At 38.1% G+C, this 64,410-nt stretch overlaps 2 protein-coding genes and 1 pseudogene across 4 annotated transcripts; all 3 read left to right on the top strand.

Moving 5' to 3' along the window:
* The first annotated feature begins 5,471 nt into the window (after positions 1-5,471).
* On the top strand, positions 5,472-11,912 carry LOC133307422 (calcium-dependent protein kinase 26-like; annotated as a pseudogene).
* Positions 11,913-14,765: 2,853 nt separating this feature from the next.
* On the top strand, positions 14,766-18,902 carry LOC133307423 (uncharacterized). Of its 3 annotated transcripts, none has more exons than XM_061507931.1 (7): positions 14,766-15,055; positions 15,230-15,296; positions 16,669-16,715; positions 16,989-17,076; positions 17,563-17,696; positions 17,922-18,044; positions 18,649-18,902. In XM_061507931.1, the coding sequence occupies exons 1-7, from the start codon at positions 14,831-14,833 to the stop codon at positions 18,724-18,726; spliced, it is 762 nt and encodes a 253-aa protein (XP_061363915.1). In that variant the 5' UTR covers positions 14,766-14,830; the 3' UTR covers positions 18,727-18,902. The 3 variants fall into 3 exon arrangements, with proteins under 3 accessions (XP_061363915.1, XP_061363917.1, XP_061363916.1); XM_061507933.1 differs by having other exon boundaries at positions 14,767-15,055; positions 17,946-18,056; XM_061507932.1 differs by having other exon boundaries at positions 14,773-15,055; positions 17,946-18,044.
* A 2,487-nt stretch (positions 18,903-21,389) lies between these two features.
* LOC133307418 (1,4-alpha-glucan-branching enzyme 3, chloroplastic/amyloplastic) lies at positions 21,390-60,288 on the top strand. The gene is made up of 19 exons (XM_061507926.1): positions 21,390-21,457; positions 21,765-21,829; positions 22,248-22,907; positions 37,128-37,300; positions 37,409-37,498; positions 38,041-38,116; positions 45,410-45,517; positions 46,387-46,477; positions 46,697-46,798; positions 48,286-48,388; positions 56,423-56,560; positions 56,687-56,758; positions 57,305-57,382; positions 57,463-57,573; positions 57,835-57,915; positions 58,210-58,314; positions 58,472-58,557; positions 58,717-58,771; positions 59,750-60,288. The coding sequence occupies exons 1-19, from the start codon at positions 21,432-21,434 to the stop codon at positions 59,780-59,782; spliced, it is 2,253 nt and encodes a 750-aa protein (XP_061363910.1). The 5' UTR covers positions 21,390-21,431; the 3' UTR covers positions 59,783-60,288.
* Positions 60,289-64,410: the final 4,122 nt, after the last annotated feature.

Below are 64,410 nucleotides of genomic sequence, written 5' to 3' on the forward strand. Positions count from 1 at the left end.
CCGGATATGGCCCCGACATATATCCGGATATTCTCGGTTTTCGAGAACAGTAGTTGTACTGTTCATACTGAGGTGTATTTTGGGTTTGTGGACCCATTATTGGTTAATGTGGACTTCTGTATTAATTAACCTAAGTCAGAATCTAAGTGATTAAGGGCTTATGGCTTGTGAGAAGCCTAAAGACATGAAACTTAAAAGAGAAGCGTTGTCTTTATGTTGTATGCTTATGGATTTGGTTGTTGATATGATTGCTGGTCCAAAATAGATTGTGATTCTGCTGTGTTTGGGCTTTGAGCTTGTGTGGACTCTTGGCTGGGATAGTTAGCTTGCAAGGTAAGCTTTCGTGTCCTCGGTTTAGCCATTGTTGGTTCCACCATGTCCCATAGGGGATGGTTTATATACATGATGTGTTTTCATGTATTGTTTTATTGAAATGCCATTGAGCTGAGTGCAAATGCCTTATGATATGTATGTGGTGTTCGCCTAGACGAGATGTGATCCTGTGGGCAAGTACGACATCGACACGTACTATGTGGGTAATAGAAGTATTCCTGCATTTCTCTGGCCAATAGATTAGTTATAACACACATGACATGAGATATCTGATGCATTGTACTGATTTTGGAACTGATATTGAATTTTGTTTTTAGAACTTATATTGCACATGTAAGTGAGCTTGAGGTGGAAGATCCTTGAGGACCCCTTGTCTTACTGAGATTTCTGTTTAGATATCTCACCCCAAGTTTGGGGCACTTATTCCAGGTTCAGGTAATTGGGGGGCTGATGCCTCTGGCGGTAAGAGGCAGGAGCTTAGTTGATATATTTATGTTGTATGCTGACATGACTGGATAGTGAATGTTGTTTATATTTTCTGCCATTTTTATGATTGTTGAGTTGAGACTCTTTGTGGGCTTTGTTGCCTTATTTGGTGAGCATGGGGTTTGTCCATGCCGCTTTGATGTTAGTACTTTTTAGCTTGAGTTGTATAAACTATCAGGGTTTGTCCAGTCTACGTGTTGTAGTTCCGTGACTAGAGACACATTTATGTTATTTATACATTGAGGTATTTCAGTTACTTGTCTTGTTACAATTTACATACAGGCGATGTTTTGAAAATGACTAAGTAATCAAGTTGGTAATGATAATGACGTCATAATTGAAAAGAAAAAGATATTCCGCAATTTTAATTAAGCGTAGCTTCATAAGATGACATGTTAACAAACCGTGTATACACTGGGTGTTACAGGTTCCGCCATGGGAGCATTTTTTTAGCGTTTTTCATCACAAAATAATCCAGAAACAACAAACCAACGAGATTTTAATATAATCTATCTCAAAATAACATATTTTTGAGCTATTTTTTAGAAATTTTGAAAGTTTAAAAAATGATTTTTCAAGCTATGGGTCGCGGCTTTTCTTGACACAAAAATGTGTGATTTTTGTATTAAAAACAACATAAAACAGTGAAAAAATAAAAGGAGAACTTTCGTATTATTTTCATTTTACATAAATGAAACAATATCAATTTAAAGAAAGATTGAAACTTTCATAATATGAACCCTATATTTCGTAATAATACATTCATGAACGAAATTCCTTCACTATAGGAAACGATTTCAAACAATTTTTGTGTCAATAGATAACTAAAAGCTTGTTTCTCAAAAGTCCCAAAGCAATTTAAGGTTTCAATGTATCGATTGAAAAAAAATTGAGAGATTTTTTAAACTTTCATGTAATTTGTTCTGCCTGAGGCAGAGATGTCCAACCGTAGGTCAGGTGATTGATGTTGGATCTAGTGCTTTCTCTCTAGATACCTATGAATTAGGTATCTTGGGGGTAGCAGATCACTACACACTATATGACGGCCTTAGCCAAAGGGGGTGTGTGTGTGCGCTGTTGTGATTGCATAAAATAGGATTAGAGAGAGATCAATCATACATGTGGTCTTTAGCTCCTATTTATAGTGCTTACCTTTGGGCTTGTACGATTTAGGCTTTTGTGGATGTGGGCCTTACTCAAGTCCATAACAGTTGCCCCCAGCCCGGTAGACTGAGTACTCAGGGTGCCGGGATGTCCAAGTTCGGTCCCCTTACGTCTGCGTTTTACCCCGACTGCTACCCATCTTGGCCGCTCGTATCTCGGTTTGAATCTCGGCTTCTCATCTTGGCTGTAGGAGGTAACCGAGATTCCCCTGGATACCTCGGTTATGACCCTATCATGTAAGAACCCGCACCGTTAATTAAGGAATTTAATTAATAAATTATGAGAAAATAGGAAATGATTCCATAATTGACCCTAATAATTATTATGAGGCTCTAATAATTATAGTAAGTGAGTAAGAATTCTGAAAGTCGCTTTTCGGAAGAAAAGTGGAGATACCGGTTCTGCTAGTCGGTATAAATGCGTACCGAAAAAGTATGTCGAAAAATTATTATAAGTGCATGATAATTACTAGAATAATATATAGGACTTGTAAAACGAGTTTCAAGTCAAAATAATGAGAACTGGTGCCGGAAACTGGTACTGGCTATGAAAAGCGCGTACCGGAAAGGTGCTCCAAAATTATAAGAAAAATATGATAATTCTTGTAAAATTGAGTAGGTTAAGAATCCAAAGTTTGGGATTAAAATGCTAAGCGTAGCAATTAAAGCTAATACTGTGTGTTAATGACTTAACCGCCTATATAAGCCTTACGTGAGGGCACAAAACCCTAGAAAACAGACTCCTATGCGTGGAGGGTGGCTGACCAGATTTTCCAAACACTGTTTTTGGCTTCTCTTCTTCATTCTTGGGGTTTGAAGCCATTTCCTTTCCTTTCCCTTCTTTTAAATATTTGGTGTGAGTGAGAGTGACCTTGGGAGAGTGTTGGTGGCCTTGCTTCTGAGTGTTGGTGGCTGTGTTGAGCTTGCGAAGGGGCTGAGTTAGTGGGTTAGAGTGTTGGGGCTTTGTTCTTGGTTGTTGAAGCTCTAAGTGGTCATCTTTGTGAAGAAAGGAACCACATTGTTGTGCATTTTCGTGCACTCTTCCAAGTCAGAGTTTGGGAGCTGGTTGTGAGCTCCAAGAGCAACCATTTGCCTCTGTTTTAGACTTTGGTGAGTTGTGCCAACCTTGACCATGTGTTTTGTTGAGTAAAAGAGGTGTCTTTGCATGTTTAATGAGTTAAACAAGTAACCAACAGTGGTATGACCCTGAAACAGTATAAAGATGCATGCTTTAACGTTTGAAAGTGTTAAAAATGGAATCTTGGAGGGATATCTTCGCGAAATGCAGAAACTGCATTCTGTCGCGAAATATCCGGATATTTGCCGTGGAATATCCGGATATTGATATCCGGATATGGGGATCTGGATATCCGGATATTGCCAGAGTGATATCCGGATATTTGATATCCGGATATTGCCTATGAGATATCCAGATATTGGATATCCGGATATGTCCCCGAGGAATATCCGGATATTCTGGGTTTGCGAGGAACAGTAGCGTATTGTTCATCCAGAACTGATCTATGGGTTTGTGGACCCTAGTTTGAGGAAGTTGAACTTCTGTAATTAATTAATGTAAGTCAGAAGCAAATGATTAAGGGCTTATGGCTTGGTGAGAAGCCTTAAGACGTAAAACGTAATGGAAAGGCGTTGTCTTAATATTGTATGCTTGCGGTGCATGTTATTGATATATTGTTGGTCCATAACAGATTGTGAATCTGCTGTGTTTGGACTTTGAGCTGTGGACTCTTGGCTTTGGGTGTTAGCTTGCAAGGTAAGCTTTTGTGTCCTCGGTTTAGCCATGTTGTGGTTCCACCATGTCCCATGTGGGTATGGTTATATGCATGCTGTGTTACATGCTTTGAGATATATGAATTGATGTTGAGCTTTATGTGTTAATGGCTTTTAATATGCATGTGTTGTTCCATCTTGACGGTAAGCCTGAGTATGTGGCGTCATACAATACGGTGATCCGGGGTGGATACAAGCGGCGTCTTGTACTTATTGTGGGGTTGTAGACGTACATCCTGCATTTCTCTGGCCAGTAGATTAGTATTGACACACATGACATGATTATCTGCTGCATTGCACTGATGTAGAACTGATGATGATAAACTGCTTTTAAACATATATTGCACATGTAAGTGAACTTGGAGTGGAAGATCCTTGAGGAGCCATTGCCTTACTGAGATTTCTTGCTTAGAGATCTCACCCCACGTTTGGGGAATGCTTATTTCAGGTCCAGGTAGTTTGGTGACTGATGCCTCTGGTGGCAGGAGGCAAGAGCTTAGCTGATTATGATTTTACTGCTTATTTGCTAGCATGACTGGGCTGGATGCTGTTTATGTTTTCCGCATTATTATTATGATGTTGATGTTGAGACTTATGTTGGGCTTTGTTGCCTTATTTGGGTGAGCATGGGAGTTGTCCATGCCACTATGTTGTTAGTGCTTTTGAGTTGAGTTGTATAAACTGATAGTTGGTCCGGTCTACGTGTTGTAGTTCCGTGACTAGAGACATACATATTGTTATTTTAATTAATGAGGTATTTCAGTTAGCTGTTTATTTGCAATTACATACAGGCGATGTTTTATTAATTGGTTAATAAGCAAGTTGGTAATGATAATGACTTCATAATTGAAAAGAAAAAGATATTCCGCATTTTTGATTAAGCGCAGCTTAATACGATTCCTTTTTCCTGACGTTTACCCAGAAACGGTTCCTCTTACGTGAGAGACGATTCTCCTTCCATCTAATGATTACATTTCCACGTAACCTCCTACAACGAGTGCGACGTGTGGTATTGTCCTTCCGTCGTCGTTTTAGCATTGAATTCCCACTGCAAAAAACATCCCTCAACTGTCTTGTCTTCTTTGAAATTACCCCAATACCCTTGCCTTTTGGTTTCGCGGATTTAATTCTTTTAACTTCAATTTCCTCATAACTTGCCATTTTTATTTTTCAGAACCATTCATCAGCATTCCCATTGCTTATCGCATTTTCTTTATGCTCACCATCCTCAAACCTTCTTGAAGCTCATTTTTCTCAGGTACGGTCTACTGGTATTTCTCTCACTCATTCTCTTTCCCTCCTATTTCCTTCTTTGTTTCTTAGACATGAACTTTCCAAATATATATATGAAGACTCTGTCACAAGGGTCATTCCTAATCACCTCAAAGTTTCCCCTTTTGACTCCTTCAAATCACCCATATTTTTGTTTCCAGAATGGGTTTCATTAATGTGATTGAGTCTTTCAAATCTTGAGAGATTTTTTTATTTTTTATTTTTTGGAAACATCTTTGAGATTTTTATTTCACACGTTATGGTATCATCGGTCTCATTCAGCTATCAGGGTAGATAGAAATTCGTTTTCCCCTTCTTTTTTTTCATTTTAATAGTGAGGTTGGTGCAGAAAATCGAATACTATTTCGGGGCTTCGTTTGGTTATTGTTTCTTATATGCTTATGCTGAGGCAGTGACAAGTGTAAGATGGGAAGCAATTGTGTTGGATCGAGAAACTTAGAAGATGGACTATCTCCCTCTTTTCTTTTGAGTTCATTCTGGTGGTCACAGCCAACGATTGAAGGGGTTTCACATAACCACGTAGAGATTTCTTGTGCACCTTCACTTGTGAGTAAAAGGCCAAATCCAAATGATCCAGAGACTGTTCATCAAAAGCCTCCTGAGGTAGTGAAATTTGACAACAAGGAGAGAAAGCAGGTGCAGCAGACAACAAATAAAGAGAGTAATAAACCTTCAGAGGAACAAATAAAGCACGTGGAACAGAACACCATTGTACTAGAGCCAGGTAGGCAGAAGGAACATACTAGACCAGCAGAGCCAGCAAAACGAGAAAAGTTCCATAAATATTAAGAAGCAATCAATTGCTGGGCTTCAAGTAGATTCGGTTTTGCAGAGAGAAAATGGTTATCTTAAGGAGTACTACAATCTGGGACCAGAACTTAGGCAAGGACCATATGGAACCACTTTCCTTTGTTGGGAGAAAGCTACTGGGAACAAGTATGCCTGCAAGTCCATTCCTAAAGAAAAATTGGTGACAGATGATGATGTGGAGGATGTGAGGAGGGAGATTCAGATAATGCATCACTTGGCAGGTATTCCCAATGTTGTTCCCATTAAAGGGGCTTATGAGGATGCTATTTCGGTTCATGTTGTTATGGAATTATGTGAAGGGGGTGAGCTTTATGATAGGATTGTGGGAAAGGGATATTACACGGAAAGAAAGGCAGCTAAACTTGCAAGGACTATAGTTAGTGTTATTAAGGATTGCCACACCCTTGGAGTAATGCATCTTGATCTTAAGCCTGAGAAATTTCTTTTCGTTAATGGCCATGAAGACTTCACCCTCAAGGCAATAGATTTTGGACTGTCTGTTTTCTTTAAACCAGGTTCATTTTTTTTCTTCTTTTTCCCCCTTGTTCAGTTAAAATCCATCTCTAATTGTTTATGATGTACGAAATAATTATGTGAGTCGTATTTGTTGTAGTAACAGATAATTAATTTCATATGAGAACATGCAAAACTTTCCTGAAGAATTGAATTCTTGTTGATGCTTCCCTAAATATAACAAGTTTGACAAAACAAATATTTTTTTTTTTTGCATTGTTATAATTATATGATTGCTATGAGTGTTTGTCACTAACAATCTTCATTTACAGGAGATGTTTTCAAGGATGCGGTTAGAAGTTCTTTTTATATAGCACCTGAAGTTCTAGGCGAGCGTTATGGTCCAGAAGCTGATGTCTGGAGTGCTGGTGTGATCATATACATTCTCTTATGCGGAACATGTAAGAACCTGCACCGTTAATTAAGGAAGTTAATTAATTAATTATGTGAAATTAGAAAATAATTCCATAATTGACCCTAATAATTATGAGAAGGCTTGAATAATTGTAGTAAGTGATTATTGAAAGTCGCCTTTTTGACGAAAAGTGCAGATACCGGTTCTGCTACTCGGTATAAATGCGTACCGATGAAGTATCCCAGAAAATTATAATAAGTGAGTATATATTCCTAGAATAATATGTAGGACTGTGATTTCAAGTTTCAAGTCAAAATAATGAGAACTGGTGCCAGAACTGATACTGGCTATGTAAAAGCGCGTACCGGAAAGGTGCTGCAAAAAATATAATAAAAATATGATAAAGTTGGTAAAATTGAGTAGGTTTAGAATCCTAAGTTTGGGGTTAAAATGCTAAGCGAAGTATTTAGTGCTAATACTGTGTGTTTAATTCTTAAGTGACTATATATACGCAAATTTGGCCCAAATCCCTAGGCCATATCAGACTTATACGTGACACTCTTGGAGGATGAACTGTTTTTCACTGTTTCATTGCTCCTCTTCACCATTTTTGAGATCAAGTTGTTACCTTTTCTTGATTTCTTCAACTCTAAACAAGTAATCACTTGTAGAGTGCATTGTGAGGTTGAGGGTCACTATTTGCTGGGTTGTGGGAGCCTTTTGTGGGAGGTGCAGTTGCTGCCTCTGAACTTGGTGCTTGTGTGAACCTTTTACTTGGCATTGGTGGTGCCTAGAGCCATCTTTGGTGCAAAGGACCAACCTTTAATCATCATTTTCGCTCACTGTTGAAGTCAGTACCTTGGAGCTGTTGTGTGAGCTCCAAGAGCACCTTCTTACTCTGTTTTGAGCTTGTGGTATGATCATCACCCTTGTGCTTGAGTTTCTTTGTTAAAAAATGGAATCTTGATGCATGTAATGAACTAAAGTTGATAACTTAAGGTTGGGTAATGCTAAACACACCTAGAAATGCATGTTTTAGCTTCTGTAATCGGTAAAAGTCGAACCTTTGGATTGATATCTTGCGAAATGCAGAATCTGAGTTCTGCCGCGAAATATCCAGATATTGGGGTAGAAATATCTGGATATTGATATCCGGATATGGGGTTCTAAATATCTGGATATTGATATCCGGATATTGTCAGTCAGATATTCGGATATTCTGGGTTTCCGAGAACAGTAAAGGTACTGTTCATACAGAACTGAACTATGGGTTTGTGGACCCTAGATTGATGAAGTGGAACTTCTGTAATAATTAATGTAAGTCAGAACCTAAGTGATTAAGGGCTTGTGTCTTTGTTAGAAGCCTAAAGACATGAAACGTAAAGGAAAGGCGTTGTCTTATGTTGTATGCTTGTAGAGTTGATTATTGATTTAATGATTGGTCCATAACAGATTGTGATTCTGCTGTGTTTGGACTTTGAGCTTGTGTGGACTCTTGACATTGGATAGTTAGCTTGCAAGGTAAACTTTCGTGTCCTCGGTTTAGGCATTGTGTGGTTCCACCATATCCCATGGGGGAATGGTTTATATGTATGTTGTGTTACATGCTTTGATATTTGAAATGCTTTTGAGCTGATATGTGCAATGGCTTATGATATGTATGTGGTGTTCACCCAATGGGATATGATCCTAAGGGTAGGTACGGCAATGGGCGCGTACTGTGTGGGTAATAGACGTATTCCTACACTTCTCTGGCCAGTAGAATAGTATTGACACACATGACATGATTATCTGCTGCATTGTACTGATTTGGAAATGATATTGTTAAACTGCTTTTGAACTTATATTACACATGTAAGTGAGCTTCCGGTGGAAGATCCTTGAGTACCCCTTGTCTTACTAAGATTTCTTGTTTAGAGATCTCACCCCACGTTTGGGGGCGCTTATTTCAGGTTCAGGTAACTTGGGGGCTGATGCCTCTGACGACAGGAGGCTGGAGCTTAGTTGATTATATTTATGTTGTATGCTGACATGACTGGATTTGGATGTTGTTTATGTTTTCTGCCTTTATATTGATTTTTGAGTTGAGACTCTTGTTGGCCTTGGCAGCGCTTATTTCAGGTTCAGGTAACTTGGGGGCTGATGCCTCTGGCGGCAGGAGGCTAGAGCTTAGTTGATTATATTTATGCTGTATGCTGACATGACTGGATTTGGATGTTGTTTATGTTTTTTGCCTTTATATTGATTTTTGAGTTGAGACTCTTGTTGGGCTTGACGCCTTATTTGGCGAGCATGAGGTTTGTCCATGCCGCTTTTATATTAGTACTTTTGAGCTTGAGTTGTATAAACTATTAGGGTTGTCCAGTCTACGTGTTGTTTTTCCGTGACTAGAGACATATTGATGTTATTTAATTAATGAGGTATTTCAGTTAGCTGTCTTTTGCAATTTACATACAGGCAATGTTTTGGAAAATGATTAAGTAATCAAGTTGGTAATGAATAATGACGTCATAATTGAAAAGAAAAAGATATTCCGTAATTTTTAATTAAGCGCAGCTTAATACGATGATATCATAACATACCGGATATATACGGGGTGTTACAAAACACCTCCATTTTGGGGTGGTAAGAGTTCTTAAGATGTCTTTCCCTTGATGATCCAATCATTTTGTTTAATTTATATTTCCTTATAGGTTTCTTTTGGTTCTAAAAATTGAGATTTTTTATTTTGTTCCTTGGTAATAGGAACGGAGCAAGAAATATATTGGGATGTTTTGCATGGTAATATTGATTTCTCTTCAGATCCTTGGCTGAATATATCTGAAAGTGCAAAAGACTTGATTAGGAAGATGCTTGTTAGTGATCCTAAACAAAGGATAACAGCTGATGAAGTTCTTCGTAAGTTTCAGTTTATGATTAAAATTATTGTACTGTTAATATTTCAGTTTTTTCAAACACACACCCTAAGAACAAATTTATTGTATTTTTAAATATTTTGGACGAAAAATTCTGCTTTCTATTGCCAGACTTTCTGACTTGTGAGTACTAATTGTCATTGTGACAATATCATAGAACTTGAGGTTTTGTTACCATCTTGTAAGTGATCATGTTCCTTTTCTTTGCAGGTCACCCTTGGTTTCAGGTTGATGGAGTTGCTCCTCTTGATTCTGCGGCTTTAAGTTGCCTGAAGCAGTTTTCCTTAACGAACAAGCTGAAGAAAACGACTTTTACAGTTAGTAATTTTTCTATTACATAAATGTGTCCCAAGAGAATATATGTTTTCCACTCTTTTGGGAATGATGACTAGTAGATTGTTATATATTGACTTTTATTTGCAAAGTTGAATATGTCAACATCTTAAATTCAATTTGGAATCATCAAATTATGCTCTTTTAATATTTTCCATATTGTTCTGTGAAGGTTATTGCACAGAATCTTTCTGAAGAAGAAATTTCTGGATTGAAATAAATGTTTAAGCTGATAGATACTGACAACAGTGGTCAAATAAGTTTTGAAGAACTCAAGGTTGGACTGAAAACGTTTGGTGCTAATCTCAGGGGATCTGAAATTTTCGATCTAATGCAAGCTGTAAGTATTAGTTCAGAATTTTCTTTAATTTCCTTAACGTCACAAAATAAACCTATATTTTGTACCCTTTATTTTGGTTTAGCCAAACATTTTCTCCTGTTAGAATATTAGGATTCTCATTGCTTTAGGACTTCTTATTATGTTAGTAGGAGCAATCCTATTGGACTTGATTTGTTCATGTTGTAACTTGACCAAGATTATGATAAATGTTTTTTTATGATTAATCTTGCAAGGAAAGCTCTTTGTAATCATTTCTTGAAACATGTTTATGCAATTAAAGTAGCGAAAGTATAATAATAAATAAAAATCAAAAAAGTATTATAATAAATCACTTCTACTAGCACAGTAGCACATTGTTATAATCCATTTGTCCCATTTTTGTTTCTGATTGCAGGCAGATTTTGATAACAGTGGCAAAATAGACTATGGAGAATTCATAGCTGCAACGTTGCATTTAAACATAGTTGATATGGAAGATCATTTTGTTGACGCATTCTCATATTTTGATAAAGATGATAGTGACCACATCACTCAAGGTGAGCTTCAAGCTTGTGAAGAATTTGGTATGGAGGATGTCCTCTTGGAGGAAATGATCCGAGAAGCTGATCAGAATAATGTGCGTACATTTTACAGTAACGTAATTTAACGCATGCTATGTTATCTAATGAATGAACCCATAACGCTTGAAGAATAGGATGCCCTTAACATAATTTGGTAGTATAAAAGATCCAATTTAACCTAAAAACTTAAGTTGTTAGGTGAGATTACATTAATGCTTTTATATTATATCTCTCTACCTGGTAGATTGAATATTGATAAATCCTCTACTTAAATTCACCTAAGAAGGAAGAACTGTAAAGAATCACTTCAACCCAAAACCTTAAGGTATTGGGTGAGGGCCTTTTTAATGATTTATATCATTCTCTAACACACCCCCTCACGCAAGAGCTATTTGGGCTAGAAGCGTGGATATTGCACAGGCCCAAGTTTTGGTTTACCTTTTGTGCTTTTTTATTTTAATTCCAATTTAAAGTGAGGGGCAGTGAGGATCGAACTTGTGACCTTGTAGTCACTCAAGCTCTGATACCATGATACCATGTAAAGAACCACTTCAACCCAAAACCTTAGTATTGGGTGACGGCCTTTTTAATGATTTATATCATTCTCTAACAAGAACCAACCAAAAAAAAAATTGAACGGGTTGGCATTGTTATAAGTGATCTCATGTTGGTGTTCCTGATCGAATTGAAACTTGATACCAATTGAATGAAAATTTATTTAACATTCCAAACCATTCTTTCTTTGCTATTCTGATTTTTTATTCTCATGTATTATGTTAGGTGTGACTTGCATGATTGTTAGTTATGTTAAACAAAGATTATGCTGTACTGAAATTCCAAATTTCATTCATATTTTGGCAATGCTGTTATGTTCATGTTTTACCATTTCAGGATAGCCGAATAGACTACAATGAATTGGTGGCTATGATGCAGAGAGGCAACGCAGATTTAGGTAGTAGCAGTTTAAAGGATAACACTAGTTTTAGCATTGGATTTAGGGAGGCACTCTCAGTATGTTAACAAAAAGTGGATACATTTTTCTTGCTTTTATTAACTTAGCATTTCCCCGCGGGGTGGCTATTATTCTTTAAAAATGTTGATAGGTTTGTTTCTTGGGCTTTGCCATTTTATGTAAATCATAGAGGCAAACATGATCTTGGCAATTTAGTCTTTGATTTTTTGAATTGGTGACATATTTCATTCACACCAGTATTTATTTAAGAGAATTGAATGCATCTTTTTAGAGAAGGACAATTCATCTCAACAAGTTTAACATGAACTGATGAAAGAGTGACTTGACTATCGAGTTGGTAAAAGGAGCTTTTCAAATGGGGCCTGTCATGTTCATCACTTAGGGTTCAGAGTATTATTATAATGTCTTGCTTAATGTAAAAAAATCACAATCTGGATTTTATTTCTATCTCGCCTCTAAATGGTAGGTATGAATTGTGATGTAAAACAACCTATCTATAAAGGGGGAAATTAAAATAAATTCAAATCTGAATTTTCTCCAATGCTAAAGATTTAAGGCCAAATTTTGGTTATTTGGATTTGGAAGTCTAATTTGAAGAAGGAAATGAAAAATTGCTAACTTTCCAAATCCGCCGATTGAAACATTACCTTATATGATCCAAACACAATCTTACAATTTATAGCCATTCTATCATCATCTCGAATAAATTTTGGAATAATAATTATATTCTTATTTCCTCATGAAAAAAAATCTCGTGGCTCGAGAAGGAGCGAATATGTAGTAGTCCCGGCACATGTGTGCCGGGAAGAGAGAAAGTAAGAGAGAAATAGAGGAAAGAGGAGAAAAAAGTGAGAAAAGAAGAAATAAAGAGGGACCATGAAATATTTTTTCTTCTAGAAGAAAGCACAAAAAAGACAAAAGAAACCAAATTTTGGATATTTGTATATTAATCGAATTATTCCCTGCATACATATTATGCTTTTATACAGGGAAACATCCCATACAGGGTTTTTGACTCCTCTGTCAAGCCTTTTGATAAGGACAACGGAAGAGACACTGAACTCTGGTCAATTTGCATATATATATATATATATATATATATATATATATATATATATATATATATGAGTAAATACCTTTTTTGGTCCTCAACAAATTTCACCATGCTTGCTTTAGTCCCTAGCAAATAAAAAAGGCTATTCGTGGTCCCTAAGAAATTCATAGTGGATCCAGTTTAGTCCTTTTGAGGGACTAATGTCGGTCTTTTTTGAATTTGTGAGGGGCCACGATTTTAACTAAATAGGTCCATTTTGAATTTCTTAGGGACCACAAATAGCTTTTTTATTTTCTAGGGGCTAAAGCGGGTATCCTGAAATTCGCTGAGGACCAAAAATGATATTTACTATATATATATATATATATATATATATATATATATATATAGGTATATGCTATTCTCCAATGTATAATATTTGCTATTCAAAAGGATAGAATTGGGTAGAAATTAAGTTGTAATGCTTTCCGTTAACATCACCGTTTAACAAAAATATGATTTGCCCACAGGGAAGTTGAGTGGTAAATGGTAATGCATATCCCCCATTTCATTATCCAGAGGTTGGCTTGATGTATTTGTCAATGAGTTCATGAGTTCTGCCAAATCAATGAATGGGATTTGGTTGTCTAATTAATTAATTAATTCTTCAAAATTTTACCAGGGAAATTGGGTTAAATTTTGTGAGTCTTTGTTTGGTTGAAGGTGAAATAATGATGGAAAAATTGGGTGAAATTATAAAAACACCTCTTGACTAAATAAAACAAATATTTGGGTGGCTGAATACAAGTCATTGTCGATGAACAAAGTTTATGAACTGATAATAGAGGGTCATTTTGGTCACTTGCAACACTTCCTTTTTTGATTTAGCCGGTAATCCGCAAAATACCATATTCTATGTGGTTTTATTGAACAATATTTTTTACTCACAAATGTCAAATCCCATGCAAATTTGTTTCTTAGTTAAATTTTTCAAAACTTTGTACCAAACATAGACATATTAAAATACTACATTCATTTGCATGGGTATCTTTAAATTTAACTCCTACCAAACACACCATAAAGCTTTCAACCTTTTAGGTCGTTAGTATTTTTTTTTTCCTTTTGCTCTTTTGAAAAAATATTAAATAGGTGATCCGATACAACATGACATCCAGTCGACACGAATACTAATATACTCAACACAAACACGATGTGAATTTGAAATTGGGTTAAATTTTTTAACATGAACATGATTCGCTTATGTTGCGGGTTAACAGGACACGACACGAATAGCCTGCAAATTCATAGTGTATCACTTGTTATGCGGGTTGACACGATATGATATGTCACGAATAACTTATCAACCACAAATTATGTTATTTATTATGCGAATAGACACATTACCATAAGACACTAATAACTTATTTACGACACGACATGACATAAATGACTTGTAAGAAAATTAATGTGGGTTAATTTTAAATTTACAATTTAATACGCAACACATTACGAATTTTTTCGAGTCAATTTTTATCAATCTGAACACAGTACAAATTTAAAAACGGATCGATTCAAACATAAATTTTTTTTTTATGTTGTGCTCATGTTGTATCCGTGGCTCGAGTTGAAAATTGTCACCCGATCTTGTGCCTTGCCTTTGAATATAAATACATATATTTAAATCAGAGATAACTTAATTCTTATCTTTACCATATATCTTAAAAAATAAAATTGGTGGAAATAATACTAAAAAAATAAAATAAAAATCCGCAATTGAACTTAACTCCGACCATTAATTTTTTTTTTTTTTTCTTTTGCTTTTTGTTTTTGTGCGTTGGTAATTCAAACACCTCAACACATAGGTCCACACCACACGCTCTACTTGATTTCGCTTCGTCCGACAGTACAAAACGTCCTCTGATTTCTGAACTGATGACATCTCCAATGGTGGCGGAGGGAGGCGCCGTGGCGGCGTTCCGGTCGGTGATGCAAAGAGTCCAGCAGGCGGCGGAGAGAGCCGGCTCCAGACCCGACCGGATCCGGGTCGTGGCGGTGTCCAAGACGAAACCCGTGTCTATGATTCGCCAACTCTACGACGCAGGTCATCGATGCTTCGGCGAGAACTACGTCCAAGAAATCATCGAGAAAGCTCCTCAGGTGCTGCAATTTTTTTCGCATCACAATCGAATTGTTCCATTTTTATTTTATTATTATTTTTCAGTCTTAGTTGATATGTCGTAATTTTAAAAATATAAAATTAAAAATGGTATATTATTTTCATTCTGTATGGATACAACTGTCAAATAATTTGGTTTTGGGACATGGCTGCAGCTTCCACAAGACGTTGAGTGGCATTTCATTGGGCATTTGCAAAGCAACAAAGTCAAATCACTTTTGAGTATGTTTTATTTATTTATTATTTAATTATTTTTTTGTTCTGGTTTCAAAATTTGTTTCTTTTTCATTCTATGATTAATTTAGAATGAATTATTTGAGTTTAATGTTGGTAGCATATTTAGTGCTTCTTTTGTTTCACTTATTAGAGGACTGAGTATTGAGATACTGTGATATTGTGATGCATGCACTTATTAGAGAGTGAGATACTGTGAAACCTGCATGTCAATTTCATCACGTGTTTTGGTCACTACATGTAACACTTATTTTCAACTTAGCTCTTTGTTATCTATTAATTTTATAACACCAATTGGAGTTATAACACTATTAAGTGTGGGGGCCAAATTGAAAATAAGTGATACATGTAGTGTAGGGACTAGAAATAATATAGTTTTGGTCCCTTATGTGATACTTATTCCTATGTTATGGTAACTCTACCAATCTACGACAGAGATAAAATTGAAAATGATTGTATGTTTGGGAACGAGACTGAAGTATTTTTTTCATTCAAGGACCAAATTAAAAATGAGTGTTATGTTTAATGATTAAAAACATATTTTAACATATATTGTTGAGATATATAGTCCCACATTGGTTGTATGTGCAACTAATGTGGAGTTTATAAGGTCTTGGGCACTCCCACCCTTTGAGCTAGCTTTTGGGGTGGTGTATCCCAAGGTTCTTTACATGGTATCAGAGCCTCGCCGCCCCCACTTTCTCTTGTGGCGTTTCTTAGCACAGGTAGGCTGGGCCTGTTGCATTGTCCACTCTTCAAGCTCAATGGGCTCTCGTGTGAGGGGGCGTGTTGAGATATATAGTCCCACATTGGTTGTATGTGCAACTAATGTGGAGTTTATAAGGTCTTGGGCACTTCCACCCTTTGAGCTAGCTTTTGGGATACACCTGTGCTAAGAAACGCCACAAGAGAAAGTGGGGGCGGCGAGGCTCTGATACCATGTAAAGAACCTTGGGATACACCACCCCAAAAGCTAGCTCAAAGGGAAGACCTTATAAACTCCACATTAGTTGCACATACAACCAATGTGGGACTATATATCTCAACATATATATATATATATATATATATATATATATAAAATGAAATGGGTTTTGAGTTTTGACCACTGCTTCTGTGCTTGTTATGATTGATTGCATTCTTCACATACAAGCACTTTGGGTGTTTGAATGGTGATGCCAGTTCATTTTTTCAATCTGAGATGCATGCAAAGTTTTGTGCGTCGCTTCAGTTGGCTCTGGATTTGTTGAAAATATTGTTAAACTTGTATTATCTTGTATGTTTTTTTTCAGTTTTTTCTTTCTTCTGCACCCTTAGATTAGGTGAATGTTAACCTTGCATCATTGCATGCTTTATGCAGGTGGAGTTCCAAATCTGGCCATGGTTGAGGGCGTGGACAATCAGAAGGTAAAGATTTATAATCAATATTACTTGTAGTTGTCGGAGATATATCCATTCATGTTGTTTTATTTTATGCTTTAATTTGAAGGAATCTAGATAAAATGGTCTTCATGCTTTTGATAGGTCCTAACGTCCTATACCTTGTGAATTACTAGTTATAATTTCAAATCATGATTTTCATACTGCTAATTTTCTAATTAATACCAATTGCCATTTTGATACAGCTAGTTTTCTGACTAATACCAATTGCCATTTTGAATTGTACTTCTGGACTGGCAGATGGCAAATCATCTTGACCGTGCAGTTTCAACCCTTGGAAGAAATCCTCTGAAGGTTTTGGTGCAAGTAAATACCAGTGGAGAAGAATGTAAGTTCAGCTTAAAATTATGAGTTACTCGAATACTAATTATAATTTTTGGTCTTATGAAGTTTCCTCACCCCCTTTGGGTGTGATGTTAATGCTTGGGATACTTCAAATTTAGCAACATGAAGTTATTATTCATATTTAGTTCTCTAATGTTTCAGATTTAATTTCATAAATCAGAATATAAATAATTCAAATTTTTTTCCTGTTACCCGGGATTATTGTACTGCATTTTAACTTTCATATATTCATTTCAGATAATGACAACTTAATGTTGCTCAATCAGCCACTTCTATGATAGTTCACTATTAGATTGGAGAATTGCTGTTGTTCCATCATTATTTGTTTGACGCCATATATCATACTCTTCCGTTTTGTATTGGCATTGTTTTAAGGACATTGGAGTGTATTGTTTGTAAGAATATAATGCTCTTATTTCTTACGTATTTACGTAGATAAATTTGTTTATGGATTTTTATATTGTTGCAGCCAAATCTGGTATTGATCCTTCCAATTGTGTTGAGCTTGCAAAACATGTGAAATTGAGCTGTCCAAACCTAGAGTTCTCTGGCTTAATGACAATTGGAATGCTAGACTACACATCTACTCCGCAGAACTTTCAGGTGACCAATTTTATTCTTATATTCTGAAGCATATGGAAAACTCCTTGAAATGATCTGTTTCGTATTTGACAGAACTTTTCCATTTCAGAAGTATATTTCATTTCTTGTCTTCATATTGTTTTGTTGAAATTTGATCTACATTTTTGTAATCATTTCTTTGGTTTTCTATCATAGCTTTATGGCTTTGTGCCTTGTATTCCAGATTCTAATTGTTTATTACCTAAGGTTTTCTTTTTTGTGAAAAATCAGACCCTATCAAATTGCAGAACTGAAGTTTGCAAGGCCCTTGAATTGGACGAGGAGCAATGTGAACTGTCAATGGGCATGTCCGGTGATTTTGAGTTAGCGGTATGGAATAGTGTGCTAAAGTTATTCAGCAATAATCCAATTTTCTTGATGGTTGCATTGCATGATTGCATCTGCGATTATCTCGCAATTTTGGATGCTTTTTTTTTTTTTATAGGAATGGGGTTATATGATACTTGCAGTGATAGTAATAGTTTAGAGATTGTAATAATGAGACAGGCATCTTTCTTTTAATTAATATGATTGATTGTGAAGCATTTTGGAAATACTTATTGATAGATTAGGCTCACGTGTTGTGGAGTGTGCCTCAAGGATTGGATCTTAGGTTTGGTCTCTGGAAACACTCTTTGGAGCTAAAGACGAAACCTTTGCACTCTAAGTCTAAATGGGGGATTAGTTTCCCCCTACCTCAAGTTTAATACACCCTGTGTTCCAATGAGAATCTAGCTTTAGGGCTGTATGGAGGTGATTAAGTGAGGATTCCTCGTGGGTTTCAAGAAAGAAATAGTTGCTAGAGTATGTCTTTGAATCATTTTTATATTTCTCAATAATCTGATTCTTTTACTCGAAATTAGCTAGTTTGATGTTGTATTAATTGTTCAATTGTATGCATACAACTAATTAATGAATATTTTTTCCTTTTCAGATTGAGATGGGTAGTACTAATGCGAGAATTGGGTCCACAATATTTGGGCCAAGGGAGTATGCAAAGAAACAAGAATAGTAGGAAGATAATAGTAGGAAGTTGCAATCACTCTCTCTGTTTGCCTCTAAAACAGACATGGATACATGCACACACAGATCTTCAGAATTGTATTTTATTCATTTACTGTTGTAATTGATGTAATACTGTTACCAATAATTAAGTTCATAGTTGGCCTCTATACTAAGGGCAAACCATTCTTACAGAGTCCTTGTTTACTCTAATGAGGGAGAGTAGCAAATAGAATGGTATATAGTTGCAGAATGCTATCATAATTTATGGTGCGATTTTTTGTTGTTTTCATTTTCAGTTGATATACTTTTATTAATTATTATAAACATATAATTTTGTTTTCACTGTTTTTCTTACTTTCGAGAATTTGTTAAAAAAAAAAAACAGAAGAAGAAATTGCGAAAATAAGATTTGCAAACGGATTGCGGCCTGCGGGTCCTGATTCTGGAACTTATTTTGTCGATTATACTTTTTAATTTTTATACGTAGTAAGTAATAAATATGTATAGCTTCAAATTGATTTGCGGGCCAATCTGCACTGCGATTCTTCTTCTTAATGATCCTGTCCTTAAGCAACCAATTTTTTATTCTGCTAGCTAACTGGATGGATGCTATTCATAATGCAGTGGTTATCGCAGAAAAAACCAAATAATTCTAACTTTTCATGCCTATCAAAATAATTTTTTAGTTCAATTGAAAAAAATAAAGTTTTAATATTTTTATAGTAATTGTAGATAAGTTATTTACATTTATTCTCATAACGACGTCGTTTTGAGACGAAAGATTAAAAAATTATAACAAGAAAGACTATTATAACCCTGACATAAATTATAATTATAAAAATATATTCATTTTCGTCTTAAAATAATGTTATTTTGAACTAAATATAAATAATTTATTTATATTGCAGGCAGAAAAAATGAACCCAAAAAATAATAGTAAAAATATTTACGGTGTTTTATTGTAGGGTACGCTTTTTCTACGGTCAATGTAGACAACTTATCTATATTGAGCTCAAAACGACGTCGTTTTGAGACGAAAATCAAAATATTTTTGTAATTTATTTCAAGGTTATAATAGTTTTTTTCATTATAATTTTTTAATTTTTCAATCTAAAACAATGTCATTTTAAGAGCAAATGTAAATAATTTATCTATGTTCACTGTAGAAATATTAAATCCTTTATTATAATTACATTATCGAAAATTATAAAGTCTCTAAAATAATCGTAATTGAATGATAAAATATTTAAACTACAAATTTTTCTTAATGTTTATTTTTAAATTTAATAGTGGAAGATTTTTTCATTTTTCAAATATTACCAATTCCTTGTGCTGAGTCGACTCAAAAACCTCTCTAAAAACTCAACACAACACCGGCTACTGTGTTCTTTCTGACACTGTTGTTGTTATTGTTGTTCGCTCCCTTATCTCAAAACAATGGTAACCCTTTCAATACCAATCAAAATCTGCTTCCATCCAAGCTCAACTACTTCCTTTCTTCAATCCCAAACCAAACCCCAAGCCGTTACTCTCCCAACCAGAAGAACAAGCGTACCAATATCTTGTTCCGCTTCAGAAAACCCCCAACAACAGCAAAAACAGCAGAATCAGAACAAGACCAAGAACACCGATTCTTCTTCAGATGAAGAAAAGGGTATTGACCCAGCTGGGTTTCTCGCCAAACGCGGCATTTCCCATAAAGCATTTGGCCAGTTCCTCCGTGAAAGGCATGAAAAAAGAAAAAAGGAAAAAGTTGCATGATGTTTGATAGAATTTGCGTTTTTGATTTTCTGGGTGTGTTTGGTTTTACTGTTTTGATAGAAAAGTTTGAATCTTTAATAGAAAGGGTAATTACGCATACTTCCCATGATTTTAGCCACTGTGATATTGATACTCTTTTTGTTTTGGACACCTAACTCAGTGAGAAAAATTTAGGTACAAAATGATTAAACAAGTTCAGTTCAGTTTTTGAAAACCAATTCGAGCAAATTCAGGTTCCAATTGTGTCATTAGGTTGTACATATATTTATTGGAAAAGAATCACCTTATAAAGGTGTAAATGTTACAACTTACAAGTGAGATTAGCGACTAATAATAGGTATAAGACTTTGTATGCTTACATTGGTGTGAATTGATTCTCCTTATATTTATTTTTTCAATACATCATTCATAAAAAAGTAAAATAAAATTGAAAAAATAAAAAAAATAAAAAATTAGGGGTTCAGCCACATTCTATTCAATGTCATCCGGTTTAAGCTGGTATCCAAACCAACCCAGAATTTTTAGCTTAGTATCAAGCCGGGTCAGGTACCACAGATTTGCGGGTCGTCCATCCGGACTTGTCATCACCCCTATCTGGACATAAGGTGAGAGAGTTATCTATAATTTTCTTAAATAAAGAAGGGCATTGGGGTGTAAGAACAGTATCTAAAGCATGGAGAAGTAAGTGCAATTTCCCAATAAAAAAAGGTGTTTATGTAATGAATGCTAACTATAGGGGAGTTTGGTGTAATTATCCCTAAATAAAAGGGGAAAACTTGTTTGTTTTCATTTTTCATTGTGCAAGTGAATGACATAGCTATGTTAGGCACTTTTTGTTCCTAGATAGATGGGTTGGAAATTTGATGCAGGGAATAATACGATGTTCGTCATCATTGGTTTTGCAGGTATAAAGCATTGAAGGATCTGAAAGATGAAATTTTAACCCGGCACATGAACTTAAAGGAGGTGTCTTCTGGGTTAGTTCCATTATGTGGCATTGAGTTTTAAGCTTGAACTTCAGTACATTACTGTGCATTTTGGTTCTCTCAGCTATAAGCTGCATTCCTTGTAATGGGCCTCTTTGAATATTTTAACTCATTATCAATTCAATAAACCACAATTGGAAAAAAACACCTATATGTTTTTTAAATTGATTTCATTAAATTATGATATTTAAAATTGTTGGTCCAGTTTACAATATTTATTTTACAAAGCTGTGCATGTATTACTACAGATGACGTACCTTTGAGTTTCATTTGATTCTTCTTATTTATGTCTGTCTAGGTATGAGCTAATGGGTGTGCATCGGCATCCAGAACATCGGGTGGATTATATGGAATGGGCTCCAGGTTTGACATTATCCCCAAGGATTTGTTTTAGGGTCTGTGTGATTCACAAATCCCAAATATTGAATGTTTGGTCCAATTTATTTTGTCTATTTCCAGCAAGAATTATACCTTAACTCTTATTAGATTTCATCAACCTGAGTATTATACACGTGGATGTTCTTCAATTTGAATTTTTCTCTGCTCTATGAGAAATGTAGTTAGGTGTTTTATGTCTGAGCTATAACTGCTTATATCTGTCCCCTGATATTAATCTAAAACCTATATCAACTTCTTGCTTCTAGGGACCAACATGTTGGTCCTTGCAAAGAAATGTGATACAACAATATTGTTATTTTGTCAAGTTTCCACCAAAAGGAATCTGTTTGAATTTGTTTCTTGTCCCTACTTTCTTGTTTTATTAACAAGCACATAATTGCAGGGGCTCGCTATTGTGCAATTATTGGTGACTTCAATGGATGGTCACCTACAGAAAATTGTGCAGGAGAGCGTTACTTTGGTTATGATGATTATGGATATTGGTTTATCATTCTTCAGGATAAGCTTAGAGAGGGAGAAGAGCCAGATAAACTATATTTTCAACAGTATAACTATGTAGATGATTATGATAAAGGTGATAGTGGTGTCACCATGGAAGAGCTCATTAAGAAATCAAATGATGAGTACTGGCAACCGGGAGAAGACCGTTACCTAAAAAATCGTTTAGAGGGGCCAGTAAAGTTATACGAGCAGATATTTGGTCCTAATGGACCGCAAACTCTGGAAGAGTTGGAGGACATACCAGATGCTGAAACGAGATATAAGGCATGGGCAGCAGAGCATGGACATTCCCGTCATGCTGTGATTGATAGGGGCAAGGAGTATGACATATATAGTGTGATAGTTGATCCCGAATGGCGAGAAAAAATTCGTGCACTGAAACCTCCTGTAGCATACTGGTTTGAGACTCGTAAAGGTAGGAAGGCATGGTTGAAAAAGTATATTCCTGGCATTCCTCATGGAAGCAAGTACAGGGTCTACTTTAACACTCCAAGTGGACCATTGGAGCGGGTACCTGCTTGGGCTACATATGTTCAGCCAGGTAAATCTTATATGGATTCTTGGAAGGTATTTAATCATCCGTGAATATAAACTTTTTTATAATTATATTTGGTCGTGTTGTATCTTGTGGTTATTTCTTTTGTAAAGCTGTAACTATGCATTTGTACTAAGGTGTTTTGTGTTCTTTTGCATGGTCTCATGCATATATGTTAATCTTGTCTTTTCATTTCAATTGTAAAGGTGATTTCTTGAGGTACTCTTCCTTGTAATAAGGATGCTTTAAACATTAGCTAAAATGCGTCTTGGACTTGGAATATATGTTCAGTGCTTGCATGATGTTGAAGAAAGCAACTTTTGGTTTCCATTACTAAATGGTACTTAGTCTACCGGTCAATGGAAACTTCATTGATCATCCCTGGAAAGGCTATCAATATGATATGAATTTTTTGATCATTTAAAATGACAAACATTTTTCCCTTTATTTATACCCTTGAAAGAAATTCATATATAATCACCATTTCCATAATATTAGCTTTTGTTCATTTGCCTGTGTAATCTAATATTAGTTAAAAAGTAAGAATCTATGTTTTAATTAAAAAAGGTTCACTTTTGTAAAAAGATTTTGATGCACCTGGGTGACTGATCTGGATTGGGCTTTTCTATAATTTATTCCATAGTTTAGGGTTTTTCAATAATTGTTAATTATTTTCTTTTTTGTTATTTTTAGATTATGTTTGAGTGTGCGTTGATTGTCCGTTATCTCCTTTGATTGCGCATGATTATAGTTATTTACTTTTTTGTTATTTTATTTTTCCTATTTAAGGCTTGGAGAACCCTTTTATTATTTGGTTGTTTTTGGTTAAATAAAATTAAGAAAAGAGAAAAGTGTTTTCTCGCAATTCTTGTTTCGTTCTTTCTTTCTGTTTAGCCAATTGGTTACTGCTTCGGCATTATTTGGTAATCAGAGCTTTGATTGTCACATAAATGGCTGAACAGAACAATGGCGGTTGAGGTCGTGGACGACGGGGTCGAGGCGACGACGGCGGTAGAGAGCGTGGTAACACCCTTAACGGCGACGACGAACAACCACACATCAACGTGCGAGACGCCACAATTGTAGCAATGGCTGCTGCAATGGCAAAACAAGGTAGACGAATTCAAGAGCTCGAACAACGGTTTGCCCAAACATAGTTGGACGAGTTAGATGAAGGAAGAGAATCTGAAAAATCATCTCATGAGAAGGAAAAGAGCGAAAACCCATTCTGGGACTGGAACCAGGAGCGACGAGGACGAAGTCAACCTGGAAATCAATCCTATTTTGCTAATATTGGGGTGAAGATTGAGATCCCGGAATTCGAGGGCACCACTCATTCAGATGAGTTCATCGACTGGTTACACACCGTCGAAAGAGTCTTTGATATCAGAGACTTCACAGAAGACCAGAAGGTCAAACTGGTCGCTATCAAACTGAGGAATCATGTCTCAATTTGGTGGGAACATATTAAGAAGTAGCGAAACAAAGAAGGGAAGTCAAAGATCAGGAGTTGGGATAAGATGAAGAAACTATTATAACTAAAATTCTTACCCATTCGCATCTGCAGGAGGCATTTATTGAGTACCATAATCTCAAGCAGTGAGACCTATCAGCTGAACAGTATACTGCTGAGTTTGATCGTCTACAGATGCGCTGTGATATCGCAGAGGAAGACAAACAACCGATTGCTCGTTACCTAGGAGGACCGAGGACTAAGATCTCAGATGTTGTATACCTGTAATAATATTGGTCATATGACGACGAATGTCGACTAGCTTTGAAGGTAGAGGAGAAATGTAAGAGAAGAGGAGGTACTTCAAAATTCTAACCCAGATTTTCTGACAGAGAACAGTTTTCAAGCTCGACAGCCAACACTAGTACGGGGATTAAACCTTCTAACTCGAAACTAGTGAGCAAGGGGGGAGTGACTGATGGTGAAGCAAGCAAGATAGGGGCTACGACAAAGAGGTGTTTCAAGTGTTAGGGTTTAGGACACTTCGCTGCTGATTGTCCAAACCGGCAGTATGTTACTTTTGTAGATACTCAAGTCGATGATATAGGCCCCACCTATGATGAGTATGAAGAACATGAGGTGGATGGAGGGTCTGAAGAAGGTGAGATTATTTGTGGTGATTCAGGCGAAGCCTTGGTTGTCCGAGGGGTGTTGAATGTTTACATCATTGATGATGAGTTGTGGCTTTGACACAATATATTCCGCACCAAGTGCACCAACAGAGGTAAGGTATGTAATATGATCATTGATGGAGGGAGCTGCGAGAATGTAGTCTCTAATACCATGGTCGAGAAGCTAGGATTGAAAATATAGGAACACCCACAACCATACAAGCTTGCTTGGCTAAAGAAAGGAAGTGAGGTGAAGGTGAACAAGAGGTGTTTCGTGCAGTTTTCTATCTGCAAAAGGTACACTGATGAGGTGTGGTGCGATGTGATTCCGATGGATGTGTGTCATATCTTGTTGGGGAGGCCGTGACAATTTGATAAGAAGACGAAGCATGATGGCTTCAAAAATACTTACACTTTCAAGAAGGACGAACTAACTATTACCTTGGGTCCATCTGAATTGAAGGGGGAGGCGAAGAACACTACGTTGTCCAGAGTAGGTTCCCAAGAGGAATCTACTAATGCTATTGAGATATTTGCTTGTGCGGTGATAGAACAAAATTCTGGTGTTTCTGACAATCCTTTTCAGGTTAAGCCATTGCTAGAGGACTTCGTTGATGTGGTTCCTGAGGAGCTGCCATTGGAATTTCCACCTATGATAGACATCCAGTACTGTATTGACCTTGTGTCAGGAGCTGTTATTCCCTACAAAGCTACATATAGGATGAGCATTGAGGAGCAAAAGGAGTTACATTCACGGGTCCATGATCATATTCAGAAGCAGAATGTGAAATATAAACAACAACCTAATAGGCATAGAAATCAAGCCTGTTGTTGTAAATAGTGTCATAGAAGTCCCACATTGTGTATATGTCTTTGTATCTCTTATTTGGTTTAATATATAAATGAAATCTCCTTCGTGTAGTTGACACAAGGATTACAATCAATACCTCTTGTATCTTGATAATTAACATGGTATCTAGAGCCTAACAAGAGGAATCCTAATCCGCGTCTTTCCGGTGGACCACTGTTCGTTGAGTAAATTTTTTATTTTTTATTTTTCAGGAAACAGTCATATCTGTCAGTTTCCGGCTTCCATATATCGTCTAAGGACCTATCTGATCACTGTCGCTGTCAGGAACCTCCGTTGATTGCCGTCCGCCGCCGTTGACTATCGTTGACCGCCGTCTCCAACGACTTTTCAGGCGTACCACCCACCTTTCTGCTCGCCATGACGAGGCGGTCTTCTCTGTCCAGGAACCACCTCCAGATTCTCAGCCACGCGCCCTCACGCGCGTGAGACAGCAGCTGCAGCCTGTTTTCTTGCAGCGGCGCATGCAGCTCCGGCTTGTTGTCGGACCACCACAGTTCACCTCGTCTTCTCCTTGCGCACTTGGATCTCTCCTCACTTTGTGGTTTGGACTTCGTTACGACTTCCCACAACGTCTTTTCTCTTGTTGGTTACTATTCACGCATGGTTCTTTGCTTTCCATTACTGTTCATCTTTGTTTCAGGTGACCTATGGCTGATTCGTCACCTCACGATGCATCCAAGGGTTCTCAAAAGAATGACACGGTTGTTTTTATTAGTTATGTTAATGTTCCGCTGCACGTCGACAAGTTGGATGGCTCCAATTATGATTCTTGGGCTTCTGATCTCCGACTTTGACTTGATGGACAGGATTATGCTGACCATCTCATTACTAAGGCTGAGTCCATCTCAGTAGATGAACGCCCTCGATGGAAAAAGGTTGATGCTCAATTATGTAGCATCATCAAGTCTACCATCCACCCGTCATTGAAGCAGATCTTCTGTGCTCACGTCACTTGTGAGTCTGTTTGGCGTCAGGCCAAGTCACTTTATACCAATGACACTCAGCGACTTTACGGTGTTTGTCAAAATTTGATAACTGTTATTGCTGCTCAACACTTTGATGTCTCTATGTCTGCTTATTCGGGAAAAGTTCAGGGTCTCCTTCATGATTTCAATGAACTTTTGTCGCCTGCTGCAGACCCTGCTAAGGAACTTGAGCAACGCAACATATTCTTCATGCTCATGGCTCTTTATGGCTTGCCCCCGGAGCACTCTGTCAACCGGGATCAGATCTTGGGCTCTACTACTGTTCCATCCCTGGACTCTGTTTGGTCTACGTTGCTTCGAATTCCACCTAAGTCTGCTATGGAGCCTGCAGTATCTGCTCCCTCTTCAATTGACCCTTCTGCACTTGTTTCCAAGGGTTATGCACATGGACGCAAACCCTCTAAGGGACACTTTCTTCGCACTCATTGCAACAAGCCGGGCCATACTATTGATCGTTGCTGGGATCTTCACGGTCGCCCTCCTCGCTCCGCTAATTTTGCTTAGAGTGTTTCTCCTGCCTCGGACTCTGCTTCGTTTGCTGCACCACAACCACCTCCGTCTATTCTCACTGACTTCTTGCACTGGTATGAAGAGAAGTGTTCTCCTGGTACCACTGCCTCTGGTGCACACACGGGTAATTCCTTTGCTGGTTTTTCTCACTCGCCCTCTTTTGGTCCATGGATTCTTGATTCTGGTGCATCTGACCATATTTCTGGTAATAAGTCTTTATTTATCTCTCTCTGTACGTCTGGTCTCCTGCCTAGTATCACTATGGCGAATGGGTCACTGGTTCAGTCCCAAGGGATTGACACTGTTCTCTTTTTTCCTTCTATTCCCATTAACAATGTGCTTTATGTTCCTAATTCTCCTTTCAACCTTATTTCCATTACTTGCTTGACTCAATCCCTTGACTGTATTATTTCCTTCACTAAAGAGTCTATCATTTTGCAGGATCGGAGCTCGAGGAGGACACTTGGCGTCGGATCTGAGTCCAAAGGCCTTTATCAGCTTTCGACTTCTATCCCAGTGTGCTCTGTTGTGGATTCTCCACTTACTATCCACGCTCAGTTGGGTCATCCGAGTCTTACTAAGCTCCAGAAGATGGTCCCACGTTTCTCTACTTTATCTAGTTTGTTTTGTGAGTCATGTCAGTTAGGGAAGCACACTTGTAGTTCGTTTCCCGATCGTCTCAGTCGTCAGTCTTCCGTCTCCTTTTGCTTTAGTTCATTAAGATATTTGGGGTCCTAGTCGTACCGTTTCCACTATGGGGTATTGATATTTTGTAACTTTTATTGATGATTATTCTCGATGTACTTGGTTATTTTTAATGAAAAATTAGTCTGAATTGTTTTCCATCTTTAACAAGTTCTTTAATGAAATCCTTACTCAATTTGGTGTTTCGATTCACATTTTTAGAAGTGATAATGCTCGTGAATATTTGTCTCATCAATTTCAAACCTTCTTTGCATCTCACGGCATCCTTCACCAGACATCATGTTCACACACCCCTCAACAAAATGGGATTGCTGAACGCAAGAACCGTCACCTCATTGAAACTACTCGGACACTTTTGTTGCATGGTCATATCTCCTTCCAGAATTGGGGCGATGCTGTCCTCACAGCATGCCTTACACCGTACTTAATAACCAGGTACCACATTCTGTGTTGTTTCCCCATCAACCTTTGTATCCACTAACTCCACACGTCTTTGGTTCTACTTGTTTTGTCCATAATTTCAGTCCTGGTTTTGACAAGTTATCTGCTAAGTCACATAAATGTATTTTCCTGGGTTACCCTTGCTCACAAAAGGGTTATCGTTGTTTCTCTCCCGGTCTTCGTCGTTACTTTGTCTCGGCGAATGTTACTTTCTTTGAGTCTATCCCATTCTTTGACTCCTCCTCCTTTCCCAGTGACTCTGTTGCTACTCAGCTACCTTTACCCCCTGTTTCAATTCAATATATCCCTTCACCACCTCCTTCTTTAGATGTCCCCGCCCTTGTTCCCCCCCTCCAGGTTTATCATCATCGACAACGTCCACCTGTTCCCCAGGACCCTGCCCCTATTGTTACTGAGGCTCCTGTGGACTCACTTCCGTCATCATCTCCTCCGGCAGCTCCGGTCCTTATGTCTGACATTAATCTACCCATTGCACTAGGTACTCGTGATTCTCGTCCCCCTCCCAGGTATTTAATAAATCTAAGTTATTATCGTCTTTCACCATCCCATTTTGCTTGCCTCTCTTCTCTTTCTTCTGTACCTGTTCCTAAGATTACAGGTGAGGCGTTATCTCATTCTGGATGGCGACGGGCCATGATTGATGAGATGCGTGCACTTCAGAGCAGTGGTACCTGGGATCTGGTTCCCCTTCCCTCTGGGAAGTCTGTTGTTGGCTGTCGATGGATATACACAGTCAAAGTTGGTCCTGATGGTCAGGTGGACCGTCTCAAGGCCCGTTTGGTGGCTAGAGGTTATACTCAGGTATTTGGCCTCGACTATGGAGACACGTTTTCTCCCGTGGCGAAAATGACTTCTGTTCGTCTCTTTCTTAGTGTGGCAGCCATTCATCACTGGCCTATGTATCAGCTGAACATAAATAATGATTTCCTTCATGGTGATCTGCGGGAAGAGGTTTATATGGAGCAACCTCCTGGGTTTGTTGCTCAGGGAGAGTCTAACCTAGTCTGTCGTCTCCGCAAATCCTTGTATGGTCTCAAGCAGTCTCCCCGGGCTTGTTTTGGAAGGTTTAGCACTGTTGTACAACAGTTTGGAATGACTCGGAGTGAGGCTGATCACTCAGTCTTTTATAGACACTCTGATTCTGGTTCTATTTATGTGGTATATGTTGATGATATTGTCATTACAGGTAATGATAATCATGGCATAACTCAGATAAAACAACATCTCTGCCATCATTTTCAGACAAAAGACCTTGGAAGACTCCGATATTTCTTAGGGATAGAAGTGGCCCAATCCAAAGATGACATTGTACTATCACAGAGAAAATATGCTATGGATATTCTTGAAGAGACAGCTCTGTTGAATGCTAAGCCTGTCGATACTCCTATGGATCCAAATGTCAAGCTTTTGCCAAATCAGGGGTAGTTATTTTCAGATCCAGAAAGGTATAGAAGATTGGTTGGGAAACTGAATTATCTCACAGTCACTCGACCAGACATTTCCTTTGCAGTCAGTGTAGTAAGTCAGTTCTTGAATTCTCCTTGTGAAGATCACTGGAATGCAGTAATCTGTATCCTCAAGTACATCAAGACTACTCCTGGCAAAGGTTTTCTCTATGAAAACAAAGGTCATACCAGAGTTGTGAGATACTCAGATGCTGATTGGGAAGGTTCTCCCATTGATAGAAGATCCACCTTTGGGTATTGTGTATTCGTTGGAGATAACTTGATTTTCTGGAGAAGTTAGAAACAAAGTGTAGTTGCTAGATCAAGTGCTGAAGCAGAATATCGCTCCATGGCCACAGCTACCTGTGAACTCATCTGGTTAAAACAACTACTGAAGGAACTCAAGTTTGGAGACACTGGCCCAACATCTCTCATTTGTGATAATCAAGCTGCTTTGCATATTGCTTCAAATCCAGTGTTTCATGAAAGGACTAAGTACATTGAGATAGATTGTCATTTCATTAGAGAAAAGGTTCTCTCAGGAGATATAGTCACTCGTTTTGTCAACTCAAGTGATCAATTAGCCGATGTATTCACTAAGTCTTTGAGAGGACCTAGGATAGATCAGATATGTAACAAGCTTGGTGCATACAATCTATATGCTCCAGCTTGAGGGGGAGTGTTGTTGTAAATAATGTCATAGAAGTCCCACATTGTGTATATGTCTTTGTATCTCTTATTTGGTTTAATATATAAATGAAATCTCCTTTGTGTAGTTGACACAAGGATTACAATCAATTCCTCTTGTATCTTGATAATTAACAAAGCCATTTTCATGGAAGGCGATATGGTATGGATCCATCCTAGGAAGGAACATTTTCTGGCTAACAGGATTGTTAAACTACCTAGAGCTAATGGTCCCTTCCAGGTGCTTGGGAATATCAATAACAATGCTTACAAGATTCAACTTCTTGGGGAATACAATATTTCTAGTACTTTCAATGTTGCTGACTTATCATGATGATGAAGAGGGCATAACGTGCGAGAGTAACCATGAAGACCCGTTAGATTCGAGGACGAATCTTCTTTTGGCAGGGGAGAATGATGCACCTGGGTGACTGACCTGGATTGGACTTTTCTATAATTTATTCCATAGTTTAGGGTTTTCAATAATTGTTAATTATTGTTGAGATATATAAAACCATTAATGTAGCCTCACCCAACAGCTTAAGCTTTTGGGTTGAATTGGTTCTTAACTTGGTATCAGAGCTATTTCGTTCTGGGAACCCTCGCTTCCGCTTAGAAATCTTGTTCTTCGCTTTAAAACCTAAGCCCACTGCTTAGGAGTCATCTTTTCTTTGCCGTGCGTCCTTCCGGTAAGATATCAAAGGCTGTAAGTCCTCTCCAGGCATCTTCTGCACGTGTCCACAGTCACCGGAGCACCATCAGCCACCGTCAGCCACTGTTCAGGCTGCCGGAGTACTTTTCCGGCGAGTTTTTAGTCTGGAACGAACGCGAACAGAACCCTCTCCTCCCGGCGACCTGCTCTGTGGAAGTCCGGCCACCATCGGAGTTGTCACGCGCTCTCACGCGCCTCCAGTCGTCTCTGCGCGTGGGCTTCACGCGCCACCTTCTGCCGGCGCGTGAGCACTATTCCGGCGGCTTTTTCCGGCCGGTCTTGGACAAAGAAGCTCGTCTTCTCCTCCTCTTTCTGGATCTGTGGTTGGTTCTTTGTGGGTCTGACTTTTTGTGCGCACCTCTTCTTGATTGGTGATCAGGTTCGTTTCTCTTTATTCGGTTTGTATCTTTGTGATTTGATACTATGGCAGCAAACCCTCCAATTCATTCGGAGGTCAAGTCTCCATCTCCTCCTTTGAGAAATTCTCCCAATATCATCTCTACCAATATTGGGTCCATTACCTCTTCAAAATTGAAGGGATTTGTTAATTACAAGAACTGGGCCACCTCTGTTCGAGTTTGGTTCTTTGGACAAGGATATGGGAACCATCTCACAACTAAGTCTACTGATGTCCCTAAGGAGGACAAGTCTGATTGGGAAAAGATTGACAACCAACTTCTGAGTATCCTCTGGCAATCCATTGATCCGATTGTCTTGGATATCTTTTATTCATTTCAAACTTGCACTGAAGTGTGGGAGGAAGCAAAAAACCTCTACACTAATGATGTTCAGCAGCTCTATTTCATCATCTCTCAGTTTATGGAATTGAGCAAATCATCCGACATTCAGATGGAGACATATATTGGCAAGAGTCGCTCTTTGATGCAGGCATATTTGGATATGCTGCCTTACCCTACTGATGCTACTGCATATCGAAAACAGGTGGAACGTCTCTTTATGGTTGCCACACTTTCTGGCCTTCCCGAAGAATATGATAATGTTCGTGATACTATCTTGACTAGTGGGGAGCCTGATCTATCCATGACGTATCAGCGTCTTCTGAATTTGAATAAGAAATCTGCTCCTGCATCATCTTCTTCTGTTGATTCTACTGCTCTAGTTTCCCGTACTGATTTTCGCGGGCATATTGGAGGTGGACGTGGTCGTGGTAGAGGCCCAGGAGGCCGGGGCCCAGGAGGACGTAGCCCAGGAGGTCGTGGCCCAGGAGGCCCAGGAGGTCCAGTCGGACGTGGTCAGCGACCTCGTTGTCATTACTGTCAGCAACTTGGTCATTATGAGGAACGCTGCTACACCAAGTATCCTCACATGCGACCTTCTTTTGCTGCTAATGTAGCTCAATCGGATACTGCTTCAAATGGTTCAGTCTCTCTCTCCTCTGAAGAATATGCAGCATTCCAGGCCCTTCTCAGGAAGTCCTCTCCTCAATCTCAGGCCTCTGCTTCAGAAACTGGTAATCCTGTTGCTTGTGTTTCTCATTCTGCATCACTTGGTCCTTGGATATTTGACTCAGGTGCTACTGATCACCTCTGTGGTAATAAGGAACTCTTTTCGTCCCTTACATATTCTAATAATTTACCCTCTTTTACTCTTGCTGATGGAACTAAGGCCCCCGTTCATGGGATTGGACAAATCTGTCCAACCTCCTCATTGACCTTGACATCTGTCTATTACATTCCTCACATCCCTTATAATTTAATATCGGTTAGTAAATTGATCAATTCTCTTAATTGTATTGTCACATTCTCAAACCATTCTGTTTCTGTGCAGGACCCGGGTACGGGGAAGATGATTGGAGTGGGCTGTGAGTCACGGGGTCTGTTCTACCTTGATGTGCCGAGTCCTTCAGTTGCTTGTTCTCTCACAGAATCTCCACAGCTCATCCACAGTCGTCTCGGGCATCCTAGTCTTGCGAAATTGCAAAAGATGGTTCCTCTTTTATCCGGTCTTCAAACTTTAGATTGTCAGTCATGTCAGCAAGGAAAGCACATACGCTCCTCCTTTGCTGATCGAGTCAATAAACGAGCTGATGCTCCTTTTTCAATTATTCATTCAGATGTTTGGGGTCCTAGTCGTAGTGTGTCTATTTTAGGTTTTCGGTATTTTGTCACCTTTATTGATGATTTCTCCCGTTGTACTTGGATTTATTTAATGAAAAACCGTTCCGAGTTGTTTTCTATTTATCAAAAGTTTTCTGCTGAAATTCATACTCAATTTGGTGCTTCTATTCGTATTTTACGTAGTGATAATGCTAAGAAGTATGTTTCTGTTGACTTTTCTCACTTCTTAGCCACACAGGGTACTTTACACCAAACCACTTGTCCTCACACTCCACAACAAAATGGAGTAGCTGAACGTAAGAATAGACATCTCATTGAGATTGCCAGGACTCTTCTTATTCACATGCATGTTCCTCTTCACTTCTGGGCTGATGCAGTCCTTGCTTCTTGCTTTCTCATCAACCGCATGCCTTCATCTGTGCTTAATAATGATATTCCTCATAACTTATTGTTTCCAGATGTTCCTCTCTTTCCTCTATCCCCACATGTTTTTGGTTGTACCTGTTTTGTTCATGATCTCACTCCTGGTAAGGATAAGTTAACATCCAAAGCCTTTAAATGCATTTTTCTTGGTTATTCTCGTCTTCAAAAGGGTTATCGCTGTTACTCTCCTGACCTCAAGCGTTACTTAGTTTCCGCGGATGTCACCTTTTTTGATCAACAACCCTTTAATTCTATCCCATCTCCATTGTCACAGGTTGATCATGTTCTTCCTGTTCCTTTTCTTGACTTGTCTTTGCCAGATGCAGGTGCTTCTACTCCAGATAAGCCATCACCTATTGCTCCAGTACCTAAGGACCGTCCACTTCTCACTTATCAGCGTCGTAAGACAGTACCTCCAGTCGACTCGACCCCTGCTGACTCATTGCCCTCTGCAGTTGATTCTTCCCCTCCGGATCCTTCACCAGAGGCTCTTCCCATTGCTCAAAGAAAAGGTACACGTACTACTCGTAACCCTTATCCTCTTTATACCTTCTTGAGCTATGATCGCCTTTCTCCTCCTCATTTCACCTTTGTTTCTAGTCTTTCTTCTGTTTCTATTCCTAAGACCACAGGTGAAGCACTTTCCCATCCAGGATGGCGCCAAGCGATGCTTGATGAGATGACCGCACTTCATACCAATGGCACTTGGGACCTTGTTTCTGCTCCTCCAGAGAAGTCTATAGTTGGTTGTCGCTGGGTGTTTACTGTGAAAGTTGGACCTGATGGCCATGTTGATCGTCTCAAGGCACGGCTAGTTGCCAAGGGTTTTACTCAAATCTTTGGCCTTGATTATAGCGATACATTCTCTCCAGTCGCTAAGATGGCGTCCGTCCGCCTATTTCTTGCCCTTGCTGTTGTTCGTCACTGGCCACTCCTTCAACTTGACATCAAAAATGCCTTTCTTCATGGTGATTTACAAGAAGAAGTTTACATGGAGCAACCACCTGGTTTTGTTGCTCAGGGGGAGTCTGGGAAGGTATGTCGTCTTCGAAAATCCTTATATGGTCTCAAGCAGTCTCCTCGAGCATGGTTCAGTCGCTTCAGTTCTGCTGTACAGGCGTTTGGCCTAATTCGCAGTAAAGTTGACCATTCTGTATTCTATAGGATTACATCTCCTAACAAGTGCATCTATTTGTTAGTCTATGTTGATGACATCATCCTCACCGGAAGTGATCAAGACGGAATCCATCAGTTAAAACAACATTTATTCAGTGCATTTCAAACAAAGGACCTTGGGAAGCTGCGTTACTTCTTGGGAATTGAGGTGGCGCAATCTAGACAGGGCATTTCTATCTGTCAAAGAAAGTATGCCTTGGATATCCTAGAGGAGACTGGTATGTTGGGGTGTAAACCAGTTGATACACCAATGGATCCTAATGTTAAGTTATTGCCCAGACAGGGGGAGCCGTTATCTGATCCTGGACGTTATCGAAGGCTGATTGGGAAGCTCAATTATCTTACTGTGACTAGGCCAGATATTTCTTTCGCTGTCAGTACGGCCAGTCAGTTCCTTGATTCCCCTTGTGATTCACATTGGGATGCTGCTGTGAGGATCCTCCGATACATCAAAGGAGCACCAGGAAAAGGTTTGTTGTATTCGGATCAGGGAAATACAGAAATTTGTGGTTACTCAGATGCCGATTGGGCAGGATCACCCTCGGACAGACGCTCTACTTCTGGTTATTGTGTCTTCTTCGGAGGAAACTTAATCTCATGGAAAAGCAAGAAACAACCTGTTGTTTCCCGATCTAGTGCAGAAGCTGAGTATCGTGCAATGGCAAATACTACCTGTGAGTTGATCTGGTTAAAGCAGTTGATTCAGGAGCTTCATCTTTGTGAACAGAAACAACCCATGACACTCATCTGTGATAATCAAGCTGCGCTACATATATCCTCTAATCCTGTTTTTCATGAGAGGACCAAACATATAGAGATTGATTGTCACTTCATTCGGGAAAAGATTCAGTCAGGAGAAATCAAGACAGCTTTTGTCAACTCATCTAATCAACTAGCAGATGTTTTCACTAAAGCTCTTAGAGGTCCTCGGGTTGAATACATTTGTAACAAGCTTCGTGCTCATAATATATACGCACCAGCTTGAGGGGGAGTGTTAGAATATTAGATATGATATGATTAGATTTGATTAGATATGATTGGATTCTGTCTTATCCGTAAATAGTCTGACTGTATTCTGACTGTATTAGGATTAGGTTTGGGCCTTACACTTAAGCCCATTAGGGTCTCTATATATTGTAACTCCCTGACACAGATCAATACACAACGTATTCTTTTACATTTAACTTGTTAGAATATTAGATATGATATGATTAGATTTGATTAGATATGATTGGATTCTGTCTTATCCGTAAATAGTCTGACTGTATTCTGACTGTATTAGGATTAGGTTTGGATTAGGTTTGGGCCTTACACTTAAGCCCATTAGGGTCTCTATATATTGTAACTCCCTGACACAGATCAATACACAACGTATTCTTTTACATTTAACTTGGTATCAGAGCCTCGTGTCCCGAGTTCGATCCTCGCCGCCCTCCACTTTCTTTCAAGTGGAATTTCTTTGTTCGCACAGGTAGGTGGGCCTGTGCATTGTCCACCCTTCAAGCCCAGTGGGCTCTCGTGTGAGGGGGCGTGTTGAGATATATAAAACCATTAATGTAGCCTCACCCAACAGCTTAAGCTTTTGGGTTGAATTGGTTCTTTACAATTATTTCCTTTTTTGTTATTTTTAGATTATGTTTGAGTGTGCGTTGATTGTGCGTTATCTCTTTTGATTGCGCATGATTATAGTTATTTACTTTTTTGTTATTTTATTTTGCGTATTTAAGGCTTGGAGAACCTTCTTATTATTTGGTTGTTTTTGGTTAAATAAATTTAAGAAAAGAGAAAAGCGTTTTCTCGCAATTCTTGTTTCGTTCTTTCTTTCTGTTTAGCCAATTGGTTACTGCTTCGGCATTAGATTTCATATAATTAGTTTTTTTATGCTATGCCTAAATACATAAAAATAAGGAAAAAAACCTCATTGCCCAGGTTATATTTTTTTTGGAGTTTCCTTTCTAACAAGATGTGTAGTGTGTGTGCTATTTATTATTATTCTTATTATTATAAGAATAATATTAATACTGATTTTGGTGTTAATGCGTTGCAGATGTAGATGGAGGGCAAGCTTACGCGATCCACTGGGAACCAACCCCTGAGCATGCATACAAATGGAAAAACACAAGCCCCAAAGTACCAAAATCCCTGAGGATATATGAAGCTCATGTTGGAATTAGTGGATCTGAGCAAAAAATTTCCTCATTTAATGATTTCACCGACAAGGTTTTTTTTTTTTATTGGGGCAGGGCAGGAGAGTTTATAGTTAAGCCATTATACATATCTTCCATGTCCATGTATTTAACTGGTTCCCTTGAATTTTTATTAATGCAGGTTCTTCCTTACATAAAGGAAGCGGGTTACAATGCAATCCAGTTGATTGGAATTGCGGAGCACAAGGATTATTTTACTGTTGGTTACAGAGTAAGTTAAATATTGTTGTAATTCTTAATTAATTTTCCGACTGTAATTATATCATGATTAATTTTCTTTAATTTTCCCACTAATCTGGGAATGCTTTGAGCAGAAGTTAGGAAAATTTAGTGGTTTTAGTATGGGGTGCGTAAATCTGAGAGTGAGGCTTCTGTTCTGCATTAACGTAACCATGTTAGTCTGATGACTTTTGAATTGGGAGGATTTGGAGAGTTACCAAATATTTCTATTAAATATTAGTAATATATAAGACAAAGTAATTGATGACAAATGATTCGTTTAACAAACCAGATTGTAATAATTGATGTGCATGAATTGTGCTGAAGGCATACATGCTTAAACTTGAAAGTCATGTCATGGTACAAACTATATGCACATGCCTTCCTTATGCATGCTGCTAGAGCTTATATCTGTTTACAAGTTTTGTTAGTTTTTAGATTTTACTGCTACTCTTACCTTTAGTGACATTCTCCTTTTTCATTCATTATTTAAGTTAGTTAGGAACATGCTCAAACTTCTATGTGATGGTGCAGGTTACCAATTTTTATGCTGTTAGTAGTCGATATGGCACTCCTCACGACTTTAAGCGATTAGTTGACGAGGCCCATGGTTAGTATTTTTATGCCATACTAGTGGCTTTTTTAATTGTTTGTACTCAGTATTTTCCCCAACTACTTGTTTAAGTCACAGCTATAAGCTATTGGAAAAGCTCTTCGTAACTGATAATTTCCACTGAGACTGTCTACTGGACATGCATCTAGAATAAAAGAAGATAAGAAAGCTAAAGCAATTTAAGCAAGAAATGATAACTGCACAAATATATGTTTCCCTATTTTGCATTAAAGGCTATATATATACATGGTATCAACATTTCTCTTGCAACATAAGATAAAGTTATCTCCTGCAATCCCAAAATGATGCCATTTTGGGGTTTGGGAAAAATAATGCAGGGTATTTCAGTAAAGTTAATGATATAAGAGGAAAATAAAATTTTCAAAATACCTTGCATTTATTTTCTTATACCCCAAAATGATGCCATTTAGGGATTGTAGGAGATAACTTTATCTTCTGTTTCAAGAGAAACATTTTTCCTATTTATATATAATGACATAATTTCTCCTCTTCATCTTTGTAAAATGGTTGACCAATCTTTTCAATAAGATTCTCCAAACAAATAAGATGCCTGATGCATGGAGGAAAAGTATGATTGTGCCTATCTACAAAAACAAGGGAGATATACAGAATTGTTTAAACTATAGAGGCATTTAGCTAATGAGCCATACTATGAAGTTGTGAGAGAGAGTTATTGAGCATCGCTTGAGGAGAGATACCAAGGTTTCTGTAAATCAATTTGGATTTATGCCAGGAAGATGTACCATGGAAGCCATTTTCTTAATGCGACAACTAATGGAAAGATATCGAGAAAAGAAGAAGGACTTACATATGGTGTTCATAGACCTTGAGAAGATAGGGTTCCAACGAAAGTTTCATGGTGGGTTCTGGAGAAGAAAAAGGTACCATCAAGGATATGTATGATGGGGCTACTACATGTGTGAAAGCTTGTAACGGAACATCAAGTTATTTCCCTATCACGGTAGATGTACACCAAGGGTCAGCTCTAAGTCCTTATCTCTTTTCCTTAGTTATGGATGAACTAACAAAAGATATTCAAGAGGAAGTGCCATGGTGTATGCTTTTTGCAGACGATATTGTGCTTATTGATGAGAGCAAGGATGGTGTTAATAGAAAACTTGAATTGTGGAGAAGCACATTGGAATCTAAAGGATTCACATTAAGTCAAAGCAAGACGGAGTATCTGAAGTGTGAGTTTTCTCAGGTAAGAGATGTAGACCAATATCTTGTACATCTAAGTGATCAAGAGGTACCCAAGAAAGACGCTTTTAAATACCTAGGCTCCATTTTGCAAAAAGGTGGAGAGATTGATGAGGATGTAAATCATAGAATCAGAGCAGGGTGGATGAAATGGCGCAATGCATCTGGGTTTTTGTGTGACCACAAAATCCCCTTTAAGTTAAAAGGAAAATTCTATAAAACAGCAGTAAAACCTGCAATGCTACATCAGCTGAATGCTGGCCAGCACACAGGCAACATGAGCATAAAATGGGAGTAGCAGAGATGAGGATGTTATGGTGGATGTGTGGGTATACGAGGATGGATAAGATAAGAAATGAAGATATTCGACGAAAGGTAGGAGTACTACCGGTGGCTGAGAAGATGAGAGAACATAGATTGAGGTGGTTTGGGCAAGTAATAAGAAGGCCCCTGGATGCTCCCGTAAGAACAAAAGTTTGTTACCAAGAGCTCAACACAAAAAGTGGTAGAGGTAGACCGAAACTTACTTGGGGGAAGGTAGTGAAACAAGATTTAATGGAGTGGGATATAGATTGGCGGACGGTATGCCTCAGAACGGAATGGAGAAAAGCTATAAGCATGGTGGAGGGTTAGACCCTTTGTTATTCCTATGTTTCAGATGGTCCCTTTTTAGTCCTTTTCCCCTTCGTTTCCCCTCTTCTTCTTTTCCCTTTCTTTTTTACTTTTACTTTTATATTTATATATATATATTATTGAAAAGAAGTTTTTGTATATTGATATTTAATAATTTACATGAGTGAGTATTTATACAAGAAAGATTCGCTAATAATGACTAAGCGATGACTAATCAATCGTAATCACAATCAATTCTAATCAATCACAATCAATCCTAATCAATCATAATCAATCCTAATTAATAGGAAATAAAAACGGAAACATGTTTGAATTCTGATTTTCTACACTTCCCCTCAAGTTGGGAGGTAAATATTGATCATTCCCAACTTGCCAATCAAGTTTTCGAATGCTGGACGGTGTAGGCCCTTGGTAAGGATATCTGTCGTTTGCTCTTTGGTTGGAACATATATCAAACGCACACTTCCATCATCTAATTTTTCTTTGATGAAGTCACGATCAACTTCCACGTGCTTTGTTCGATCATGATGCACAGGATTTTGAGCAATGCTAACAGCTGCCTTGTTGTCGCAATATAGTTTTATTGGTAGGGAATATGAAATCTTCAACTCTTGAAGAAGTCTTCTCAACCAGATTCCTTCACAAACTCCATGAGCTAAAGCTCGAAATTCTGCTTTAGCACTATTTCTTGCAACCACTGTTTGCTTTTTGCTTCTCCAAGTAACAAGATTTCCCCACACATAGGTGCAATAGCCTGAGGTAGATCTCCTGTCTACTGATGAGCCTGCCCAATCTGCATCAGTGTAGATTTCAATTGTCCTTTTATACCCCTTTTTAAAGAATAATCCTCTTCCTGGAGTATTCTTGAGGTATCTAAGCACCCTATAGACTGCACTAAGATGCTTCTCCTTGGGTGAGTGCATGAATTGACTAATCATACTCACCGCAAAGGCAATGTCAGGACGCGTATGAGATAAGTAGATTAGTTTACCAACCAATCGCTGATATTGTTCTTTATCCACCTCATTCCCATCTTCAATACCTAACTTGGTATTAGGTTCCACAGGTGTCTCAGCAGGTTTACACCCTAACATTCCTGTTTCCAACAAAAGATCTAGAACATATTTCTTTTGTGTTAGAGTGATGCCTGTTTTGCTCCTAGCAACTTCCATACCAAGGAAATATTTGAGAGTGCCAAGGTCTTTGAGTTCAAATTGAGTTGCTAGAAATTTCTTCAAGGTGTTCAATTCCTCAATATCATCACCTGTAAGAATTATATCATCTACATATACAATAAGAATAGCAATTTTACCATCCTTAGAGTGTTTGTGGAAGAGAGTATGATCAGTCTGTGCTTGAATGAAGCCTCTTCTTTTGACTGCTTGTGAGAATTTGTCGAACCATTCTCTGGGAGATTGTTTCAATCCATATAGAGACTTTTTTAGTTTACACACTGATCCATTTTCCTTTTCAAAACCAGGTGGAGGATCCATATAGACTTCTTCATGTAAGTCACCATTTAGGAATGCATTCTTCACATCTAACTGTTGCAGAGGCCAATCTAGATTGGCAGCAAGAGATAAGAGAACTCGGATGGTATTGACTTTAGCAACCGGAGGAAAAGTCTCATGATAATCTATCCCATGAGTCTGAGTGAAACCCTTTGCAACCAATCTTGCCTTGTATCTGTTGATGCTATTATCTGCATTGAATTTTATTGTAAACACCCATTTGCATCTTACTGCCTGTTTTCCTTTGGGTAGGGTCACTATCTCCCAAGTTCCATTTCTTTCTAAAACATTCATTTCTTCAAAGACAGCATCCCTCCATTTTTTATCATTGAGAGCCTCATGTATATTTCTCGGTATCTTTGTACTATCCAACATAGTATTGAAAGCACGAAACCCTGGGGACAACTTTCCATATGAAATATGATTAGAAATAGGATGAGTAGTACAAGATCGAGTACCTTTTCTGAGAGCAATGGGCAAGTGTAGATCATTTTCACCATGACACTCAAGTATTGGGGTGCTGGAACTAGAACATGGTTTAGAATCCTGGCAGTGTAGAGGCTCTGGGTTATTCACACTTTGAGGAGGCTTTCGCCTGCAATAAACTTGTCCCCATTTTGAGGAGGCTCTTGATGGTGAGGATTCTGTAGCTCCCCCTGTTTCCCAAAATAGAGGTAATACCGTGCCATCAGTAGGTTCCCATGATTGATCTTCATCTACTCCTACAGACTCCCCCTGAAGAGAAGTCGAGGGGAAAAAAGGGTCATTCTCAGAAAAAGTGACATCCGTAGAGACAAAGACCTTACGAAGAGAGGGTGAATAACATTTATAGCCACGTTGAGTAGAAGAATAACCAATAAAGACACACTGAAGAGACTTAGGATCAAGCTTAGACCGTTGATGGGAGGGAATATGGACAAATACAACGCAACCAAATAACTTGAGAGGTAAGAAGGAGACACCTCGGAAGGAAGGGAAGATACGAACAAGACTAGAAAGAGGAGACTGAAATTTCAGAATGCGAGATGGCATTCGATTTATCAGATACGAGGCAGTGAGAAGTGGCTCTCCCCAAAGATATTTAGGAACACTCGTGGTAAACATAAGAGCCCGAGCAACTTCAAGGAGATGTCGATTTTTTCTTTCCGCAACTCCGTTTTGTTGGGGTGTGTCAGGACACGAGCTTTGGTGAAGGATGCCATGTTGGGAAAGATATTCTCCAAGAATAGAGTTAAAATACTCTTTGCCATTATCTGTACGAAGAATTTGTATAGCAACTTGGAATTGAGTTTGAACCATGGCATGAAATTTTTTAAACACGGATGCAGCATTGGACTTATCCTTTAGAAGATACACCCAACAGACTCGAGAATGGTCATCAATGAAGGTAATGAACCATCGAGTACCTGAAATATTTTTAACACGGGCTGGACCCCATATGTCACTGTGAATTAAGGAAAATGGGGAAGAGTCATGGTGAACTTTAGAAGGATAAATGAGCACGAGTATGCTTGGCAAGTTGACAAATATCACAAGAAAACAAACTTGGACTTTTATTAATAAATAAGTTTGGCAACAACTTCTGAATATAAATAAAATTTGGATGGCCTAGCCTACGATGCCACAGCATAACATCATTACATGAATCAAAAGGAAACATAGAGTTTTTTTCTACGAAAACAGCTTCATGAGTCACATCCTCCTCAAAGTAGTAAAGTCCACCATCCTCTCTAGCACTGCTAATCATCCTCTCCGAGTCCTGTTCCTGAAAAACACAACCATGTGGAAAGAATTTAGCAAAGCAATTCAACTCAGAGGTGAGCTTGCTAATGGAAATGAGATTACAGGTCAGAGAAGGAACATAAAGAACTGATGTCAAAGTAATCAGCTCAGAAAGTTTAATGGTTCCGTGTCCCGCAATCTGGGAAAAACTGCCATCGGCGATCTTGACCCGAGAAGGTTCAGAATATGGAGTGTATGAACAAAACAAGCCAAGATTACCTGTCATATGATCAGAGGCTCTAGAATCAAGGATCCAATGATTTTGACTATCAACATGGAAAGTTGTACCTTGCTGGACCACATGACTAGTGGCCTTAGGAGGTTGAGTCAAAAGTCTCTGAAGTTGTTCAAACTGAGTCTTGCTAAGAAAGACACCATCAGAGTCAGAGGATGCATGAGGCTCATCAACCTTGTCATCAGTAGAGACCTGATATGCACGACCTTTATTTTGTCCTTTGGGCTTCCAATTTGCAGGTTTCCCGTGGATTTCCCAACATTTCTCACGGGTATGACCAATTTTATTGCAGTGGGTGCACCATGGACGACCATCCCCTTTTGATTCTCCGGAGGAACGGTCAATGGTATGGTTGGCAGCTAATGCAGACATATCATCAGGCTTATCAAGCGACTCCTTTTCTCCCAGCATAACTCTCCGTCTACTGGCTTCTCGACGAACTTCAGCAAAGGCGTCAGCAAGTGAAGGTAACGGTAGCTGCCCCAATATTCGACCACGAACCTCATCAAGATCTCGGTTGAGTCCGGCAAGGAAATCATACAGTCTTTCCTTCTCCAAGTGTTTTTTAAATTGGGTATTAGCTTCCAATCCCTTAAGATTAGATGCATAATAAAGATCCAATTCCTGCCATAAATTCGTTAGTGCAGTAAAATATTCAGTAACAGTCATACCCCTTTGACGAAAGTCTCTCAACTTATTTCTCAGTTCAAAAACTTGAGAGGTATTCTCCAGATCGGAGTAATTCTGTTGAACAACATCCCAAATTTCCTTGGCAGTATCAAAGAACATATAGGTTTGGCCAATCTGTGGTTCCATGGAATTAGTCAGCCAAGCCATGACCAAGGAATTATTAATCTCCCAATCGTCATAATCAAGAGAATTCTCAGTAGGTTTCTTAATTCTTCCCTCAAGATAGCCCATCTTACCCTTTGCCCGGATGACCAACTTAACTGATTGGAACCATTGCAGAAAATTCTTACCGTTCAACCGGTGATTGGTGATCTGCAAACCTAAGTTGTCTCCAGAGGACTGAGAATTTGGGGCAGATGAGGAGGCGGAAGAGTGTTTTGAGGAAGCCATGAATAGAAAGAGAAGGGTTGACCGTTGATGAAAAATCAAGTTTTGTAAATTTTTGATCTGACCTCTGGAACAGGAAGGGGAGAAGCCGGCGAGAAGGTCTGTGCAAGTCGCGGCGGAAAAAGACGTTGGGAAGGCGGCGCGTGGAGCTCACGCGCCGGAGACTGGCCGCGCGTATGACGGCGCGTGGCGGCACGTGCGGCGGTTGACGACGATGGGTCAAGCGGCGGTCGACTCGTCGGATCCTTCTGAGTCGAATGGTCACCTCACTTTCTTGATCGGAGGTCAGTAGACTAGGTTTCTGTGATGGACATATTCAAGGAGGTGTTTAGGAGGTGTTTGACGGTGATGGAAGTGTTTGGATGGTTATTTCAGATTTGAATTAGGGTTGGAATGAACCCGCTCTTGATACCATATTGAAAAGAAGTTTTTGTATATTGATATTGAATAATTTACATGAGTGAGTATTTATACAAGAAAGAATCGCTAAGAATGACGAAGCGATGACTAATCAATCCTAATCACAATCAATTCTAATCAATCACAATCAATCCTAATCAATCATAATCAATCCTAATTAATAGGAAATAAAAACGGAAACATGTTTGAATTCTGATTTTCTACATATATATATATTATTACTATTCTATTTATTTATTTTTATTTTTACTTTTATGTTTTTTTTTCAACCTTTTTGTATCTTTCATTTGGGTTCATCTACCACCGACCCCAATTAATTTGGGATAAAGGTGTTGTTGATGTTGATGATGTTGATGTTGATCTTTGTGGTGCAAAAAAGCTATTTTGCTAACTCTTCTTTTTGCTGCGCAGGACTAGGATTGCTGGTCTTCTTAGATATTGTCCATTCATACGCAGCTGCAGATGAGATGGTTGGATTATCAATGTTTGATGGATCTAATGACTGTTATTTTCATTCTGGTACCTGTTCATGCTGCTTGAAACTCGTCATAGTGCAAGTTGTTTGTTTTTTTCTTGCCATCCTGATATTTATCTGTCAGTCTGATATGATATCAGTTATTAGTCTAGGAATAACGTTTCTTATGTTATCTTGATGTCGATTCTTGATCTATCTAATTTCATCTCTGCATTCTGAATATTGAAATACATATTACCACAATACTATTGTTAAAAGGGTAGCCATCCTTTTTGGGCAAGCACTTTTTATTTATATCTCATTGAACTCTTTGTCTCCTTTTTGTAAATTATTTTGTTGTCAGATAAGAACCTTTTTTTTTTTTTTTTTGTGTTTCCTGAGTATGATATTTATATATTCATGTTTTGTGTTTCAGTTATCAAAGTTATCCTGAAGTGAAACCTTGAGTATTTTTTATTTTTTATGTTTTTCATTAACTGATTCTCCCAAAAATTTATGCTTTTAGGTGAAGACACATGCATGATTTTACATTTCTGACAATGTCCTTATATTGTGGTCAGGAATTGATATTCTTGGAAACAAGATACATATTTGATGTATGCTGTAGCTCTGTTCCTCGTGAAGCTAAGGAGCTTCCTTTTGCCCTAATATGTGAAATATTTTCTACATTTCTTTCAGTTTTGAGAGTATTTTCTGACTTCTAATGCCATACAGATATAATCTTCATTTATGAATGATTTTGGTGCAAAATTCTTTGATGTATAGTATATTTTTTAATCTTTTGTTAAATGAGAATTTGCTTTGTATGCTTCAATGTTTCGGTGTTTGTTACGTCTTTGTTAATAACTCTTTTGGTTTCTTATTCTAACACCTGTAAATACCATTTATGTTTCCAACTTTACTTCTTGAATAGGTAAACGAGGGCAACACAAATTCTGGGGAACCAGAATGTTCAAATATGGCGACCCTGATGTTTTGTATTTCCTTCTCTCAAACTTGAACTGGTATATGCAATTGCAAAGCAAAGACAGTATAGTAGACTAGTAGTTATACTTGCCTCTTTGATTCATTGCCCTTCTACCTGATTGGTCTGTTACATAACTGTTTTTTCGTACATGATTGTGATTTTATTTTTATCGTTTGTTTTTTATTTTTTATTGCTTCATCATTTGGCAGGAAATGCTGGTATATGATAAATTACTCATGAAATGATGTCTGAACAGGTGGGTTGTGGAGTATCAAATTGATGGTTTCCAGTTCCATTCAGTTTCATCTATGATGTATACTCACAATGGTTTTGCTTCTTTTACTGGTGACTTGGATGAGTAAGGCCTTTTCCAAACTTCATTGCTTCTTATTATATATATATATATATATATATATATATATATATATATAAAATCATTTCTGCAGCCGCTTTACGTACAGCAACGACAAGTGTATGGTTATGATTCCTCACATTTAATGCTTTCATCCTTTGTATGGTTATGATTTCCTGCATTTAATGCTTTCAAGTATATATATGGCAAGTATTTGATTGCTGCACGTACAGCCGCTGCAGAAATGTAAACCCCACATATATATATATATATATATATATATATATATATATATATATATATATTATTTGTATATTTGAATTTTAGCTGGCTTTTGTAAAGTTATTTGATACAAACTCAAGAATTGGGAAAACAGAGAGTATAAGATGAGCTTTGATTGAATCTTTATTGATAAAGCTCTCCCTTAGACTCCAGATGAGTTTCCCCGAGGTAGGAAATTAGAAAGACTCTCTCTCACAAGGCTCTTAACCTACTGAGAAATCCTAGTCTCTGGCCTTGCCTCTCCTTTCTAGCTGTCTAACTACCTTACATGTATTCCCTCAACCCTATTTATAATCCTAACGACCTAACTAACTACTTTTGTAAGGATTTCCCAAACTATCCCTGTTAACTCCCTGCTTGGGAGCTAACTAGGCCTTACTAACAAAATCGGGCCTACATGATTCTTTGGGTCCACCATTATTTCTTCTATCCTACTTTTCTAAATAAGGGGTTCCTAAGGGGGCGTTTAGTAGAGGAGAAATTTTTTTTATCGGGAAATTACAATTATTGGGAATATAGTGAGAAAGTGAATTTTCTAGGAAAGTTAAAAAAAAGTTGTTTTGTAGGCTGAAATATTACTGGAAAAATTGGTTTAAGTTTCCTAAGTCTATGTTTGGTTAAAGGTAAAATATTGCTGGGAAAATAGGGCGAAATTACAACAACCCTTGACTAAATAAGAGTAATTTTTGGTAGGCTGAATACAGGGTTATTTTCGTCACCTAGCTTCGCGCTCCTTTTTGCATTTTGCCGGTAATCCGAAAATACCACCTTCTAGGTGGTATTCTTCAACAATGTTTTTACTCACAATTTCCAAACAAATATCAAATGCTGGGAAAATCATTTTCCTAGATGAATTTTTTAAAACCATGTACCAAACATAGATATATTGAAATACCAGATCCATTTGCCTGGGTATCTACAAATTAAACTCCTACCAAACGCCCCCTAACAGTATTTTAGTTCCAAGACATGGCTTGAATCCTGATGCTGTTGGCAAGGCATACATATCATATTTCTTCCCTTTATAAGATTCTTTAAGGTTTCCTGTGTCATTTTCATTTTCAATTTTTTTGTTTTTTGTTTCTCCTTCTGTAACAACTTGAAATTTGCGTAGTTTCAAGTCAACTGAATTATATTAGTAGATTGTTTTTCAAAGTAGGAACCATAATGACATTGAAAATGTATAGATTACAAATGCTATTTTCATTCAGGTACTGCAACCAATATGTTGACAAGGACGCACTATTATATCTTATTTTGGCCAATGAGATACTACATTTTTTTCACCCAAATATTGTCACAATAGCGGAAGATGTAAGTATTTATGTTCTTTTCTTTTATTTAGATACTTTTGCATACTTATGTATGTAGCACTTCTTGAAAAGTGAAAAAAAGAAAGAAAGACAATTTGGCCATTTATTGTGAATTTGAACTGTGTACATGTTTCCAATTTGCTAGCTGGTTTGTTGTCCATGTAGCTAAATGAAAGATGTGCTATATTTATCCGTACGAAGTATCGAAGTTTTGCGAGTTCATTTGTTTGAAAGTGATTACAAAGATATTGTTATACTCGAGTGATGCGATTCTCACTACCTATAATGACTATGTTATCAACATATACAACCAAATTAATGCACCCTTTGGCTGAACGGCGTTAGACGATTGAGTTGTTTGCCTCACACTGAGCCCTATCAAACCGTTAAACCGCAGTTTTAAATTTGTCAAACCAAACCCTAGGAAATTGTTTAAGGCCATACTAAAATTTGCAAAACCGAGAAAGAAGTCCAAAAAAATATGGTGTTCATAGAAGACGGACTTACATATGGTGTTCATAGATCTTGAGAAAGCATATGATAGGGTCCTAAGGAAAGTTTTATGGTGGGTTCTTGAGAAGAAAAAAGTACCATCAGAATATGTAAAGACAATCAAGGATATGTATGATGAGGCAACTACAGTGTGAAAGCTTGTAATGGAACATCAAGTTATTTTCCTATCACGGTAGGTGTACACCAAGGTTCGGCTCTAAATCCTTATCTCTTTGCCTTAGTTATGGATGAACTAACAAAAGATATTCAAGAGGAAGTGCCATAGTGTATGCTTTTTGCAGATGATATTGTGCTTATTGACGAGACCAAAGACGTTGTTAATAGAAAACTTGAATTGTGGAGAAACACATTAGAGTCTAAAGGATTCACATTAAGCCGGAGCAAGACTGAGTATTTAAAGAGTGAGTTTTTTACCGTAAGAGATGTAGACTAATATCCCGTGCATCTACTTGGTCAAGAGGTACCCAAGAAAGATGCTTTTAGATACCTAAGATCCATTTTGCAAAAAGGTGGAGAGATTGATGAGGATGTAAATCATAGAATCATAGCAGAGTGGATGAAATGGCGTAGTGCATCTGGGTTTTTGTGTGACCACAAAATTCCCTTTAAATTAAAAGGAAAATTCTATAAAACAGTAGCAAGGCCTGCAATGTCATATGGAGTTGAATGTTGGCCAGCACATAGGCAACACGAGCATAAAATGAGAGTAGCAGAGATGAGGATGTTAAGGTGGATGTGTGGTTATACGAGGATGGATAAATGTGCTTGGGATAAATGTGTTGATAAATGTGTTGTTGATGTTGACAAAAAAGTCCAAAAGACTCCCTTGAGCAACAAATCTAGGTGGTTGCTCCATATAGACTTCTTCAGTGAGATTACCATGTAGAAAATTATTCTTAATGTCTAGTCGATAAAGGAGCCAGTGTCTCATAGCCATTTTCGCTATCGGGGGGAAGTTGTCCTAATGATCTGGTCCAAAATCTATGTATACACTTTTTCTATCAAACGAGGCTTAAGAGGATCAACTTATTCATCAGGGTCAACCTTGATTGTGAAGATCACAATAGACTTCCCTCGAGGAAAACAAACACTTGAGATTAAAGAATAATTGTATATTGAATAATCACATGGTGTATTACAATGTACAAGAGCTCTCTATTTAAAGAGACTAAAAGACCTAATAGGTTGAGCTCATACGATGTGGAACTATATATATACTGAACTATTTTACAACTATTCTAACACTCCCCCTCAAGCTGGAGCATATACATTGTAAGCACCCAGCTTGCCACAAATATATTCAACCCGAGGACCCCTAAGAGCTTTAGTGAAGACATCCGCGAGTTGATCATTGGAGTTGACAAATTCCGTTTTGATTTCTCCTGACTGAATCTTTTCGCGAATGAAATGACAATCGATCTCTATATGTTTGGTTCTCTCATGAAATACAGGATTAGAGGATATATGTAGTGCAGCTTGTTTGTCACAAATGAGAGTCATGGGTTTCTTCTGTTCACAAAGATGGAGCTCCCGAATCAACTGCTTTAACCAGATTAGCTCGCAGGTAGCAACTCCCATTGCACGATACTCGGCCTCTGCACTAGATCGGGCAACAACAGTTTGTTTCTTACTTTTCCAAGAAATCAGGTTTCCTCCAAAGAAAACACAATAGCCTGAAGTAGAGCGCCTATCCGAGGGTGATCCTGCCCAATCGGCATCTGAATAACCACAAATTTCTGTATTTCCCTGATCTGAATATAATAAACCTTTCCCTGGTGCTCCTTTGATGTAACGAAGGATCCTAACAGCAGCATCCCAATGAGAATCACACGGAGAATCAAGAAACTGACTAGCGACACTAACAGCAAAAGAAATGTCCGGCCTAGTCACAGTGAGATAATTGAGCTTCCCAATCAACCTCCGATAACGTCCAGGATTAGATAATGGTTCTCCTTGTCCGGGTAGTAATTTGATAGTAGGATCCATGGGTGTGTCAACTGGCTTACACGCCAACATACCAGTCTCTTCTAGGATATCCAAGGCATACTTCCTTTGACAGATAGAAATGCCCTGTCTAGATTGTGCTACCTCAATTCCCAAGAAGTAACGCAGCTTCCCGAGGTCCTTTGTCTGAAATTGACTGAATAAATACTGTTTTAACTGACAAATTCCAGCTTGATCACTCCCGGTGAGGATGATGTCATCAACATAGACTAACAAATAGATGCACTTATCAGGAGATGTGATCCTATAAAACACAGAGTGGTCAACTTTACTACGAATTAAGCCAAACTCCTGAACAGCAGAACTGAGGCGACTGAACCATGCCCGAGGAGACTGCTTGAGACCATATAAGGATTTGCGAAGACGACACACCTTCCCAGACTCCCCCTGAGCAACAAAACCCGGTGGTTGCTCCATATAAACTTCTTCTTGTAAATCACCATGAAGAAAGGCATTTTTGATGTCAAGTTGAAGGAGTGGCCAGTGACGAATAGCAGCAAGAGCAAGAAATAGGCGAACTGACGCCATCTTAGCGACCGGAGAGAATGTATCGCTATAATCAAGGCCGAATATTTGAGTAAAACCCTTTGCAACTAGGCGGGCCTTGAGTCGATCAATATGGCCATCAGGTCCAACTTTCACAGTAAACACCCAGCGACAACCAACTGTAGACTTCTCTGGAGGAGCAGAAACAAGATCCCAAGTGCCATTGGAATGAAGTGCAGTCATCTCATCAAGCATCGCTTGGCGCCACCCTGGATGGGAAAGTGCTTCACCTGTGGTCTTAGGAATAGAAATAGAAGAAAGACTATAAACAAAGGTGAAATGAGGTGAAGAAAGACGGTCATAGCTCAAAAAAGTATAAAGAGGATAAGGGTTACGAGTAGTACGTGTACCTTTTCTTTGAGCAATGGGAAGAGTCTCTGGTGAAGGATCCGGAGAGGAAGAAGCAACAACAGTGGGCGATGAGTCAGCAAGAGTCGAGTCGACAGAAGGCACAGTTTTGCGACGCTGATGACGGTCCTTAGGTATAGAAGCAATAGGTTGCTCATTTGGAAGAGAAGCACCTGCAGCTGGCAAAGACAAGTCAAGAAAAGGGACAGGAAGAACATGATCAACCTGTGACAACTGAGATGGAATAGAATTAAAGGGTTGTTGATCAAGAAAAGTGACATCAGCGGAAACTAAGTAACGCTTAAGATCGGGAGAATAACAACGATAACCCTTTTGAAGACGAGAATAACCAAGAAAGATACATTGAAAGGCTTTGGATGTTAACTTATCCTTACCAGGAGTGAGATCATGAACAAAACAAGTACAACCAAAGACATGTGGAGTTAGAGGATAAAGAGGAACATCTGGAAGCAATAGGTTATAAAGAATGTCATTGTTGAGCACAGATGAGGGCATGCGATTGATGAGAAAACAAGAGATGAGTACAGCATCTGCCCAGAAGTGAAGGGGAACCTGCATATGAAGAAGAAGGGTACGTGCAGTTTCAATGAGATGTTTGTTTTTACGTTCAGCCACCCCATTTTGTTGTGGAGTGTGAGGACAAGTAGTTTGATGTAAAGTACCTTGTGTGGCCAAGAAATTAGAAAAATCAATAGAAACATATTCCTTAGCATTATCACTACGTAGAATACGAATAGAAACACCAAATTGAGTATGAATCTCAGTATAAAACTTTTTATAAATGGAAAATAACTCAGAACGATTTTTCATTAAATAGACCCAAGTGCAACGGGAAAAATCATCAATGAAGGTAACGAAATACCGAAAACCTAAAACAGACAAGGTACGACTTGGACCCCGGATATCTGAATGAACAAGAGAGAAAGGGGCATCAGCTCGTTTATTGACTCGACTGGCAAAAGAGGAACGTGTATGCTTCCCTTGTTGACATGACACATAATCTAAAGACTGAAGACCGGATAAAAGAGGAACCATTTTCTGCAACTTTGAAAGACTTGGATGACCGAGGCGACTGTGGATAAGTTGTGGAGATTCTGTGAGAGAGAGTGCCACTGAAGGACGAGGCACATCCAGATAGTAAAGCCCCCGTGACTCACGACCCACTCCAATCATTTCCCCCGTACCCGGATCCTGCACAGAAACAGAATGGTTAGAGAAAGTAATGGTGCAAGTGAGGGAGTGGATCAAATTACTAATAGAAATTAAGTTATAAGGGATGCCAGGAATGTAATAAACAGATGTCAAGGCCAAGGTAGAGGTCGGACGAGCTTGTCCAATCCCACGAACTGGGGCTTTGGTTCCATCCGCAAGGGTAAAAGAAGGTAAATGATCAGAATAAGTAAGAGATGTAAAGAGTTCCTTGTTACCACAGAGATGATCGGTAGCACCTGAGTCAAATATCCAAGTGCCAAGTGATGTAGAATGAGAAACACAAGCAACGGGATTACCAGTATATGGTTGAGACTGAGGAGAAGCCTTCTTGAGAAGAGTTTGGAGTGCAGCATAGTCCGCAAGTGAGAGAGAAACTGAACCAAATGATGCATTGTCTGACTGAGCTATATTCGCAGCAAGAGAGGTAGAATCCTTCAGTTTGGAAGATGTAATGGGCCCAATATTAGTAGAGATGATTCCTGAGGAAGTTTTGACAGGAGGACAAGGAGAGTTAACCTCCGAGAGATCAGTGGACGCTGCTGCCATTTAAAAACAGAATATAAAAGTCGTAAACGAAGGCAAACAATATCCAATCAAGGAGAACCACGCGTCTAAAGTGAGACCCACAAAGAACCAAACACATATCCGAAAAGAGGAGAAGAAGGCGAGAAGTTCTGTCCAAGAACGGCCGGAAAAAGCCGCCGGAATAGTGCTCACGCGCCGGCAGAAGGTGGCGCGTGAAGCCCACGTGCAGAGAAGACAGGAGGCGCGTGAGAGCGCGTGACAACTCCGATGGTGGCCGGACTTCCACAGAGCAGGTCGCCGGGAGGAGAGGGTGCTGTTCGCGTTCGTTCCAGACTGAAATCTCGCCGGAAAAGTACTCCGGCAGCCTGAACAGTGGCTGACGGTGGCTCCGGTGACTGTTTGGGGATGTGGACACGTGCAGGAGAGGACTTACAGTCCTTGATGGCTTGCCGGAAGGACGCACGACAAAGAAAAGATGACTCCTAAGCAGTGGGCTTAGGTTTTAAAGCGAAGAACAAGATTTCTAAGCGGAAGCGAGGGTTCCTAGAACGAAATAGCTCTGGTACCAACTTGAGATTAAAGAATAATTGTATATTGAATAATCACATGGTGTATTACAATGTACAAGAGCTCTCTATTTAAAGAGACTAAAAGACCTAATAGGTTGAGCTCATACGATGTGGGACTATATATATACTGAACTATTTTACAACTATTCTAACACAAACAAAGTCCCAAGTCCCATTGCTCTAAAGTGCACATGATTCATCAACCATAGCTTGTCACCACCCATGATGGGATAAAGCCTCATCCACAGTCTTTGGCATAGACATATAGGACAAAGAAGAAAGACAAGCATAGTGATAGTGCAAAGGAGATATGCAATGATAACTCTAATTAACATAATGGGGAGAGGGATTATGAGTAGATCAAATACCTTTTTAGAGAGTAATGGGAAGGTCTGCATTAGGAGGCAAAGTTGTAGCAGGAGGAGGAGTAGTTGTCATTGTGGTGTTTTGATCTCATCAGCCTCATGAGTAGGGGTTGGTTTAGGTGGTGAAGATAGATGCAATGATAGAAATGTTAGGGGCGAACATGAGTCAGGTTGTCTTGAGTAGGAGTTAATTCTGTGGTGGGGTGAACTCAACTGGTATCGGAGGAAGAGATAAAGATGCAGAGAGAAAGTCAGCAAAAGTCAGGAGTGGAGGAAGAGGACCCAAAGAAAGGAACAGACTCAAAAGATTAAAACAGCCAAGACTAGATATCGGTGAAGTGGAAGAGTAACCCTGGTAATCCTTGTGAGACCAATAAGTAACCCTTGTAGGATTGAGACAACTTATCAAGACCCTGGCTTTAGATTATGAAAAAAAAAACAGGTATAGCTAAGGACATGAGGTGCTAAGGAATGTAGAGGCCGGTTGGGGAAATAACAGAGAATAGGATACTTGGTTACTAAGGATAGGCGATGGCTTCCGTTTAATGAGATAGCAAGTAGTGAGAACAACATCACCTTATAATTAGAAAGCGGCATGTCTATGAAGTTAGAGGGTTCGAGTTGTCTTTTAGCAACCTCATTTTGTTGAAGGATATGAGCACACGATGTTAGGTGTAGAATGCCATGAGTTTGCATTAGGATTTCATTATTACATCTCTAAAAGATATAAAACAACTCAAATCGATTTTCCAATAAAAACAACCAAATACAACTAGAGTAAAATAAAGGTGCAAAGTAGACATAATATGATTGGGACTCAAAACATCAAAATGAACTAAAGCAAACAATGATATAGCTTGACAACTAACTCTTTTGGGAAACAGACTTCGGAGAACTAGGAACATGAAGGACATAATATATCTAACAATGTCTTTGCCAGTAGAAAGTTGTAATGCAAGGTAAGGCTAGAATAGATATAATGACGGATATAGTTTTAAATTTAGCTGAATGAAGACTAAGGCAGGAATTGTTGGTTAAAATCTTGAGAAGAGGGATAATATGATAAGATCACAGGGGGATATCCAGACTCTGGGTTACTGGCCATATGTGGTAGGTAGGGGCTTGGGGAATTCCTCAAAGCTGGGAGCCAGGCTCTATCTCTTTGTTTCTTCATTTGTTTCTGCATTTTTCTTTGCTTTATCAATAAAAGAAATTCTTTCTACCCTAATTCTTTCTATCATAATGGTTGAGTTTTCTTTAGATTTTTCAATTTTCCATTCAATTATCACAGTAGTTATTTTCTTTAAAGGGAAACTAGTGAGGTGCATAATTTTCTTTTTGAACTGGAACTTTAATTCTCCTTTCAGCTGTAAAATTTAAATATAATATTTTTAGCCAAATGTTCTCTTGTCTGGTTGTTTTCTGTTGCCAAACTTTGCAATATCACAAAACTACAATTCCTTGCTATCTATGTGGCAATCAGGAGTGTGCATTGGAGTAAGGTAATCTATTTAGCAACAAATCATAAACAACTTGGATAATGTTACTCTAATACCTTAAGGACAACGAGGTAGTGAACGGTCATTATTTGACATAATTGTGATCAAATTAGGTTAAAGAGGCTACACTAACACAAGTTATGAAGGATTTGATTCTGTGATGAAGCCCTGAAATTGCTAATACTTTATAGAGTTACAACAAATTCATGACTTTCACCAAAAACCCAAGAGCATTTAACTTTCTATAATACTATGATAATTTCCTTGGGATTCTAATTTAACTCCACCTATTCCTTCATTGATTTGCATTTATTCTGCCTCTACCATCCCCCACCTGTTACTTTTAGGCTGCATAGTTTTGAAAGCTAAGCAGTCATTATCCTGAGATATTCACCTTGCTCTGTGTATAATGTTTGTATCCATAATTGTTCAGGCAACATATTATCCTGGATTATGTGAGCCAACTTCTCAAGGTGGATTGGGATTTGATTACTATGTCAACCTTTCTGTGTCCGAGATGTGGTCAACTTTTCTTGACAGTGTTCCTGATCATGAATGGAGCATGACTAAGGTTATAATTGAGTATAGTTTTCATTCCATTATTAAATGGGATGTCTTGGTTGGTCCGTTTATTCTTTTATTCATTTATTTTTAATTAAAGTCTATAATTTCATTGCTGTTGCATCTCATGCTGCAGATTGTTAACACATTAATTTCCAATAGAGAATATGCCAATAAGATGCTTATGTATGCTGAAAATCACAACCAGGTAACATACCCTTTTCAATTTCTAGAAGAACTGTGAGCTTTATTTTTGGGGTATCGTTTTAAATCTGATTTTTTCTTATCTTGCCACCAGTCTATATCTGGTGGGCGGTCATATGCAGAAATATTGTTTGGCCAAATAGATGAGCATTCACAACACTATAAGGAATCTTTATTGAGGGGATCTTCATTACATAAAGTATGTCGTTCACTAATTTCATAGTTTTGCTATTTAGAAGTGGAAACAGGAATGTAGAAATCAGAATTGTCTGCCTCTCTCTCAGCTGTTATGCATCGCTGTTATAATATGGGTAATTGTGCTGTAGATTTAGTGTAAATAACTCTATAGGTTCTGCTTCTGAATTCTGTTGATTTAGCATCAATAATTCTGTAGCATAAATTTTATTTTATATTTCTATAGATCACATATCCTTGCGTTGGAAATAAATACATACATTGTACTTTAAAAAATCACGAATAAATAAAATACAAGGTGACTTTTCTTATAATTTTTATCATTCTTTATTAATTTTCTTGGCCTTTGTGCTAGATGATCAGATTGATCACGTTAACAATTGGTGGTCGTGCCTATTTGAACTTCATGGGCAATGAATTTGGGCATCCAAAGGTGAGGATTACTCGTATTAAATATTCATGAATAATTCCTTATTTGTGATTGCTAATTTTTTAATGTTTTACCTGTGCCAGAGAGTTGAGTTTCCATCATCAAGCAACAACTTCTCATATTCACTTGCTAATCGTCAGTGGGATCTTTTGGCAAAAGATGGAATTTACAGTGATTTGTTTTCCTTTGATAAGGTGTTAGTCTAATCCCTTGGTATAAAAGTTGTGCCCTTGCTCACAAGTTATGACTCATGTCTTGTTGGATAGTAATTGGGTATTGAACTGGCCAATTCATGAATGCCTTAATGATTGTTGAATTCAGTCTTAACTATTTATTAATCATATTTGACTTGAAGCTGCCATTCAGATTCAGAGTTTATGTTTGTGACAGGCCTGTAAGCAAACAGAGATGATTAAAATGCTAAGTAATAATATTAATTGCCCTCTTCTTTTCAGGATATGATGAAGCTGGATGAAAATGAGCGAGTGCTCTCACGAGGTTTACCAAACTTACACCATGTGAAGGACAGTTCAATGGTATGTTGAATTTGTTTTCATTCCTTTCCCTCCTTATGATTGGAGGCTCATTTTCCACTTCATTAGTTTCTGGCAGTCAATGGTATATTGACAGTCAATGGTATATATTGCATATTTGCATGTCCTTTTCTTCATTTGTCTTATGGTCATCATGCATTGCTTTCTCCTGTTCATATATACAAAACCCTCTGACATATTCGTGTTATATATTTTGAGTGGTGTATGATATACCATTCCAACTGTTGTCAATGTATGTAGTGAAAGTGTGAAACTTGACACTTACATTATTTGCAGGTCATATCTTATATCAGAGGCCCCCTTCTCTTTATTTTCAATTTTCATCCAACAGATTCTTATGATAGTTACAGTGTAGGTGTAGAAGAAGCTGGGGAGTATCAAGTAAGTGTCAGTTCATCCCGAAATTTGTACCTCCTCACGTTATTTTATTTCCATGCACTGTTATCTTTGCTTATTTTAATCTGTCTCAAGGCAAAGCTATTGGTTTTAGGCCCTTTGAAGGGATCGCTAATATTTCTCGCACATTTTGATGATCCAGGTTATTCTGAACACAGATGAAATAAAATATGGAGGTCAGGGGAGGCTTAAAGAAGAACAGTATTTTCAAAGAACTGTCAGCAGAAGGTAGTCATGCTTCTTGAATATCTTCCCTTTACATCGTACTCTTTATTTTATTTTATTTTTTTGTACTTTTTTTTATTTTATTTTTTTTGTACTTTTTTTTTTATTTTATTTTTATTTTTTTTCTTATATCCTTGACATGGGCATCATATGTATTGACAGAGTTGATGGCCTTCGAAACTGCTTAGAGGTGTCACTCCCTAGCAGAACTGCTCAGGTTGATAATTTTGTTGCTACTGTTACATTGTTTATTTCCCAAGGACCATAGATCTACATAGTTATGCAAACAAAGCATTGAAATATATCTAAGTTGAAGTCATTCTTCTGAGTTCTCAGTAGCCCCTATTCAGTATCAGCAACTATCACTAATAAGGAAAAACCTAATCATATCAGATTTTCTTGAGTGTCTCATATATTGCATACTTTCTTGGCAATTTTCAAATAACTGCTGAAGGGTTTAAGACACTAATTATCTGATTTTGTTGAACGCTATCCTTTCAGTGAAAAGAATTGTTCTCCTTTTGTTGTGTGGAAACTTCCTATTCCAAAAGTCAGCCTGGTATCACCTTGAAATTCTAAGTGAAAATTTCAGGAATGACTTTTTCATACAATTTTCATTCGAAGCTTGAGTTTTTCACCCATTTTTAATGGAACACCAGACTGACCCTTGATGTTTTCCCATTAACGTAGCCTTTATTTTGATCCCAGAAGTCAACTGTTTCTGTTTGTTGTCATTTTATCTATAAATATATGGGATTCAAAGTGTTGTGATTTCTGAAACTCAAAGTTCTTATGGGATGTGGATATAATCATATGGTAATTAATTAAATTTTACGATATGTTATGGCGGGAATATGTTAAAGAAAATAATGAAAAATTTTATCACCAAAATAAAAAATAATGAAAAGTTTGAATTTAGACATTTGTTTATTGCCCAGGTGATATACAGAACCATATCTTCATTTCAGCACTCATGTTCCATGGCACTTATTGTAATACATCTCCTACACTATATGCATGGATTTTCCTCCTCTTCCCAAGTTATTGAACTGTTCTATATTACTCCTCCTAGGATTACTAACTACAAAATTTATCTATATCACAAGCCTTCAGTCAATTGTTTTGCATAGAACTTTTGAAGTTTTGACTACTTATGCTTGACAGGACTAAGAGTAAGGACTTTATACCTTTTCAGGTTTACAAGTTAAGGCGGATTTTGAGAATTTGAGGCATTCTGCAGGTGGATAAGAACTTGGATTACATTTTACCACCAAAAGCTTTCCTTGGTATGTAAGAAAAATAGAAGTTTTCATATGATCCTCAATATTGTATACATGAAAGTGCAGAAGATGGTTAATTGAATGGGTTGATAGTTAACCACTCTCCGAGGTTACCACTGACCACAGCTGCTACATGGGTTATCCTATAATCTCTGGGAAAGCATTCAGAAAAAATGGATCCTAAATTATTGAACATGCAAGGTACTTAAATATGGCACTGCATGTTCTCTGATAATATGAACCCAGAATTATGCTTGTAAACCCTATTGATCTATATTCCACAAATGTCACGGGTTCTGTGTAGAGTTTTATTTGAGACTAATAAGGTGGAACTTATGTTAAAGGATACATAAATGTAGAATGCGGTAACTAAAATCGTCATATACACTGGGACTGAACATTTCTAATTAGAGAATGTACATTTCTAATTAGAGGATGCATTAAATATCAGCCAGATGATGATTTCTCAGATTATGGGCCAAAAAGTACTGTTCAACACGCTAGTAAACATGCTAACACTAGCATATTTTCGGTACTACAGCATTAGGGATTCTTTTACTAAAAAGTAGGAAAAATAAGATTTAGGTAGCATTTACCATAGGGATGGTAGAATAAAAAAAATTAGTTGCATTTTTTTTTCTTTTCAATTGTAATAAATGATGTACTGAATCTCTGAAGATATATATATATATATATATATATATATATATATATATATATATATAGAGGTAAGATATTCTTACACTGGTGTAAGTTATAAGTCTTACTCTGAATCTTGATCATTGATCCACTTGTATCCAATGGCTCACATTATTAAAAAATTTGAGCCCTTAGATATAAATGAGATCAATGAATAAGATTAAGAGTGTAACTTACTGATGAAAAAGAAAGAGTGTTTTTCTGTATAACACTATTGATTGATTACAATGAGAGACCCAATAGGTCTTATTTATATTGAGTACAAAGAACAATGCTAATAAATAGCAACAGTAAACTAAGAGGCTTATTTACAATAACAAGAGACATTAATAAATAAGGGAACAAATAGCAAGGAAGTAATAAATGATAATCTAGAATATTCTACACTCCCCCTCAAGTTGGGAGATATATATTGATCATTCCCAACTTGCTGATCAAATCCTCAAAGGTCGGCTTAAGTAAACCTTTGGTGAGAATATCTGCCGTTTGTTCCTTGGTAGGTATATATGACAAGCATACACTACCGTCTTCTAATTTTTCTTTGATAAAGTGACGATCGACTTCCACATGTTTTGTTCTGTCATGATGGACAAGATTTTGAGCAATGCTGATAGCAGCTTTATTATCACAATATAATCTGATAGGTAGGGAATAAGAGATCTTCAACTCTTCCAGAAGCCTTCTTAACCAAATTCCTCCACAAATACCATGGGCTAAAGCCCGAAATTCCGCTTCTGCACTGCTTCTTGCAACAACAGTTTGTTTCTTACTTCTCCAGGTCACAAGGTTTCCCCAGACATAAGTACAATATCCTGAAGTAGATCTTCGGTCCATTGCAGAGCCAACCCAGTCTGCATCTGTATAAACTTCAATCATCCTTTTGTTCCCATTTTTAAAGAGAATTCCTCGACCAGGGGTGTTTTTGAGGTACTTGAGAATTCTATAAACAGCACTAAGGTGTTTTTCCTTAGGAGAATGCATGAATTGGCTAACCATGCTCACAGCAAAAGCAATATCAGGACGAGTGTGAGACAAATAGATTAATTTCCCCACTAGTCTCTGGTACGGCTCCTTATCAACATCTTCCCCGTCCTCAACTCCCATCTTGATATTAGCTTCAATTGGAGTCTCTGCTGGCTTGCACCCAAGCATACCTGTTTCTTGCAACAGGTCTAGAATGTATTTTTTCTGAGTTAAGGAAATTCCTTCCTTACTTCGAGCAACTTCCATGCCAAGGAAGTATTTGAGAGATCCAAGATCTTTTAGTTCAAACTGATCAGCTAAACATTTTTTTAAAGAGGCTATCTCCTCGGTATCATTACCAGTGACAATTATGTCATCAACATAAACAATGAGGATAGCAATTCTACCTTTGTCAGAGTGTTTAAAGAATAAAGTGTGATCAGTCTGAGCTTGGGTGAACCCTCTTCCCTTAACAGCTTGAGTAAATTTCCCAAACCATTCTCTGGGAGATTGTTTAAGTCCATAGAGAGACTTCTGCAACTTGCACACAGAACCATCCCATTTTTCAAAACCAGGAGGTGGATCCATGTAAACTTCCTCATGTAGATCACCATTCAAGAAGGCATTCTTGACATCTAACTGTTGCAATGGCCAATCAAGGTTGGCGGTAAGAGATAGCAGAACGCGGATAGTGTTAAGCTTGGAAATAGGAGCAAATGTCTCCTGATAATCAATCCCATGAGTCTAAGTAAATCCCTTAGCAACTAATCTGGCCTTATACTTGTTGATGCTGTTATCTGCATTAAATTTTATTGTGAACACCCACTTGCATCCAACAGTTTTCTTTCCTTTACGTAATGTCACAAACTCCCATGTTCCATTTTTTATAAGTGCATCTATTTCTTCTAATACGGCGTTCCTCCATTTTGGGTCATCAAGTGCTTCTTGGATATTTTTGGGTATCCTGGTACTATCTAACATAATGTTGAAAGCACGAAAACCTGGAGATAACTTCTCATATGAGATATAATGGGAAATAGGATGAGCAGTGCAAGATCTAGTACCTTTCCGAAGGGCGATGAGCATATCAATGTTGGTTGTGCTAGTGCATTCAAGTGGGTTGCTAGAGCAAGGACTCGAGTCAGGATCCTGGCAGTCTAGAGTCTCTTGATGTGTTTTGTGCCTGCTGTAGAATTTTCCCCATTTACCAGGAGGATCACAAGGACCGGGAGGATCATTAGACTCAGGTATAGTTGCTCCCCCTGTTTCCTTCCCAATAACTTCCCCTGTTTCCAAAGGCCAAGGTAAGACATCAGCTTCATTTGGTTTCCCAGGCTTATCTTCATCCATACCAGTAGACTCCCCCTGAAGAGAAGTCGGGGAAAAAAAGGATTGTGTCTCATAAAAGGTAACATCCATGGAAACAAAGACCTTACGGAGAGAAGGTGAGTAACACTTATAGCCTTTTTGATTAGGGGAATATCTTATGAAGACACATCTAATAGATTTAGGGTCAAGTTTGGACCTTTGATGTGGAGGAATATGTACAAAGACCACACATCCAAATATTTTTGGAGGAAGAGAAGAAAGAGCACAGAAAGAAGAAAAAGATTTAGTAAGACAAGATAAAGGAGAATGAAAATTTAGTACCCGAGAAGGCATTCGACTAATGAGATAAGAAGCTGTCAAGATGACTTCCCCCCCACAGATATTTAGGGACATGCATCGTGAATAAGAGAGCTCGAGCAACTTCAATTAGATGTCTATTTTTCCTTTCAGCCACCCCATTTTGTTGAGGGGTGTTAGGACAAGAACTTTGATGAATAATTCTATGCTGGTTTAGGTAATCTCCAAGAACAGAATTAAAATATTCAGTGTCATTGTCTGTTCGCAGAATTTTGATAGGAGTCTGGAATTGAGTCTGAATCATAGCATGAAAATTTTTAAAAGTGGATACCGCATCAGACTTGTCTTTTAAGAGATATACCCAACATACTCTAGAATGATCACCAATGAAAGTAATAAACCAACGAGCACCCGAGACATTTTTTTCACGAGCAGGTCCCCAAATATCACTATGAATCAATGTAAAGGGAGAAGATTCATGATATTTCTTAGGAGAATAAGTGACACGAGAATGTTTTGCAAGTTGACAAATATCACAAAGAAAGGAACATGGCTTTTTATTGATAAATAAGTTAGGGAATAACTTCTGAAGATAAACAAAATTTGGGTGCCCTAACCTACGATGCCATAACAAAACATCATTACAATCATCTGATAAACATAGAGAGTGGTAGAGGAGAACACCATCGGGGTTTGAAGGGACATGAGATCCCTCCCCCTTATCTTCAGAAGATACTTGATTAGCATGATTCTTGTTCTGTCCTTTTGGTTTCCAGTTTGGTGGTTTGCCATAAATTTCCCAACATTTTTCACGGGTGTGACCACCCTTATTGCAATGAGAACACCAACGGTCAGAACGTTTTGAGTCCCCAGAAGGACGAGCAGTATTCTTTGTTATAAGGGTTGACCCATCAGAGGACTTAGAGTCCTTATCACCCAACATTACCTTTCGGCGAAGCTCCTCCCTTCGTACCTCAGAAAAGGCAGTGGCAATGGAAGGTAATGGGTTTTGCCCCAAAATTCTTCCACGAACATCATCCAGATCAGAATTAAGGCCAGCAAGAAAATCATAGAGATGCCTTTTCTCTATATAATTTTTGAATATTGCATTAGCGTCTAAACCTTGAAGGTCTGCTTTATCATAAAGATCCAACTCTTGCCACAATGTTTTTAGAGCAAGGAAGTATTCAGTAACAGTCACCCCTCCTTGGCGTAAATCTTTCACCTTGGTGTTGAGTTCAAAAGCCTACAGAGGCATTGCCCAGGTCAGAGTAGTATTCTTTAACAG

The sequence above is a fragment of the Gastrolobium bilobum genome, unplaced genomic scaffold (assembly GCF_033153095.1).
Source record: "Gastrolobium bilobum isolate Gb01-03AN ecotype WA unplaced genomic scaffold, APGP_CSIRO_Gbil_v1 utg13508, whole genome shotgun sequence".
NCBI classification, from domain to species: Eukaryota; Viridiplantae; Streptophyta; class Magnoliopsida; order Fabales; family Fabaceae; genus Gastrolobium; species Gastrolobium bilobum.

Excerpts from the sequence above, each read along its gene's own strand:
- LOC133307418 (XM_061507926.1), top strand. The coding sequence starts at position 21,432 with ATGAACTTAAAGGAGGTGTCTTCTGG. Across the intron at positions 21,458-21,764 it reads TTAAAGGAGGTGTCTTCTGG|GTATGAGCTAATGGGTGTGC; the intron begins GTTAGTTCCATT and ends ATGTCTGTCTAG. Across the intron at positions 22,908-37,127 it reads GGCTACATATGTTCAGCCAG|ATGTAGATGGAGGGCAAGCT; the intron begins GTAAATCTTATA and ends AATGCGTTGCAG.
- LOC133307423 (XM_061507931.1), top strand. The coding sequence starts at position 14,831 with ATGACATCTCCAATGGTGGCGGAGGGAGGCGCCGTGGCGGCGTTCCGG. Across the intron at positions 15,297-16,668 it reads CAAAGTCAAATCACTTTTGA|GTGGAGTTCCAAATCTGGCC; the intron begins GTATGTTTTATT and ends TGCTTTATGCAG. Across the intron at positions 16,716-16,988 it reads AGGGCGTGGACAATCAGAAG|ATGGCAAATCATCTTGACCG; the intron begins GTAAAGATTTAT and ends CTGGACTGGCAG.